Raw genomic sequence first — 58,749 nt, forward strand, 5'->3', positions numbered from 1 at the left:
CTTTTTGAATGGCAAGTTTATAAGGGTTATTTTTTTTGTTTTTAATATATTAAAAAATTATTTTTATCTAATATTTTTTACAAAGTATCGTAACGATTTATAAGAAGTTAATTATAACATTGAATTATCCTATAGTATTATTCGTTAAAGTATGTTGAAATTTTCTAATGTTAGAATTAAAGAGGGAAAAAGAAATTAACATGTAAACTTGCTAGCTATTGATATGCTAAGTATAGCAAGTGTTATTATATTGCATAGTTATCAATTACCACATGCTTTTAGTCGAGTATGCTTAAATTATATATATGTTTAATTTTTTAGCTAAAAGAAGATTAAGTTGAATTCTATCAGCTTCTGACACGCTTTCAATTATCAAAGAGAGTCCATGAGTCAAAACCCAACGTGACTCACACCCATGCCTTAGAATATCAAATAGCCATTAACAAAAAAAAAAAAAGAAGATATGAGCTGCACTTAGGAGAAACGTAATCAATAAATGTATGTTTTTTATATGAGCTGTCATGACTTTTGACCAAGGACTTCCATAAAGGAAGAAGAAAGTTTTCGTTAAGTAGAAAAAGTCTTATCCTATTTGATTAATTAGTTAATACAAAATCAGAGTCTGCCCATAAATTTATTTCCTAATGTACCAAAAAAAGAGAGTCTGCATGCCCTATAAAAGCACATTAATTTCTATTTTAAAATCACCGGAAGTAAACTTTTTTTTATTCTTATTAACATTTTACTAATTTATATATCAGAAACCGCGTTGTTTTGATACATAAGCTAAACTATAAAGAAAGACTGAGAATCCATAACCTGAACATCAATCATGACAATTTGAAACCCTTAAAACGACAGATATAAATCATAAATATTAGCACGAGATATCTATATTATAAGGGCAGTAGGAGAATCCTCATGGTAAGTAACGTTTGAATTATTCTGCTTTGGTGTTTCCATAAACTGACAAAACGATTATCAAATTAATAAGCTAACCTCTCCTAGTTAATTTAACACCTAATTACAATCTAGCGAGTGATTAGCTCACTGCTTCTGACGTGCATCGTGAGTATGCTCATTAAATAAAATAAAAAGAGTTGAAAGGAATAAAAAAAAGTGAGTATAGTATACACCTTATTGTTGGTGTAAAAATTTTCAAGGAAATTAAAATGGAAATTTCACCGAAAGGTAAATGCTGAGTTTTCTAGAAAGAGAATTATTAAAATATTACAAAGTTGCATTTTTCACAAAAGCTAAAATGTAACATTTTTTTATAGAAGCGTGACAATTCATTGAAATTTATTATAACTGATCATTTTGATAAGTTTATAAGTAGTAATTTCAATTGAAGTTTATAAGTTATAGTTTGATAGAATCTTTTTTTTAAGTCAACTTTGATTTATTTTTTTTAAAGATAAAAGTGAAATTTGATAGAATCTTATAAATGGTATTTCCAATAGATTTTTGAAAGAGAAGACTTGGATAGTGATTAAAATAATGTTAATTTTCACAAAAGATTAAAAGCTGATAACTTTTATACATGATATGAGAAACCTAGAGTTCAAATTGGTCCGTGAGAAACTTTAGGTCCTGTTGAGAATGGCTGAGTTTTTAAATTTTGGTTTTTAAATATAATTTTTATAACAAAATATGTTTCACAAAAAATGCTGTTGAAATGATTTTTAAGTCAATTTCAAAACAAATTTATATTCATTTTCAAAATAAAAAATATTATGTGAATTTGATTTTGTTTTAAAAAATACATCACCATTACCATTCCACCACACCATTATTATTCGTCGTTGTCACTTTCACCACTACCACTATCACCATCATCATTTTATTGCTACTACCATCATTATCACTCTCTTACTATTATCGTCATTGTCATCATTTTGTTGTCATCACCTTTGTCATTGTTGTCATCGTCGTCACTATTACACTCATATCATCGTCGTCGTTGTCATTATCACTATTATCGCCACAATTGCACTACTGCTACTCGCATCATGGCCACCATTATTTCATAGTGGTGTAAGATAAGATAAAATAGTTGACCCAATTTGTAACATCTTTTTAAAAACTAAACAAAAAATAAACTGAAACTCAAAACTCAACTAAAAATGGATTGATTTTTGAAAATTTGTAATCTAAAAATGAAAAGCACCTTGAACGGGATCTTAGAGGTCATAACGATTTAATCCATTTCTTCCTATATTTTGCATATTATTAATAACTAGTGGCTATATTTTTAAATTGGAAAAAATCACCTATTAGATAGACATGTGTGTTGATAGTATGTGGTTGACAAATGTACTGTTTCACTGAGTAGTCAACTAGTGAGGAAAAGTATGTTCCCACAAAGATTTGCACAATATTTAACTTAAAACACACTTCCCACTCTCTAAACGAATGAAATAAATGATTTGATTGGAATATAGGAAATCTTAAAGGTTGTAAACATGTAATAAATCAACAAGTTAAAGATAAGAAAAGTAAAAACATTTTATAAAATTGTAATCAATCAAATATTGTAAAGCCTTGGTATTTATTACCGTTCAAAATTGGACCCTAGCAGAATTTTGGTCTTTTAAGTTTTGTCAAATAGGTGGAATGCATAAAGTGTATAAAGTAAATATAGAGAAAACATTGGAATTAGTTTCACTAAGCTTCCTTCTCATGCATGTAACTCATAAACCACACTAATCAACTTTACACTTCAAACATTAATGTTAACCACTTGTTGCCACCACCACCACGTCGTAAGTGTCATTACTATCGATATTGTCATCACTATTGTCACTACCATTGTCGCCATTGCCTCTACAACAACTAGTGGTATCAATATTGTTGTCATTGCTACCCACATTATTACTATTGTCATTGTTATCACCAACACATAAAAACACTCTTAAAATAATTTTAATACAATATGAAACTTTTAAAATAAATTTATTTGAAACTAATCATATTTTAAAAATTGATTTAAATTTTTTTAAACCAAAATTGAAAAATGATTATTATTTTTAAAAATTTCAAAACTCAAAACTAAAATCACCCCAGACTAAACCTAAGGAAGTAGTTTTAAAATTTAGTATCTTGAAAAATGACCAATAAACCAAACTTTATTCCTAGAAATAAGGTTGACCAGAATTAAGCTATCGTGGCACACTGGATTAAGTCCCCCACACTAAGAAAGCCATTTTGGTTGTAGGATGTTCTTTTTTCTCGAGACAAGTGTGAGTGTATTGTAAAACTGAATGCACTGGTGATGCAATCCTACCCCGCAAGGGCATTGGATAGAAGACTCCAAGAAGATTGGACCAAAGATGCAAGAGAAAGCCCTAAGGTTCTCATGAGCCTTAGGGTAGATTTCAGACCCATGGGCTAAGTATGAGCCCACTTATCTTTGTACATATTAGATTAAGGTTTCATTATTTTTTGGTCTTGTATTTAGGGCTCCATAATATAGGTAAGGTATCCTAGAAATGTAGGATTTTTCAACCCTTGTATTTTAGGGTACATAGACTAGTTTTTGTATTAGGGATAGTTGTGTAATTTCACATGCATTAAATGAATATTAGATGTGTGTAGTTGGAAATAAATTTAATTGAATTGGGAGAAGTTCAATCCAATTAAATTTTAGAGGGAGAGGTGAGCATTTGCTTGCTACACCCTATTGTCACATCATATAGTCACACTTTGCACATGTCCTTCATGTTTTACATGCCTCATGACACCTAAGCACACTTAGTAAAGAATCTTGGACTTGATCTTGGATTAGTGGGCTGAACCATTGCTAAAATTAATTAATCATAATTAGTGAAATTTTGGCTCCAAAATTTGGCTCCACAAATTCAAGTGAAATTTGAATAGAAATTCAAATTTCCCTCCAATTTTGTGTGACACTTAGGCTATAAATAGATGTCATGTGTGTGCATTTTTTTGGAACTTTGATCATTTGAGAATTAAATTTCAAAGTTGAGACCTTTTTTGAGGCACAAAATTTTGTGTTCCTTCTCTCCCTCTCCTTCCTCTCATCTTCTCTTACCTTCAAGCTCTTATCCATGGTTTCCTGTGGTGGTGAGCTTCTTCTTGACTCATCTTCTCCTTGAAGTGGTGTCTCCAATCATCATTCTTCCATCTCTATTCCACTGCCATTAATCTTCAAGAAGCTAGCAAAGGACTTCATTGATGAAGAAGATCTAAGACCTACAAGCTCCAATGGAGCTACATCAACTGGTTTTCTTTTTTTAAAAACAAATGACCTTTCTTCTTCCCCATTGCTTTGCTTCCAAGTTCTGATCCTCTTTCCGCATTTCTCCGTTATTGTATCTATCTCCTTGTTCACTTCATCAAAATTTTAAATAAGCCACAATTTATTCACCAAATTCAAAATTTAATTACAAACATGATAACAGGTAAATATAAGTTGTTTTTTATAATAAAAATATAATGGAAATATATTAAAAAATATTTATTTAGTAGTTATTTTTTACTTAAATATTAGGAATTGATATTTTTCTTATTTATGACTTGTAGATATGAAAAAAAGGGATACAATCCAAAAAGATCCAGAAAATATAAAAATATGAATAAAGAAGATTTTTGGCATCAGACCCAAGTCCACTCCAACAACTATAAAAAGGAAGTCAAGCCAAGAAGAAAAAACACATCGAGTCTCAGAGCACTCTAATACACACCTAAAGCCTAAGAACTATCCCTTAGGGAATTCTTTATTCCCTCTCATCATTTTCTATTTCCTTTTTTCATCTCTTCTCTTCCATCAATTTTTGAACCCCTTTTCAAGTGTAAGACCCCTTATGGCTATGAGAGACTAAACTCTTAGTTAGGGTCTGACAGACCTAAAAAGCTAACGGATGTATTATATAGTTCATATTTATCAATGCAACATGTGTTTTATTTCCTATTATCCTTTCTTACTTTTAATTTCATTCATCATTCATTCTTGTATTATTTTGGGGGTTAGGTGTTCGACAGAGGATAATCCTTAATAGGAATATAAGGAAGATTTTGAATGCATCAATTTTAGGAATTAGTCGAGAGTAATTTCTAATAGAACTAAAAGAAAGGAATATCTTAATAAAATCATTGTTAGACATGCGCATGCATTAAAGCAAGTATCTAGAATTAGAACTTCATGCATTTTATCTATTGAATCTTTGTAAAGACATTTGGGAGATAGATAGGTAAAATAAACTTGTCATCGTGAAACATCAGGAGCAAGTCATCTAATAGATGTGGGTAGGATAAATTCACCTGATTGATAAAGAAAAATAAAAAATAATAATACATCTTAGTCAAATAAGACATGCTAAGTCTTACCATTCTTATCTCATTGAATTCCTTATTATTTCTTTTGTCTATTAATATTTATTATTTTCTATCATGTTTTTTTAAATTCATATTTTTTACGTCATTTTATTTTTTTTCTCTTATAAAATGAAAGTTATCCAACACAAGTATAAAACAAAGTCTCGATAATTGGATTTTCGACTCTTTACTACTTAGACATTTGATACACTTGCCAAACAGTTAACAAGTTTTTGTACTTCTGTTGGAAGTGTATCAAATGTCCAAGTAATCAATAGTAAAATGCATGAAATTTTAATTCTAGATGTTTGCTTTGATGTATGGGATAATGCAATCACTCTATGTCTAGCAATGATTTTATTAAGATACTCATTCCTTTTAGTTCTATTAGAAATTACCCTCTATCGAACAACTAATTCCTAAAACTGATGCATGCAACACCTTTCTTATATTCCTATTAAGGATTATCCTCTATCGAGCACCTAATCCCAAAATAGTGCAAGGATGAATGATGCATGAAATTAAAAGTAAGAAAAGATAATAGGAAAGAAAACACATGTTTCATTGATAAATAGGAAGTATACAATACATCTGTTGGCTTTTTAGGTCTGTCAGACCCTAACTAAGGGTTTAGCCTCTCATAGTCAAAAGGAGCCTTATACTTGAAAAATGATTAGAAACTTATGGAAGAGAATGGATGGAAAAAAGGAATAGAAAATGATGAGAGAGAAGAAAGAATTCTCTAAGGAGAGTTCCCACGCTTTAGTTGTGTATTAGAATGTTCTGAGACTTGACGTGTCTTTTCTCTTTGACTTGACTTCCTTTCTATAATTGTTGGAGTGGACTTGAAATTGATACCAAAATTTTACTTATTCATATTTTTTATATTTTTTTGGATCTTTTTGGATTTTATCCCTCCTTTTCATACATAAAAATCATAAATAAAAAAATATCAATTCCTAATATTTAAGCAAAAAATAACTACTAAATAAGTATTTTAAAAAATATTTTTATTGTATTTCTATTATAAAAAATAACTCATATTTAATCGTTATCAAAACATCATCATATATTCACCAAATCCCAAATTAATTACAAACATCACCATAAAATAAATTGAAATATATAAAAACTAAACAGAGAAAAAAAAGATAAAACATTTCTGCGTTCTTGGTGTGGTGGAGCTTGCTTAGGATATTTCCATCTCCGCCGTGAACTCCCGGAAGCTGTGGGGGGCGTCCATGGAGAGTGAAGTATGTGCCAGGCCCTTCATGCATTCACTGAAAGCTGCAACTTTAGTCACGCAAAAAGGGCTTCTTCACTGACTCAGACATACACAAAGTTAGTTAGCAAAAATTAATGAGAACCTAGTAAACAAACTAACAAAGTCCTAATCCTAATTAAGCAGAAATAGGTCAAGCATTGTCTTGAGTCTTTGAAAAGACAAGATAATTGCAAAAAATGCACCAAAAAGATAAACATAATGGAATTTATTAGTGGAGTTAATTCTCGTCACTTTTTTTTTCATTGATAAATATTAGTTTGTTAATTTTTGTTAGAAATATTAGTAAAAAAATTGAACCCATGGCCTCTCCTCTTCTTTTCTTCCTTCACTCTTCAGTCTCCCTTCCTAATCATTATATAATTTTATATCCTGAATAATTCACGTCTTGATTTACGAAAATACTTTGGACAAATTAGGATTAATTTTTAAGTGTCAACTCTCAATTGGAATGTAAGTAATTTCAGGGTTGTTTGGATTTTTTGGATAGAAAATATTTACAAATTTTATAACAAATATAGACATGAAAAGTTCCGTTTGATACCAAGCAAACAAACAAATATGAGAAAGAAGATCTATATAGTAGGATGATAGGATCTCCACTTGTCTTAGTACTTTATCAAAACCAGTTGTGTGCATATATAATTGGAGAAATCTATATATGTTTCCCTAATTTTTTTAATAAAAATGTTATATGCGTTTTTTAATAATTTTTTTAGTATGTTAAATACTATTTTTATTTTAACTCTTTCACCATTGCTTCTAGTAAAAGTACTTTTTTCCTACAATGAATGAATTTCCTTTCGATTATATATATTAGTTGTAGATATTTTAAATATATAGTTCTAAACTCATTAATTATTTTAACTCATTGAACTTACCAGCTAACAAAGTATATTGACTCTCACAAAAGATTTATTATACAACTATATAATGTTACAACATTGTCCTACTAATCATCTTAATATTTTGTAAAAAATGATAGTAATTAAATACATTAATTCTTGACATTGTCCAAAAAAAACACTTTTTTTTTTAAATCAGAAGTTATGTGAGACTTCTTATTTAGTATTAACTAATTCATTTCTACTGAATCAATCCATTTTGGAATAAAATAGTGTTTCAAGTTGTGACTCCATGCTCAAGTCAAACATTAAACTCAGATCTTAGTTTAAGGATCTAAATATCAAATCATTCATGTTAATAATTTTTTTGTTAAAAAGCACTTTCACTGTGCCGGTTAAAGAATATAAATATCAAATGTAATTTCCCTTTCATCACAAGTCTGAAATACAATTCAAAAATTATTTATTTCTTCCAAGTCTTTCTTTTAACACACTCTAACCATTTTTTCTAAACTAAAATTCTATTAATTAATGCTTTTATCTATTTCTTTAAGATACTCCTTGGTAGCGTAAGACTAATGCCACTTATTTATAAAAAAAATATTAAATGAAAAAAATGCACAATGTTTTGAAAATATAAAAAGAATTTAACACTTTTATGTAATAAATAGGAGGTTTAATAAAAGAAGTATTGTACAAGGATTTAAATTTATTCTTATACATTCAAGGTGTTAGATTTACACCACTATGCATGAATCTAATATCTTCTATGATTAATCTTATATTAATTAGATAGAATCCATACTTTCTAGCCTAAAAGTTTTTCTCCCGTCTTTTGATATAGATTTTAATATAATTAATTTTGAAAGAATTATAAAGGAAGTGACTTTTCAAAGAATTAATTTTAAAATATTTATTTTGAAACGATAATAAAAATTATGTAAAATAAATTTTTTTTATCGAAATAATGTAAAACTACTTCTATAAAGGAAATTACCAAAAACTCACATATTACCAAGTAGTACTTAATATTATTTTTTTATAAAAAAATATTTAAATGAGGGATTAATCCCCACTTGATTATTGGTTTGGCCCGAATAAGGAAATTACCCTTGAAGAGGCAAAAAGTAACTTTAATTCCTTTATTGAATTAATAACATGTTTCCAGAAGAAAGAGGAAAGAAGAAAGTGTAGCTTTAAATCTTTAATTGGTGGAGTCTTTATTATTTTCATGCTGTAAAACTCGTTTGTTTTGATAATAAAAATATTTTTATTGGATATTAGCTTTTTATACTATTTTTTCATGCAAGCTCTCTTTTAAAATATTATTCGAATACCAATTTTATAAAAAAATATTGATTTTCTAAATATTTCAGTATTCCTTTCAGATAAAAAAAAAGAAAGAAAAATCGCGCGCTTTCCTTTTCTTGATGGTGATATAGAATTAACTAGGCAAATATTTCTTAAAAATTATTAATTGAATTTCTTTAAAAAACATCTTTCAGGCACAGAAAAGTGAATACACTAGTTGGAATGATTGTTTGTGTTTATAATAGTTGAAGATTTTCCTCACGTGTTGATTTTAAAAGGAGGGCTCAAGTTTCATGTTACGTTCCGGGAAGATACTAGGTAGCAGGGGGCATAATGTCACTGTCTACACGTGACGCCGTATATTAATTAATATTATAATGTGAAAGCAAAGAAGAAACACAATTTTTGACCGGTGCAAGGGTAAAAACGTGAATGGTTAATTAGTACAAAAACCGTTATTCGGAAGTCACATGAATCTTTTATTATTTATAGGAAATTATAAATAAAGTATAGAACATGTGACACGTTTTGGTATGTGAACGCGTGCAGCATATAAGTAAGAGAAACACAAACACTCACACACGCACTCGATCAGTCACACACTGAGTTCGAGTGTATTTGTTTATGATCACAAAGATGGTGAGAACCCCATCTTGTGACAAAAGTGGAATGAGGAAAGGAACTTGGACTCCGGAGGAAGATATGAAGTTAATTGCTTATGTCACTAGATATGGTTGCTGGAATTGGCGCCAACTCCCCAAGTTTGCAGGTATATATTTGAATACTTGTCAAAATTAATTAAGCCAATAATAACTAGTGAAGGTTATTTATAGCCATAGAAGAGGTTTATTAATACTCTATTTGGTGCTTTGGTTTTTAGGTCTTGCAAGGTGTGGGAAAAGTTGTAGATTGAGATGGATGAATTATCTAAGACCAAACCTCAAAAGAGGGAACTTCACTCAAGAAGAGGAAGAATGCATCATTAGAATGCACAAAAAACTTGGTAACAGGTATGATTTCTTCCTAATACTAGTAGGGACTATAGGACTAATACTATAATACAATAAAAAACAGTCTACAAATTCCCATTTGAAATGGGTCAATAATAACTTGAATATTGTAATATTGGAATGTTAATTAACTGATCATTAATCCTTCACTTGCAGATGGTCTGCTATTGCGGCTGAGTTACCTGGAAGAACAGATAACGAAATAAAAAATCATTGGCACACCACACTCAAGAAAAGATCTCAACAAAACACAGTCACAATTGAAGAAACTAGAGTCTCAAAATCAAAGAATAACGAATCAGTTCCCAATAAGGGGGTAACTGTTACTCTTCTGGCTACTTCTTCCCAGATGTCAGATAATTCATCAATATCCCCAGTTTCATCCTCCTGCAGCGAGTTTTCCTCCATAACTTCGTATCATTCCACCGCTGCTAGCTGTATGGAGAATTTGGTGTTTGAAGATGATGACTTCGGTTTTCTTGATTCATACAATGAAAGCTTCTGGACACAACTAAATCTGGATGACATTTCCAACAATGCACCATGTGAAATTTTTTCAGAAGATTCCAATGGCTCTTTTCAAAGTACAGATGCTACCCAGATCCATGATTCTTGTGCAAAGTCTCCTACAACTAGCGAAAGTAATATTGTTGTGGATAATGACTTTGTCGACTTTCTGGATGCATACAAAGACGCAACGGTTGATAACTTTTGGTCACAGACATATGTAGCTGACATGTCCCACGTTCCAACTGAACTACTTGTTCACTCCGTGGCAGAATCTGAATGTTTTACTCCAATATATGATGATTTGTGGGGTCAAAGTTATTTGTACCATGAAAATCATCATGGTTTATTCCGATGAACAAAATTACTACTCCATCTCTAGAGATCTATAGTTTTGAGAGTGTTAGAGTTGGTGATTCCGATTCTTGATCCAACCTAAATGGATGAACCTTTATAGTTTTGGGTTAGGGGTTTGTATGTACTTAAAGAATAGTATTGTAGCAGTTGCTCTGCTATATTTCTAGATCTCTTGTACCAAGTTTTGATATATTGAATTGCTTCTGCTTTACTTTTGAGTTTTCAGTTTTTTAAAATTTCTTCCTATCAAGGGTTTTCATTTTAAATTTGTGTTTATCCTTATTTCCTTATCTTTGTTGCGCATTATTTTTTTTTTTAACAAATTGGTACCAAATAAAGTTGACTCATTTTGGTTTCTCGATTATAATGTCAATTATGAAGTACAATATTTCATTGCTGGATCACAACACCAAATTTTTACTATGGCAAATAAAGATGTGAGTTGTTCATGAAAAAAAACAAGGATCTGGATGAGGTCTTGACAAGATGTCTTAGTTCGCCATATTAGTGAGTCAATGACATTTCTCATCTTGATGACAACAACGGTAAACCCATGTCGGTCGGGTCGTTTCACCCCTCATCAAACGAGGAAGAATGTAGGGAAGAAGAGGAAGACACAAAACACCCTCCTCTATGAAAGAAAATTTCGAAAGAAGCTTATGATAACATCGGAGTGCAGAGAACCGACACTAAAAGATTCCATTGAAAACAAAAAATTCAAGTGTTGAAGGCATGCCTAAAGATACAAAGGAAGGAAAAGGTTGCAGAAAAGGAGAAAGAAATTAAGACACTAGAGAAATGAAGTTATCATAAAAAGGAGTTTGCCAGAGAGAAGAAGACCAACAAGTGAAAATAATGTTGTTGGGTCTATCCTCTTATAAGTAATGCGGCACCTGACAATCCAAAGGTTACAACCCTATGGATCATAGGATTGTGTCTCCTTAAGCAGCACATCAACGATTAGGGAGAGACACACCCTTTAGTTAACTTGAGACAAACTCATAATGAGAAGTCATAGTGATTATGCCACCCTTAATTGAAAATATGTGATCCTTTAATATTTTTGAATTGACATGACACTTCAGATCAGAGTGACCCTTCAATGGTCGCATCACTCATGTGATACTAATTGAGTGCATCAATGGTGAGGTTGACTGATAGCAATACTACTATACAAGCATCACCAGAAGCTAGGCCTAAAGGGGAGAATAACCGCCCCTGCTTACCTCAAGGATTGCGTTAACTGATTGTGGTTGAGCTGGCACCTTTTGTCGGTTCCATAACACCATGGCTCTATCTACTATTTCCTTGTTGCTTTCTATTTCGTTAGGACTTGCTAGCATAGAATTACAAATTTTGTTATCTCAAATATCAGTATAAACATAGAGTTGATGTAATAAGGCAGGATACCAATGAAACATTACCTTGAGTTCTTCTTCCTCTTAATTCTTCAGGAGGTACTGGCCCTCGAAGCCAGAATTAGTTCCTAAGTGTTAACATTGTGGTGCTCTTGTTGTCCTTCTTCAATGGTCGAGTCGACCCATTCCAAAGTTTCCTCCAATAGACTGGAGGAGGCCATTGCTAAGCTTACCTCTCACCAATTATCCTTGAGTGAAAACCTTCACAACATGACCCTTAAGCTTGATGAACTTATTCACAAATTACACACTCTCGATTTTTCCAGTCCCTCTCCATTGTCTTTAACTGCGATACCTCCCCTTGTTCCAGTGTCCACCCCTTATTGCATGAAACTGGATGTTCCAAGGTTTGACAGAACAGATCCTCTCAATTGGATCTTCAAGATCAACCAATTCTTCAAGTATCATGACACTCCGATAACGAACATCTCACCATAGCCTCATTCTACATGGAGGGTCGCGCTCTTGTCTGGTTCCAATGGGATGACCAACAATGGTCAATTCACATCATGGCTGACTTTCCTGTAAGCATTTCAAACAAGGTTTGCCCCTTCACAGTATGAGGATCCCACGGGTGCATTGTTCAAATTGACACATAGGGGTACGATTAGTAATTACCTCTCGAAGTTTGAAGATCTGGCCAACCACACCATAGGTCTTCCGCCTCCATTCCTCCTCAACTGCTTCATCTTTGTGTTAACCTCAGAAATTTATCGCGAAGTCTAAGCCCTCAACTGCTAACCCTAGTACAAGCGACTGGGTTAGCCAAGCTTCAAGAAGAGAAGCTCCTAGACAATCGTTGGACATTGCGTGGTAGGCTTCCACCCAGTCCGACCCCATTGTCCCTTTCCGTGATACCCTCACCACCTTCGCTTCCGCTTTTACCCATTCCTTTGAGGTCCACCAACTATATTCCTCTAAAGCGATTGTCACCTGAGGAACTTGCTTCTCGCCGGGAATGTGGGTTGTGCTTTAATTGCAAGGAGAAGTACCATCGCGACCACAAGTGCTCTTCTAGGATTCTTCTTCTAATAGCTGAGGAAGACGAGGACCCTTAGGAAGAAGCTAGGCATATGGGCCTTTCATCCGAACCGCCCGATACACACAACCCGACAACGACCCAAATCAGTTTCCATTCTCTCTCGGGTCAATTGGCCCCTGAAACTCTACGATTAGTGGGCTATATTGGTTCTCATCAGGTGCTAATATTAGTTGATGGGGGTAGCAGCCATAAATTTATCCAAGAATCTTTGGCACTTAGATTGGGCCTCCTTACTCGCACAAGCACTCCGTTGAGCGTCATAGTGGGTAATGGACAACACCTTCCTTGTAACCATCTCTGTGAGTCCATCCCAGTTTCAATTCAGAACATCATCTTCACCATAGACCTTCATGTATTACCTTTGTGTGGTGCTAATTTGGTTTTGGACGTGCAATGGCTGAAGTCTCTCAACCCCATCCTCACTGATTACAATAGCTTATCTATGCAATTTCTTCCACAATGGATGACTGGTCAAACTCTAGGGTGATGTCGAATCAGCACTTCACCTTATTACTCCACCACAGCTTCGTCGTTTGATTCGTAAAGACGATACTAGTGCTTACTTTCACATCTCCGTTACTCATGCAGAGTTTCCTTTGACCCAAACTCCTTCAAACCATCTCCCTCCTGAAATACAGACACTCATCCACCAATTTGCTACTCTTTCCAGTCACCTCAGTCCTTACCTCCTTCGCATTCAACCGACGACCATCATATTCACCTCATCCCAAACACAGAGCTTGTCAATGTTAAGCCTTACCGCTATCCCCATTTCCAGAAACATGAAATAGAATCTCAGGTTGACTCCATGCTTCAAAAGGGACTCATTAGGCCCAGTACTAGTCTATTTTCTTCCCTTGTGCTCTTGGTTAAAAGGCATGATGGTATATGGTGTTTCTGTGTTGATTATCATGCGTTAAATGCTCTCACCATCAAAGATCGCTTTCCTATCCCAACCATTGATGAACTCTTGGATGAGTTAGGAGCTGCGAGTTGGTTTTCCAAATTCGATCTCCTTGAAGGGTACCACCAAATTTGAATGTGTGAAGATAATATATACAAAACTGCATTCTGCACTCACCATGGCCATTATAAATTCAAAGTGATACCATTTGGTCTCTCCAACGCCCCTTCCTCCTTTTAAGCCACGATGAATGCTCTGTTCCGGTCATACCTTCGTCATTTCATCATCGTCTTCTTTGACGATATACTAAAAACATATTTAAGTAAAAAAAACGTTGTTGTATTTAGCTCTACTTTCTAGTTCTAGCCTAAATGTTTTTCCCCTCCACTGTTTATATGGATATGTTAATTTCTCAAAGTTTTTAATAAATTTAATTTTGATAGAACTAAAAAAAGAATTCATCAAAGTATTCATTTTAAAATATTTAATTTATGTTTTATAAGGATATAAAAAATTATATAGAATAGATAATTTCTTAATGAAATAATGTATATAAACACTTTTAAAAATGAAATAACAAAAAAAATATACTTACCAAATATTGCTTAATATTATTTTTTAATAAAAATATTTAAATGAAGGATTAATCCCTAATTTACTAGTATCTGCATCAAAAAAAAAAAAAAAGAATCCCCAGTTGAGTATTGATTTGACCTGAAAAATATTCTGCAAAGGAAATTACCATCGACGACGAAGAAAAAGTAGCTTTAATTCTTTTACCCTGTGTTTGGATGGGGAAATTTAACTAAGTAAAGTATTTCAACAAAGATATTAAATTGCCTTTTAATAATGTAATATGTTTGGATGGGGTATTTTAAAAGTAATTAAAATGTTGTCATTTTTAAAAGTATTTTCATATGCTAATTTCAGAGAATTTGAAATTCTCATTAAAAAGCAAAGAATTTAGAATTCTCCGTAACCCTCACACCACACGCTACAAACCTCTATCTCTCATCGAACACACGAGCTCTCTCCCTCATCGCACGCACGAGCTCTCTCCCTCTCAGCACACCACTCTCTCTCTCTCTTTCCCTCTCAGCAGCGTCCCTCTCCGTGGCATTTCTTCTTCTCTCTGGTAAGTTCCTCTCTCCCTCACTCATCTCTGTATTTTTTTTCTTTTTTCAAGTTTATGTTTGTTTGATTTTGATTTCATTTTTGTAGTTATAAGGGTTGCTTGATTTTTTTGATTTATGTTTCATTTTCTATGAGATTGAAAGCCTATATTGAAGCATCTCTGGATCTGTTTGTTTTATGAAGCATCTCTGGATCTGTTTGTTTTATGAAGCAAACCACTGCCACCAACTCTGGATCTGTTTGTTTTATGAAGCATCTCTTCTTATCTAAACAACGATTTCATGATTGCAACTTCCATTTTATGCTGCCCATCATTATAATTATTTGCGTTATGGGCAGAACAGACCCTGTTGCTACCATGGATTGCAGACATGTCCTATTCTTCCTTTAAAATTTGTCCAACTTTGCTTTCCATTTTTTGGTTTTGGATCTCTTTTTAGTTTATGTTTTTACTAAGCATTTAGTCCTTTCATAGGTAAACCCGTTGAAAGCTAGAACTTATTGCCAGGTATCCTCAGAGATGTTGTAGCATTGATTCTTCTGAATAAAAAGTAATAGATCACCTTCCAACAAAAGAAACAAAAAGTAAAATAACACAATCCTACAAATGGATTGGTTCACGGGTCAACTTGATCTAATCCATTTAACTCACAGGTTCAATGGATTGAGCTTACATTGAGATTTAAATAGGCTGATAGTATTGAGCAGCCTTAACCCCAAATCAAGGTGATGGCACATGGGCCAAAGCCGAATTCCCCAAATCTACAATCCTATCCTATAACATAAAATTGGTCATTCTCTTATTTTATGCTATTTCATAGCCTCATGTCTATTTGTATCTTTCCTCTTTGTGCTTGTTTGTGTTCTCCAATTTCCCTTAATGGTAAATTCCAATCTCTGTTTACCTCCCCATTTTAGTGTTTAGATGGCAACCCAAGAAGTCATCTGCTTAAGTTTGTCAGCAAAGTAATCAATCACACTCCCTGAAAGTTTGAAATTTGTCAATAAAAAAAGAAAATGGAGTGCCTGTTCAACTAAACTAGTAATTGTTTGACCTTTCCAAGTTGGAAAATGACCGGTTAGTTACCTTGTTAGAAAAGAATATCCTCTCTCCCTGTACCCACGACTTGCAGGGGAAATGGACTGCTCCACTGAAAAACCCTTCGATGGTTATACTTTCCAAGAAGAACTCTCTTTGGTGTTTGTTTGTCATAGTAATAGCTCCAGGGACTCCAAAATTCGAGTCCACAATGAATTCAGTTGTATAATTAACTCTCTCTGCTTTGACATTGGATTTCTTCGACCAGCTGCTTTGCTGCTCTTCTTTGGAGATTTCGTTTCTAAGTAGCAGAACCAATTCATTAAAATGATGGAAGAAAGAAATGGTCAATTTGTGACACCTAGCTAGCTAGCTAGGAAAAGAAAATTATTAATTAGAAAGGCTGGCTTACTTGGATCAATCTCGGTGCTGATAAGCTCCAGCACAACATTTCTTGTTCCTATGCTATCATTGATGGCATCCAAATGCTTCAACATAGTCTCTTTGAAATCCACTTTGATCTTATTCCTCACTGTCACCACAGCTCTGACCTTGAATTGCAATGGTTTCTTTGCATGCACTGTCAGTGTGGTCTTTATCAAATCCTCACTGGTTTTAGATGAATCTCAGAAGTCAGAACTATTTTCCGATCTACTCCTATAGACATTATATGGTATATTAGTAATGAAAGCACAAGAGCAACTAAGAACTTGTTACCATGGAAGCACATACCTTCAACCATCTCCAAGCAGTTTCACTGCCTTCATTGCTTATTCCTGCTAGTACATAAATAATATCTTGATCTGGAATCTAAGAAGAAATCAGATAAAAAAAGGTCAAACAGGAAGGAATTTCAGCTTCTTATAACAAGAAATTGCATAAGAAAATTATAATACCGCATCAGACAACAAAAGATTCAAAACTTCTATAACTACATTTGGATCTGCACTTGATGCTATAGAACCTGCATGAATTTATAACAACATTTAATCAAGTGACTTAGCGCTTTGGCTACTATAATGGGGATTATGGAATTTGAGAAGTTGCATTTAGTTTAAATGCTTGTGTCATACGTAATATTTTTCCCTTTCCTGCAATACATCAGTACTCCTATAGAAACTCAATAGGGATTCCAATCCAGTCCTATTTTCTGTGGTAGTATTCCTCATTACAACTACATAAGCAACCTGAAAGTATTTTTCAAGTCTACATGTCAAAAATAAGTAGAATCAAAGCAATGAAGCAATGTCTTGTAAAAAAATTATGAATGTTACCCTTCTAATGTTGGCTGGAGGCAGAGAAGTATTTCTGCCATCTAACAAAATCTGAAAGCGGCGTAATGCTTCTTGCTGTGTTTTATCATGATCAAAGGTAGCCAAGGCTTGAAAAACTTCTCCTCTCAAGAGTGAAATAGAATGATCTTCTCCAGATATAGAATCCCAACCTAACTGTCTGCACAAACAGTAAGTTTAAGCTAGTATGCCATTTTCCTCTAAGAAATATTAGAATTCTGTTGTTTGATCTATCAAAGAGTAATACTAGCTATCGTGATTACTCACAGCACGACCCCAAAAAAAAACATTACTACTAATATGGGGTTGTACTTAAATGACTAGTAAACAATGACATTCAAAGATCAGCAGAGCCAATCAATTTGGTGAGGCCAAATGTTATGGCCATAGCCATGCAACCTCCAACCAGAACCCTACAACAAGACCTTGTCACCGGAGTTTTTCCAAGAACTGCCCCTACTCCTCCAAACACCAACAATGCCAAGCTTTTCTATAAGCACTAATAGGAGAAGAAAATTAAAAAGAAAAAGCTTCTCCATAAGCTAATGAGTAGAAGTTTTCTCATATTACTTCTCCAAAAGCTAATTTTTAACCTATGCATAAACTAGTTTTAGTTTATGGAGAAGCTTATTTCATTTTTTCTTTTATTTTCTTCTCTCATAAGTATTTATGGAGAGATTTATCCAAACAAAAATACCATGAAGAACATAAAATTAGTCAGCTTAACCTCAAAAGTACAAAGAAGGTTAAGTCAATTCATAAACTATCATTATGTTGTAACACTTACAATTTGGAATTCATCTGATTTGCCTCTTGAACAAGATTGGAAAATGAAAGTAGCACAAACAGTAACGAATAGGTCTTGCTACTATAGTGGAGAGAGGAAATTCTGATGGTCCCACAAATATAACAAGATATAAATATTAGATAAATTACTTGTTCCTTAATTTATTTACTGTGATAACAATTGAGGTTGGGTGCATGAGCAATGAAAGAGAAGGAACTAATAATTTCTTAATTAATTTTGGAGCAAAATCTATTAAATAAAAATGGACATCAAAAGTAAATGCCCCATTTATATATTTTTATATAGATATATAATTTTTACAATACAAAACCAATAAATTATAGTATAAATTCATTTATTTAATTAATTTCATAAAAAATTAAAATTAGAAGTAAAAAAATTTACAATTCTAATTTTTAGGATAAAATAATTATCTTCTAAAAATATGTACAGTAGCGAATTCTGAAATTCAGTAAGAAAATTAAAAATCTTTTCATTTCATTTTATATTTATAAACTATTAAATTTTCAATTATCATCTAACTTATCCACTATTTTTAATTATTTTTTATCACTAATTTACAATTCTGGAATAACAAGTAACAATGTTAACTATTCAATTGGCAGATGTAGAGCTTTCTGCTAACTAGTAACAATGTTGGAATTTTCAGGTTTGCAATTAACAACTGCAAAACAAAAAAAGAATCAAATGAATGCAATGGAACTATCTACCTTTTTGTGATACCTGTTAATTGTTATTGTACTTAAATATTTTTTATTTATCTATATGTTTGAACTGTAATTTTGGAGTTGGGACCTTTTCCATCGGGTTATCGATTCCCTGATTTTCAAAATTACTCTTTTGCCCGTGTGTCATGTGTTGCTGTTCCCATTTCTTATGTGTATTTTATTTTATTTTTGTTTGTCCTGAATATGCTAATTTCTTATTTGCTTGTGTCCATTGTTCTATTGGATATCTACATGTTATATTATTTGAAAAAAATGTGCACGATCTCCTTTGTTTCACTCATGAAGTTAAAGGTTGAATTTCTTGTGCATGTGATGGTATCCTCTAATGGAATCTTTTTGCAGGGCCAGGATCTTGGTTTACTCCACTTGTCATTACGGTGAACGCTGGAGAGGTATCTAATTAATCTTACAAAATAATATGAAATGCGTGGGAACTAAAATGATAGTAAAATATAAATTCAGTGGCTAAATTGATAATTTTCTTTTTATTATATTTTAGATGAAAAAAAATTAATGATATATATATAAAGTGATAATTATAGAAAAAAACTTAAATGGTAAAAAAATATTTCAAAACTCAAATCAGCCCAACCCAATTAATTCGGCTATGATTTTAACCTAAAGCCAAACTGATCCAACTCACGAAAATTCCTGATTAACAATTTGTAATTATAATAACTACATTTAAACAAAATTATTATAAAAATATTTTAATAGATTTAGTTTAGTTCTTAAAAAAAAGTTTATGATTCAATTGGATCAAAATAAAGAAATAAAATATAAGTAAATTAAATTGAAAATTAAACTAAAATTATATATTTTCTAAAATAAATGAATCCGATATCTCTGTTTCAAATATTTTAAAATAGAGGGACAAATAGTGCAGATTAAATAGTTTGCAGTGGTGCTAGATGTTCTTTGGCATAGCAGAAATAAACGTGTTTTTGAAGATTGTAACACTGATCCTATTGGGATAGTGGCCCAAGTAACTTAAACATGCATTAAGAACTTAAAATTAAGAACTCAAATAAGTTAAAAAGAAGAGAAATTTACCATCTATCATTTCTAAATGAACTGTACACTTTCTTTTATTAACAAAAAACTATCCACGCATTTTGAATCCAATCTCTGAGAAACATTTTCATGTCTCCTCAATCATTTTTCACATCATATTCATATCCTATTTAATAGTATCATTGTTTTTAGTTGATCATCTTTGTATTGCACTAGTATTATTGTTTTACATCTTTTACCTAGATATTTGTTTTAAATCTCCAAATAATATATGCACATATTATCTTATATCATTATCATGCAGTTTGGATTGAGAAGAAATGGATCATAGCATAGTTGATACTGCAATGACTTCAAGAAAATGTAAAAGAGAAGAGTATAAGAAGATAATCTTATTAGTTGCTGCTTGTGTTGTTCATATGGTCATTGGTGTAGTGACATGGTATCATAATAACTATTTTGTTAAGGAACCAACCCGTAATTGGGAACTAGAACGTCACAGCTTCCTTAATCGTCTTTATAGAGGAACAAATAAAGATTGCATTGAAAAATTGAGGCTTAGTAAAAATGCATTTTTTAACCTTTGTAGAATTTTACAAGAAAAGGGTGGATTAGTAAGAACAAGAAATGTTCCAACAACTGAAGCAGTAGCAATGTTTTTACATATCCTTGCTCACAACCTAAAATATAGGGTAGTGCAATTTAGTTATTGTAGATCTAAAGAAACCATAAGTAGGCAATTCAATGATGTCTTGAGAGCGGTAATGAAAGTGAGCAAAGACTATTTGAATTTTCAACCCTGTACTTTAGAAGGTGCGGAAGCAAACAAGTGGAGATGGTTTGAGGTAAGTTTATCAATTGTTAGGAGAAATTAGTTAATTATAAAATTTTCTTAGAATCTAAAAAAATTGTCTTGTTTGTAGAGATGTATTGGAGCACTTGATGGGACTCATATTCCGGTTGCAGTTTCTCCTGATGAGAGACCTAGATATCGTAATAGAAAGGGTGATGTCTCTACAAATGTGTTAGCTGCTTGTGGTCCAGATTTAAGGTTTATTTATGTGCTACCTGGGTGGGAAGGGTCTGCAGGAGATTCTCGAGTATTACGAGATGCATTACGTCGTCAAAACAAACTTGAAATTCCAACTGGTAATATTTCTTAGAAATAATTTTTTTCTTTTATTTTTGGTCTAGTTTAAGTCTATGTTTGTTATTCTAAACATTGTAGGTAAGTATTTTCTTGTGGATGCGGGATATACCAATGGTCCAGGATTTTTAGCACCATATCGAGGGACTAGATATCATCTCAATGAGTGGATTGGAAACACCCCTCAAAGTTATAAGGAGTTATTTAATCTTCGTCATGCAAGTGCCCGAAATGCAATAGAAAGATCATTTGGGATCTTGAAAAAAAGATGGAGTATATTAAGAACTCCTTCATTTTTTGATATAAAGACACAAATAAGAATTATCAATGCTTGTTTTGTGTTACACAATTTCATAAGAGACGAACAACAAACTGATCAACTTTTAGAAGTTCAAGACTTAGAATTTTTATCTGTTGTTGATGAAGAGTTAGTCCATCAATCAAGGGAAGAAGTTCAAAATAATGTCATAGATGATATCACAACTATTCAAGCTACCGAGGAATGGACAAGATTTCGAGATACATTAGCTATGAATATGTTTGCTAACTATCAAGTTAAGAGAAACTTTTCTTAGGGATAGTTCTTTTTTAAATGTAATTTGCTATTGCTGACATACTTTGTGTGCTTTGTTACTATTGTACTTTTCTATTGAAGATAGACTTTTATGTACTTTGCTATTGCATAAAAACTTTGCTTGAAATATTTTCTATGATTGTGCAGTGGACTAGTCAAATGAATAAAGTAGGTCATATCTACTATTTGTTATGTCATGTGCAGGTTGAATAAGTGACATTAACTTCAATGAAGTCATCTAATGAAAAAATGACGGACAAAAGAAAAGTTTTAGGAAAAAATAATGAGGAAACAAGAAGTTATTTTACATGGAATTTGGAAATGGAACGTGTATTGGCTGATGTACTTAGAGATCAAAGGAATTTGGGCAACAAGGGTGACGAAGGTTGGAAAAGGTTAGCATTGAATGCTGCAGCCGCAGTGTTATCTACAAGCTTCAATGTTAATGTCACATCAGATAATGTCAAAAACCGTATCAAATTATGGAGATCGTGGTATGGTATTGTAAGTGACATCCTTGGCCAGAGTGGATTTGATTGGGATGGCACTAAGCACATGATCACAGTTGAGAATGAAAATGCTTGGAATGAATATTGCACTGTAAGTATTCTTTAAAATGTTGCTATTTGTTATTCAAAGTAGATTGGATTTGACTTTTTCTTTGTTTTCCAGTCGCATAAATCGGCTAAACCGTTTCGATACAAGGTGCTTCAAAATTGGGATGATATAGTGGATTTGTGTGCTAAAGATAGAGCCACCGGTCATGGAGCTGAAACTGCTATGGATGCTGATGAAGCGATGAGTAGAGAAACAAATGAAGTGGAATTCATGGGGTTAGGTGCTACTGCCATAGATTTAGAAGAACCAAGCTCTAATACAAAAGGAAAAAGACAAGGTTCGACTTCTTCTGGCACACATCCTCACAAGAGAAAGATGGGAGAAAAAGAAGGAATAGCAGCTTCTTTGGATAAAATGGCAAACTCTTTTAACCGAATGGTGGAAAAAATGGATGGTAAAGTTGATGATGAAGATATTCAAGAAGTATTACGTGAGACATCTTTGATACCAGATCTTAATAGACAACAATGGGCTAAAGCTATTAAATGGTTAGCTGACGATCCAAAACAGTTAGCTATTGTGAAAGCCCTTCCAATTCACCAAAAGACAAATTATGTTTTAACACATCTTGGAGAATGAAACTTGGTGAGTAACCTTTTGTCTACATTTCCAATTTCAATTTTCAAATTATAAATTTGTGTCTTTTTTATGCCTAATTGAGCTCATATTTTCACTTTAGTTATTTGTCTTTCCTCTTGTGACTTATATTATCTTGTTTCTTCTCCCCTAAATGGCAGCATTGGATGTTAATTATTCAGGTTCCTCGACCTTTTACACTTGATGATGAATGAAGATTATGGAATGAAGAACGTTTTTTTTTTCAATTTGGACCTTGTAATTCTTGTTTAAGATCTTTGTTTGGAACTTGATTAATTAAGACCTTGTAATGCTTGTGTTGATTCGTGTTTATGCGTTAGTGCGTTATTAACAATTTGATGCGTTATTAACAATTTGAATTTTCTTCCCGTGCGAACAATGAAATTAATATCATTTGAATCTTGTACGAGATAATTGTCCTTAAATTACATAATTATTTAATTTTAATATATTTTTTAAAATTATTGCAAGACGAGGTAATTAATTTTTTAAACAAGAATAAAGAATTACATATCATTCATCTTTTAATTTTGCAATATTGTTTAATCCAAGTTTTTTTGTGTTATTACAAAAATATTGTATAAGATTCAAAATTGTTTAGCATTAAAATTATTTTGATTATTTAATTATTAAGTATTAAAAAAATTTATTATTATATATTTTATAACATTAAATTTATTTTAAATATTTAACTATTTAAAAAATGGCTCATGTTTATTTTCATTCAATATTGAAATTTTAATTTTTAAATAAATATTTAAAAATAAAAATTTGAATTTCATTGAAATTGAATTACTTTATCCAAATAAGGAAATTAAAATACAAGAAATTGAAGAAATTGAATTGCCTCATCCAAACAAAATATTTACAAAATAAAAGGAATTTAAATCAAAGCAATCAAAATGCTATGAATTTGAATTTCCTAGAAATCTTTAAATTTCTCATCCAAACACATAGTTAGTGAACTCACAGTACCATGCTCCAGGAGAAAGACTAGCTTTAATTCTTTTAGCGAAGTCGCGTTATTCTTAATCATTTTAGCGTGCGTTGAATAAGAAAAAAATAGCTCTCAAAAGATTAAAAGAAGAAAAAGAAAGTTAGAATATTTGATCTCCCTTAGCCAGAAATTAAAAGTTTACTATTTTTATATAAATTTCGTTTTACATAGATCGGATATTAGTTTTTCATATATTTTTTCATGAAAGCTTTTTTCTCTTCTAAAATTAATGACCACCAATTACATAAAATACCAGTAATATTTATTTTCTTAATATTTTAGTTTTGTTTCAAACCAAAAAGAAAATTCGCTTTCATTTTCTGGAAGGGGATATAGAATTAACTAGGAAAACATTTTTTTAATGATTACATTGAATTCCTTTAAATATACTCTAACTAGCTAGGAGTAATTTTTAGGTACCGGAAACACCAGTTACATGAGTTGACGGCAATTCATAGTTAAGTTTATGTTAGTATATTTTCCTCACGTGTTTATTTACAAAAAGGTGGCACGCAAGTTTCGTGTTACGTTCTTAGAAGATACTAAGTAGCAGTTGAACGATAATGTCACTGTCTCCCCATGACCCCATATATTATGTTATATGTGAAGCAAAGAAGAAACACTTTTTTTGACCAGTTAGAATACGAGACACGAACAGTTATTAATTAATAGTACATGCTGAGAAAGACCCTTATCTGGAAGTCATAACAGGTATCTTTTATTTATAGGATTTTCTGTTTAAATATTAGTGTTGAACATGAAACACGTTTTGGTATGTGAACGCGTGAAGCATATAAATAAGTGACTGGTCCAAAACAGAAACCATTCTTACACACACGCTTGCTTACCAACAGAACCAAAAGAGAATTACACAAACACTAATTAACACACTGAGTCTTAAGTTTCTCTGTTTATCACAAAGATGGTGAGAACCCCATCTTGTGACAAAAGTGGAACGAGGAAAGGTACTTGGACTCCGGAGGAAGATAGAAAGTTAATTGCTTATGTCACTAGATATGGCTCCTGGAATTGGCGCCAACTTCCCAGGTTTGCTGGTATATATTTATTTGAACACTTGTCATAAATTTGTGAAGATTTATTATAGTCATGGAAGAAAATGTTTATTAATTCTCTATTTGGTGTATTGATTTTTAGGTCTGGCAAGATGTGGCAAAAGTTGTAGACTGAGATGGATGAATTATCTAAGGCCAAATGTCAAAAGAGGGAACTTCACTCAACAAGAAGATGAATGCATCATTAGAATGCACAAAAAACTTGGTAACAAGTATGATCACTTCCTATATCTGGAATGGGTTAATAAAGTGAATATTGTAATATTGGAATGTTAATTAACTGATCATTAATCCTTCACTTGCAGATGGTCTGCTATTGCAGCTGAGTTACCTGGAAGAACAGATAATGAAATAAAAAACCATTGGCACACCACACTCAAGAAGTGGTCTCAACAAAACGCAATCACAAATGAAGAAGCTAGAACCTCAAAATCAAAAGATAAGGTTCCCAACAAGGGTGTAACTGTTACTCTTCCAGCTAATTCTTCTCTGATGTCAGATAATTCATCATCATCTCCAGTTTCATCCACCTGCAGCGAGTTTTCATCTATAACATCAGATAATTCCACTGCTGCCAGTATGGAAAATTTGGTGTTTGAAGATGATGACTTCGGTTTTCTGGATTCATACAATGAAAGTTTCTGGACGGAACTAAATCTTGATGACATTTCCTTTGATGCCCCATGTGAAATGGATTTAGGAGATACTAATGTCTCTTTTGAAAGTACAAGTTGTAGCAATAGCAACACCCTTGATTCTCTGCATGGATCAACCAGTGAAAGTATTGTTGTGGATAATGACTTTGGCGGCTTTCTCGATGCATACACAAAGGCAGCCGTTGATAACTTTTGGACACAACCATATGTGGCTGACATGTCCCACGTTCCAAGCGAACTACTTGTTCCCTCTATGGCAGAATCTGAATATTTTACTCCAATATATGATGATCTGTGGGGTTAAAGTCAATTGTATTAGCTCATTCTAATGAACAAAATTACTCCCATGTCTATAGATCAATAATTTTGAGAGTGTTAGAGTTGGTGATTCCAATTCTTGATTCAACATAGATGGATGAACCTTTATATTTTTGGGTTATAGGGGTTTATATGTACTTATATAATAGTATTGTGGCAGTTGTTTTCCTATATTTCCCTTCTACCAATTTTTGATATAGTGAATTGCTTCTGCTTTACTTGTGAGTTTTCTTTTGTCAAGGGTTTTCATTTTAAATTTGTGTGTTTACCCTTCTTTCTTTATCTTTGTTGCTCGTGTTTTTGAATCACAACACCAAATTTTCACTATGGCAAATAAAGATGTGAGTTGTTCATACAAAAAGGGATTTGGATGAGGTCTTGGAAGGTCCTGACATGATGTTTTCATCCATCATACCATCAACCACCATGTCAGTGGCAACAAAGGCATCCCTTGTGGTTGCCCTATCGCCTCACCATTATCAAACAAGGAAGAATGTAGGGAAGAAGTGGAAGAAGAGGAGGAGGAGGAGGTGTTGGAATTTTTTATTTCAATAATTGACGTGGGCTAATATTATAAGATAATTATATTAGCTATTTATCATTAATGAGTTTTATTTTGTGGTAAAATTAAGTGAGTCCATTAGACAACTAAATAAGATGATATGGATTTAAATGAGCAGATGTTAGTATTGGCCTATTAGGAGATAATGAGAATCCTATTAGGTTAACACGCTATAAGAAGACTATGGTTCCCAATATACCGAGTCGTCACGCATAGTTTCTCTTCTCTCTATCTAAAGAGTTACAAAGGTCTTACTGAAGAATAAAGAGGTTCCGGTTAAAGAAAAACCATAATCCTATTGTTCGTGATCGTGATGGATAGCCGCAAAGATCTTCAACGAATGGATTCTGAAGTGTTGGACACATACCACTCATGGTGGTTCGGTGTGGATCTGCCATGGCTCCGACAAAGTCGAACATGCTATGGACTCTGGTTCATGCCTCACACGATGAAGCTCGCTTTGGACTCTCGCTCACTTGAATGGATCCTTCTTCTTCCTTATCGCAAAATACGTTACTTCAAAACCTAATTGCAAGAGTGTGGTTTTTGATTCTCCCTAACCTAAGGCCTGATGTCTCATTATTTTTCTTTTCCCTTATTTTTCACATCTAATAATCTTTGTTTGAATTGTTTGGTTGTTGACTGTAGTTGAAGTGAAGATGAGGATTATGATAAAGGGCAATGTTTGGAAAAACACCGAAGATGAAATCCTAAAAGCGATTGTTATGAAATATGGTAAGAACCAGTGGGCTAGAATCTCTTAGCTCCTTGTTCGCAAATCTTCCAAGCAATGCAAAGCTTGTTGTTATGAGTGGCTCGATCCCTCCATAAAAAAGGTACCACTCTTTGTTATGTATTATGTTTTAAGTCGAGAAAGAATTTTAATTCTAGTTTATGCTTTTTCATGACTGTACCAAATGGGTACCACTTTTTCTGTTGGGCACCCACCTTATTACAATGGATTAGAATACATTTATGAGGATCGTGGTGAGGTATGTTGAATTATTTTAGCATGTGGTGGCTCTATTTTATTTTTATGTCATCACAGTTTATCTAACTTAAGGTGTGAAATTCTTTTAGGTCCTAGATATGCGTATATTTGAAACGGGAGAATATGCTCTTGTAATCACTTTTTATTTTTATGTCATCACAGTTTATCTAACTCAAGGTGTGATTCCCTTCGATGGTCCTATAATCTTACAAAAATTAGCCATATACCTTACTCTATTTTTTTTCCCACGCAATCAGAGAAACTCAATTATGAGAGGCTATGACCTATAGTTTGGGCACAAAACTATACTAAATAGATAAATGATACTTCGTTTTTCTGATGATGTAAGAGAGTATAATTCAAGAAGCATGGTTTGAAGCATCATCTTGGACTCTACTCCGTCTTTAGTGCAGTGTACTTCAAAGCTTTTTTTGATGTGCATTTGTGCTTCCCTATTCTCAACATTTAATTAATATAAATGGTCTTTTGATTTGAGAAAACATTATTTACATTTAATAAAATATCACATTATTTTTACTGTTTTTTTTTTAATTTCAAGAGCTTGTATAAGAAACCATTTAAACAGAAAATGAAAACAAAGGTAACATATTTTAAACTTGAAAATATGATACAAAATGAAAATAATGGAGCATTTTTACAGTTAAAAGTAAAGGAAAAACATGTTTTCTTAAAGTAAACAGCTCATAAGATTAAACCTTTGATACACAACAAGAGTAATCATCTAAAAGTTGATGAGATATGAGAATCAATATGCAAGGTAGTGAAGCAGAGACACCAAAGAGCAAGAAGAGTGAAGGGTCATCTAATGCTCAGTCTTCAAGTGTTGCTGCTTCTAAACCCAAGAAACCCGTCTATTCCTGTGAGTTAAGCAATCATTGAATTAACTAGTCTTTCTTTGGGTTTAAGAGCCTTTTTTTTTAAGTTATTAATTGTTGATATTTTTCTAATAAGTGATTTTTCAATTTGATGCTTTTTGTGTATAGACTGAGTGGAGGAGAGAAGAGGATGATAAGCTACTTCATCTTGCTAAGCTTATGCCCACTCAGTGGAGGACAATTGCTCCAATTGTTGGCCGTGTTGGATAAGTGGCCTCAATAACTTAAGAGAGGGTGAATTAAGTTTCAAAATTTTCCCACTAACAAACTTAAATCCCCTTTTAAATGATAGACTTAGAATGCAAAAGAAGAAAAGGAAGAAGAAGAAGCAATCAATTTAACAGTTTTTTTAAATGCCCAAGACAAAGTAAACTGTAGTAAAATAACTGAGATAAGGAAACAGAGAAATGCAAACTTGACTTATACTGGTTCGGCCACTTCTCGTGCCTACGTCCAATCCTCAAGCAACCCACTTAAGATTTTCACTAACTTTGTAAAAAAAAAAATTAGTTCTGAACACCCAAGGAATCTCTTTCCCTTATGTTCAGGAAACTCATAATTCAAGAGACAACCAGTCTCTTGATTACAACTTACTTTCTAAGAAGAACAGAAAGATTTCTCTCCTTTAGAGTGGATAATACAATTTGATGTTCTTTGATGAACTCTCAATAGATTTTCAAGTGTTTGCCCAAGAGTTGTTGAGAGAGTATTTGACAATAAAGTTCTCTTAGAATATCTCTCTCTTGCTTTTTGAAGACAGACACACATATATATAGGGCATTCGTGCCTTTTCAAAATGGTTTGAAGAGATATGTCTTTTCAAAAAGTTTTTTCTGAAATTTTTCACCGATAATCGATTACACAGTTATATTTTAAAGGGTCATGACTTTTCAAATTGAATTTTAAGAGTTTCATTGCTGGTAATCAATTACACATCAATGGTAATCGATTACACATTCAAAATTCAAATTTCAAACCCTTTTAAAAAGCTGATTTGCAAACTTGTCTTCTGGTAATCGATTACACTGTTTGGTAATCGATTACCAAAGCCTTGACATGTTGGAAACAATGTGTTTTGAGGCAAAAGCTGATCTTGAATGAATCTTGAAACAATGCTTTTTTGTTGAAACAACCTTGTCTTAATCTTGAAGCAATGCTTAATCTTTGAATGTTTGTTGAAGTGATCTTGAAAGCAACATTGTTTGATTATTCTTTGACATCATCAAAATCATGTATTTATACATTCACAATCTCCCTTTTTTTATGATGACAATCATTAGCAAGTGAATTCTTCTCAGTATCATCAAAACCTGCATTATTCACAGGCTGTACCCCTATTTCTCAGTACAGGTAACAAAATTGTTGTTGGTACTTGAGGCAGTTTATGGTAGTAAATTGAAGTGAATGAAGTCTCAGAAAATTCATATTGAGTCGGATTTCTTAGAACACAAATAATTGAATAACAAAAATTCATATATCATATGGGTATTATTGGATTCCTAAAAAAATATATAAAGATAAAAGCTTCTGGCAATAATTTATTTAAATTTATAATCACTGTAAAGGTCTAAGAAGCTATATTGTATTTTTTTCACATTTAGAAATTGGTAGTGGTAGGTTTGGTGCACTTAGGTCAAAAAGAGTCACATAATTTTATGGAATGATTCACAAGTAAAAAGAGTGACCCACAAAAGTATTGGAAAGAAAAAAATGAAAAACGTAATTTTGGAATGATCCACAAGTAATTTCCTTGGTCCAACGCACTATAACCAATTAAAAATAAACAAAACGGGAAAAGTGTTGGACTTTATTACCAATTAAAACACGGTTTCTTCTTGCGGAAGATATATAATGGAAAAAAAAAGGTTAATAATACAAACAAAAGGGGTACTTTGGATGGTTTCTCCAATAATTTTACATATGGTCTTTTTCTTTTTCCAATATATGTTGCAGAAAATAAATCAATCATTCCACTCTTACTAGTTAAGATGCTTTCTTGTAACTTTGGTATTTCTTGAAACTTCTCACTATATTTCTCACCACTTACCCAAGCATGTCCCTAACTATATATACACACACACCTCTCTATAATACCTTAATATTTCAAATATCCAGCAGAGAGAGTAACCGTAACCTCTCAATATAAGCTGCACTTATATTATTGATTTTTCTACATTTCTAAATCCACCTCTACCATATATATCTCCACAAACCTCTCTATCCATATCTAAAATCTAAAATTTCAAAAAGATCTCAATTAGATTTCCCTCTCTCTTTCTATCTCTAGCTATTGCAAACCTTTCCCTCTGCCTTCAAAGTAGGAAAATTCATGGGTCTTTGAGACATTGGTGCTTCACTGCCCCCAGGGTTTCGGTTTTACCCGAGTGATGAGGAGTTGGTCCTTCATTACCTTTACAAAAAGATCACTAATGAGGAAGTTCTGAAGGGTACCTTGATGGAAATTGATTTACACACGTGCGAGCCATGGCAACTCCCTGGTATATATACATATATTTATCATCCTTGCTTGATCTTGTTAATATATATGATTATCACTACAAGAAAAATGGCATATGCCTACATAGACTTTTGCCTACACATATAAATTAGTGTAGGTAAAAGTCAAAAAATGCTTATACCTACAATTGTTTGTTATAGGTAAATTCAAAAGTTTGTACTTACTATCATTTGATGTAGGTAAAACTCAAAATATTCTATTTACAAATGCTTAGTATTGGTAAAATTTCAAAAAACTTACACCTACAATTACTTAATGTTGGTAAAATCTTATCAAACTTGTACCTACAATCTATTAGTGTAAATAAAATTTAAAAAGTTTCTACCTACAAATAATAGTGTAAGTAAAATACAATAAAACAAATATATTAAAATAATTATTTTAAGAGTTTATTTCTCCCCCGTAGATCTCTCTCACTTTTCTCTTTAGAGGGTCCAACTTGCTTCCAGATCTCGCACCGATCTGGATCACTCTTTTGACTCTTCTTCTTCCAATTCATTTGCCGCCGCAAATCTCACTCTCTGATCCAAGCCGTCATGGCAGCTGCCAACGCTCCGATCGCCATGAGAGAAGCTCTCACCGTGAGTTCTCCGCACTCTTCCTTTTTCTCCCTATTTCCTTAGCTCAATTCGCAACTCCACTTCGCTACTTAACTACAACAAAACCTGCTATCTTGTGATAAGTAGCAGTAGAATAATAACTATCATGCTTTACTAGATTCTATTTTTTTTCTCTCTCTCCCGAATTGAGTATTCCGTGATAGATTCGATCGGTGCCGTTACGAAGTTCATTCACTGCACTACTTTACTTTCTTGCTTTTCAGTTTGCATAGATCTAGATGTTTCTTGTGTTTTTCCTAAACTGTAGAGTTAGCGTGTGTTGTGAAGTGAGAGTGATGTGATTTGTGATTGCAGTTGCCAAGCATTGACATAAATCCGCAGTTCATCACTTTCACGCATGTGACGATGGAGTCCGATAAGTATATATGCGTTTGAGAAACGGCTCCGCAGAATAGTGTGGTTATCATTGATATGAACATGTCGAATCAGCCTTTGAGGAGGCCTATTACGACAGATTCTGCTCTTATGAATCCAAATTCCAGAATCCTTGCTTTGAAAGGTTAGCTACTATTCCGTTGTATTCTTCTCATGAACTTGTGACTTGTGTTTGTGGCTAGTAATGATGATGTGGATTTGTGGATAATATAACTACCGGTATTTTGGTATTGATTCGAATTTCGTACGTCATTGTAGATATCAAGATTTATTGGAAGCTTAAATTCTTTATATATTTTACATTAGCATGTAGTTATAGGTGCCATCAATTCTAATAGTTACATTAGCATGTAGATACCAAAAATTTGGGCCATCAATTTTTAAATGCAGGGGAGATGCTGGTTGGACCAGCTAATGCTGATATATTTTACATTGTAGATACCAAAAATTTGGGCCATCACTTTTTATTTGTCTCTTTATGGGAACATATATGTAAGAGACTATGTATGCTGAACCACGGCATCCCTTGTGTTTCTATTCAGCTTTCTCCCATTTTTTTTAATATATTACTCTCTTTTTTTTAAAGAAAGAAGTCATGATAATGCATCACTACATCTCTATATATCTAAAGTTTCGTGCATGCATGTTTAGGAATGAAAAAAATTTCAGAAGAGGAGAGAAACTATTTTTTGGAATTACTAATTATCTTGTAAAATAAACCAGTCTAACATATGATGAAAATTAAGGGTTAACTTAATTTTTATAATATAGATCAAATGGATTGCTATCTTTGCTTAAATTTTAAATGATATAATCAAGTTCTTAATAACATAAACCAAATATAAAAAGTTAATAAAAATTAAATGGTAAGATGAAAAAAAATGATTATTTGTGACTTTGGAATAGGATAATCCACAATGTAAAATATATCAGCATTAGCTGGTCCAACCAGCATCTCGATTCAATTTTTGTTTTCTACTTCGTTTTACATTTTTTTCTCCATAATAACTTATCGTAAACTTTGTTCTGTTGCCTCGCTTTTTGTTTCTGAGAAAAAACAAACAGAGGAACTCGTTTGCTGCTTAGGATCATCAAAATTTCTCCAGTATTCTCTGCCAAGTACATATCTCAACTATTGATTGAGTATATAAGGTTAATGATAAGGATAATGATGGAAACAAAGTGTGTGTTATTGGCTTTTGTTTTTTTTGTTCGTGATGCTTCGACCGATTGATTCACAGAGCAATCGTATTTCTAGAGTTAAATTAATATAGTTTGTTTTCGGTGTTTTTTGTGTGAAACGTTAGGATAAGCTGATGGTACTGCGGTTTGTAAGTTCTGTAGTTTGTAATGCATTATTGAGTGATGTTTGAATCTATATGATGAAGTTAAAATTGCAAACTAGTGTTGATAAATTGGGTTGTGACTTGTGAGTGTTTGAATGCAGCATCATGTCTTAATAATTTTTCTTACATTGCTTCTTTTAATCTCTAACTCATTAGTTTCTTTTCAATATACTTTTTAATATGAAAACTATAGTTCATTGAATCCTGCAAGGCAGCTGCATTTATGCTTTATTTTATATATTCTGCTAGCCATGGGTCATTTAACCCAAGCATTACAATTTGGCCTTCCTGTTCATTCTACTCTATGAACTGAATATTGTAATGTTACCGAGTTTATTGTTGAAACTTAAATGCATTGATTTTAAACATGCAGACTTTTAGATAGTATTGTTCAAATTTATTTCTCATCAATCTTTGTCAATGTTTTTTCAGTGATCATACTCTTAAGGTGTGGAGTATGGATGGCCTCTCAGACAATATGACAATGCCAATTAATTTAAAAGCAAAAGTTGTTGTTGCAGCTCATGATAAAGATATAAATTCTGTAGTTGTTGCTCCAAATGATAGTTTAGTATGTAGTGGTTCTCAGGTTGGTAACTATATCCGACTTGTAGTTTTCTTTGGGCTTTTGAATCAAGTAATCTAATTATTTGTAGAAAAAAGGACTGCCACCTTTGTTGTATGTTTCTTGTTTTCATCTGACTTCCGAGTGAAGAAAGAAAAGTCACTAGATACTTCACTGGCCTTCCTTCCTATACTTTTCATTTTATTTTTGGAAAATTAGTGCTTTCACTGTACTTTATCATTATTATTATGTTTTACTTGTATCCCATCAGGATCATACAACTTGTGTTTGGAGACTTCCAGATCTAGTATCAGTAGTTGTATTTAAAGGGCATAAAAGAGGAATTTGGTCAGTAGAATTTTCTCCTGTTGATCAATGTGTAGTAACAGCATCTGGTGATAAGACAATAAGGATATGGGCTATATATGATGGCTCTTGTTTGAAGACATTTAAAGGACACACTTCAAGTGTGTTAAGAGCATTGTTTGTTACTCGTGGAACACAAATTGTTTCTTGTGGTATGAGGCTATCTGTAGCTGATTTTGTTCTTTATAACATTTTGGTCGTGGAAAAAGCAAGAATTCGAAGAATAATTGAAGCCGAAGGAAACCATACACTTACCTGTGTTGTCATGCCTTTACTGGTCATAATGGACAATTCATTCAGGAATTTTTTTATAACATTTACCTTTATCTTAGTGACATTGGAGTATTTCAAGCAAAAAGCATTACATGTTCCATATGTGTAATTTTAGGATTTTCTTATATACTCTTATCTTCCAAATCACAAGTGCCCTTTGTGTTAAAAATGTTGTAATGTCTAATGTTGATACAGGAAGAGGGAGTTGTGAAAGGTCAAGAGCTAGAGAATGTTGTCTCAGATGCTGACTATACTAAAGCAATCCAAATCGCATTTGAACTGCGCAGGCCTCATAGGCTTTTTGAGCTATTTGCAGAACTTTGCAGGTTAGTGATAATTTATTTTGTTGCCTGCATCTTTTTGGCATACACTTAAGTAATATTTCTACAGGAAGAGAGTGGCTGAAAATCATATGGACAGAGCACTTAAGGGCTTGGGTGGTGAAGAGCTTTGTATATTATTTAACTATATTTGAGAATGGAATACAAAACCAAAGCTTTGTTATGTTTCTCAGTTCGTGCTTTTCAGAGTTTTCAGCATCTTTCCTCCAATAGATATTGTCCAAGTGCTTTTTTTACCCTTTTAAGTTGAGAGGTTTGGTGCTTCTAATCATGCATTTCTTGCATATTATGATGGTTTTTAACTTCTTATGTTTACTGGTTTTGGCATTCTGCTGTCTGTTTTATGGCTACATATGCTACCTCAGGTATTTAGTTAGACTTTGATATTGATTCTGTTATTTGGTCAGATGGTAACTGTGAAAACGCAAGGTTTTGGTAACTCCCCATACCCTTGGTATGACATGATTTTTTACTAATCATGATTTTACTACTTGATCAGGTAAAACAAGGTTTAGGGGGTAGAGTACATCTTATTTTGTCTGAAGTCGCACCTTTATCTGCACATGTGGAAGGTTACTTACAGGTGGTTACTTGTGCTCTTGTCCTACAATGATATGGTATACTCTTTTTAAATATGAAAATCAGACTTACACCATGCTATCATTTTTTAAAAATCATGTCATTAAACAAATTGTAAATACTCCCATTTTAGTTATGCCTATTAAACTAAACTATTTTGTTTAACAACTGTTTATTATTATTTTCAAAACTCAAAAAGAAAGACAGATTTGAACTGTAATTATGTTTATGTATGAACATGCGCACACAGTAGAATCTCCTTTTATGTTTATGTAGTCTAATTTTGGATTTTGAATGCTAATTATATGGGTCTAAAATTGTTCTTGATTAATTTGATTAGGGAAATGGCGATTAGATGATACTTCTAGATTTAAATTTATTTCTTATAAATATAAATCAATAAAATTAAGAGCACAACTATAAAATTATGTGGAAGTTATTCTGATGTCTTGTCACTCTAACTCTGCGTATATATGCAGAAGATATTGTAGACATCTTTATGGTCCTTGTACTAGATTATGGACTTGATGTCTTGTCACTCTAATAGTGGAGGGCCAGCTCTAGCCAAGGCCTAGGTAATTATGAACTTGGCAAAGCTAGTTGGAGTTGGAGCTGGAAGGATCGTTGGATTGCTGCACTGCCCACATTCAATTATGTATGTTTTAAGCTCTCTCTAAGATCTAAACATTTACCTACAGTTGAAGATGATAGGTACATGTTAAAGACTTTTACCTACAGTTAGGAGATGTAAGTAGAAGTTAATGACTTTTACCTACACACTATACATAGTAGGTAAAACCTATAGTGACAGACAATTAGCTGTCATTATACGCCCCCTCAAAGTTGACAAAAGAAACGTCTGTAGGACAAAGTTTGTTATACATTTACTTACGGATTTTTTACTTATAGTGACAGTTTTTGTCTGTAGGTATAGGTCATTTTTCTTGTATTGAGAAATCATTGTTTTGTTCTACATGGCCTCTTCTATATTTATGTTTTACCATATCTTAATTAATTTCCATTTCTTTCTCATCTTTTATGTGTGTTTTGTGATTGTATTAGTAGAATCATCACAATTATTACTCACATTCACAAACGAGACTTATATAGCCTAATTAATCCTTGTTTGCTCATAAATATGTGGTGTCAACTATAAAGCTTCATTATTGATTCAAACAATATACACAAAATAATTCAAAAAATTAATGACCATAAATTAGATTGTAAATATTTTAAGACGGTTTTTCAAAAAATCATTTTAAAATCTTAAAATTATTTTAATTTTTTTTGTTTGAAAAAAAAACATTCTAAGACGGTTGTGTGAAAAACCGTCTTAGATTATAAGTATTCTAAGACGATTTTATGAAAAATCGTCTTGGAATCCTAAATTTAATTTAATTTTTTTAAAAAATATATATATTTTAAGACGGTTATTTTTCTAAGAATGTCTTAAAATGTGTAACTTTTCTAAGACGATTTTTTAAGAATCGACGTTGACTATAAAGATGATTCAAAATCGTCTTTAAAAGTATCATAGATCCGATGTAGAATCATTTTTTTTCAATAATAATTTTTCTATCTCTTTCTTTGTTACTCCAGATCCACCCCATATTAGAGTGGACAAATATCAATTCTCTTGTAGAAACGTGTCTTGATGTAAATTACTGAAGAATGAAAATTTCACCTAATGCAAGCATGTTGAAAATTCTACTTAAACTATACGTTTGAATTAATGAGAGGGAAATAAACATGCAAATTAAATTTGATGGTTATTTTTTTTTTAAAAGAAGCTAAACATAGAAATGTTAATTATATGACAATTAATACCAGAGGCTTTTGCAGAGTCAAGCATGCTTAAATTAGATGTTTAAATTTTTGTTAACAAAATGGTTAAATTGAATTCTATCTGAAAATACACGCTCAATTATCAAAGATTTCATGAGTCAAAAGCCAATATGATTCACACTTCCCATGCCTTATACATATTAAATTGAATTTAATAAATAAATAAAAAGCTACGTAATTTTCTTCCATGAGGAGAGGGTAATACCTTTCTTTCTGACTATATTTTTGTTCTACCATTTATCATTTGCAGACGGAGAAAACTATTCAGTAAATATTTCTATATGTCACACATGAGTTTTGACCCAGGACTTTATCTATATAAAACAATAAAGTTTTGTTAAGTTGAAAAATGTTAACCTAGTTGGTTAATTAGTTAATACAGAAACAGTCACGCTCTAGAAGTACATCAATTCTATTTTCAAATCCCAGGAAAGAAACCTTTTGTTTATTTATTCTTAGTAATATTTTACTAGTTTATGTACCAGAAACCGCGTTGTTTTGATACCTATTATGAGGAAAGACTGAGAATCCATAACTTGACCTCCAATTCTCCATGAAATTGAAAAATGTCTACTCCTGGCTCTTATCAATTTGCACATGATAGTTTGAAATAAACGACAAATAATAAATCATAATTAAATACTAGCAGGATAAATCTATATTATAATCGCAACAGGGCCGGGGAATCCTCATGCTGGTCAATGTCTGAATTATTCTGCTTTCGTGTATCCATAAACTGACAAAACGACTGCCAATTGCAATCTAGCTAGTGATTAGCTCACTACTTGTAACGTACGATGTGCGTAAGTAACTGAGTATGCTGATAATAAAAAAAATGAAAGGAAACATTTTCTCGTGATAAAATTATAAAGTGAGTATACTACACCTTAGTGTTGCTGTGAAATTTTTCAAGAAAATCAAAATTGATATTTGACGGAAAGGTATATTTCAGTTTTTGATAGTCCTACAAAGAAATTAAAGTATTAGAAAAAAAGAGTATTGTTTCAAGTATATCTATTAACATCAAGTGTCATTTTTCATAAAAAGATAAAATTTAACTCTTTTTTTATTAAAAGCTAACAGCTTATTGAAACTTTGCCAAGTATTGTTTAAAATTTATCATTTATTTAATCTACTATTTCATGATCGAAAACAAAGTGACCGTGTGAACTAGGTTTCTTGAAGTAACTTAAGGTGTGAAGCTCAAAATGGATAGTAGTCCTTTTGCTGAAGTTCCATAAGTTAGTAAAATAAGTTTTTTTTTTTAAAAAAAATATTTTTGCTACCGTGATTCAGAATATATATATATATATATATATATATATATATATATATATATATATTAAGCTTAAAATGATTGATAAATATGTCAATACTTAATTATCTCAAGAAAATTGACAATGGAACGTAGTTTGAAAATTCAATAGATATCTTGGATGACAAAAGATATCACGAAAAATTGAAAATAAAATCAACTTTATAAGAATATATTATGCATGATCCTAATTTCAGACTTTTACGTTTTATTTTTTATCCTTTGCAACTAGTTAATTTTTTGTTAATGTTAATTTATGATAGCCTGGCAAGGTTTATCAGGTATCTTTAATCTGTTAAAAGACTTATGTTTGTAGAAGCCTAACTATGTTGCTTTTATATCATTTATTATAAGAAAGAGTTCATTATATGGGGAATAAGGCTTGTATAATTTATGAATTCTAATATATAATTAATTTGAATTAATAATAAAGAGATAGTGTTTAGAAAAAGTATGTTAGATAATAATGAATTATTAAACTATAGAGGGTTGACCGATCAGTAATTGGTTCGAATGATACTGAATTTCGTTTCTTAAGTAAGGTGTAAGGTCTTAAGTTCGAGTCTTGTTGGTAAAAAAAACGTGATTTGAAGAAAAGAACCTCATTAAAGATAAACAGATTTTCCGATGAAGATTAATCATAAATAAAATTAATAATGAATATTTTGCAGCAATTACTTGGTTAAAAACAAAACAAAAAAAAAACTTACAAGATTGATTAGGTGGAATAAGTAGAATATCGTATCTAACATGTTACAAGTAAATTTCAATAAGCATGCACTCTTTAAATATGTAAGTTTTTCCTACATTGGATTAGAATGTCGTCTCTTCTCTCAAATGTTTTTCTCTAAAAAAAGATAATGTATTACATTACTAATATTTATTTATTTTTGTTAGTTTTGATTGGAAGATATGTAATGAATTACCAGATTTATATTTTTATGTATAATTAATTATTTTAGTATATTTTTTCTTAATGTTTGCCATATTCATGAGTTTGACCTAATCAAGTCCTTGAGTTTATTGATTTGAACAAGATCCTTTTTCACTCCTACCGAACTATATCGGCTGCTTTGATCACCACAAATTTTCTCAGGAAATAAAAGTACATATCTTGCCCCTTCTGTATTATTGATAGCTAGTTGCAGGATTTGTAAATTGGACAAGATCGACTACCAGTTAGGCCGGTGCGCATGGCTTAGGCTAATTAATATTTATGTCTCATAATATGAATATACTTTGTACGAACTACGAAGATCAATTGGTAAAGTATGAACGCTGGACGAGAAAGTAAGCAATTCCAGTTTGTTTATTTGGATGGAAAACAATGACAAATATTATGACAAATATAGACTTGAAAATTTTCCTTACGACACATATGAGAAATTAAGAATATCTGTACCGGGTCATGAGCCGTCTTAATCAATTAAAGCCTTCATCCAATTAATTAAACCAGTCGTATGCATGATTGGAGAAATATACAGGTTTCCCTAATTTACTGAAGGAAATATTTTATGATTTTAAATTTAAAGTACATTTAATACTACACCCTTTGTTCCACTCTACATGAAGTTTTAGTAAAAAAAAATATTTTAAATTAATTATCGTTTTACAAAATCAATTATATATATATATATATATATATATATATATATATTAATTAATTATGGAATATCCTCAGTAGAAATAACTATTATTGCATAATTAATCAGAAAAAACCTAATTAATTAAAGAAATAAAGAAGATATTAAGATTTAAGAAGAAACATATATAATATAATATATTTTGTGAAATTTAAAATATTGATTGTGTTTCTTTATTATACGTGTCAAAACCTTAAAAATTATATAAATTAGAGTCAATCACAAAGCTGACACAAGTTGTTAGGAAATTAGCGTCCGTCACATACAAATATAATTTTATGATTCCTAACAAATAAAAAATAAATGTAATATTCTGTTTAAATATTAACTTTATGATTTCTATTTATTCAATATTTTAAATATAGGTCATTAATATTTAAAATTTTGTATCTAGGTCATTAATTTTTATTTATAAGTGCAAGATTTATTATTAAATAAAAAAGAGAAAATAAGTTATACTAGATTTTACATCCACTGTGCATAGTAATTAAACTCATAAAATATTAAACGTAATGTATTAAAATATATAAATTTCTGGTATATATATATATATATATATATATATATATATATATATATATATATATATATATATATAATATTTTTTTATTTAGTAAATAGGAGGACTAATAAAATGATATTGCACCATAATTTAAATTTGTTCTTATTATATACATATATATATTCAAGTTGTTAAATTTACACAACTTTGCATGATGTAATAAGATCAAAGAATCACGTTATTGGCCTAAGAAAAACATCACGTTACCGAATTTTAAAAGATAGGTGAATATATAATTTTTTTTTATTAATCTTAGAGTATTTGGCACTGCTTTCTAGCCTAAAAGTTTTTCTCCGACCACTGTTTATGGATATGTTTGACAAAGATTTTAATAAAATTAATTTTGAAAGAACAATAAAAGAATTGATTTATCAAAGAATTACTTTTAAAATATTACTTTCTGGAATGAAATTAAAAAATATAAAGAATAATTAATTTTTAATGAAATAATATAAAGTCACTTTTAAAAATGAAATTACAAAAAAATAATGTACTTCTTACCAAATACTATTACTTAATATTTTTTAATGAAAATATATTGAATTAAAGGATTAATCCCCACTTGAGTATATTGATTTGGCCTGAGAAGAATTCTGCAAATGAAATTACCATCGAAGAAGAAAAAGTAGCTTTAATTCTTTTAGTGAAGTCACAATAACATGCTTCCATAAGAAAGAAAAAGAAAGAGTAGCTTTAATTCTTTTAGAAAAATCCTTATATAGTGTTAATTATTTTAGTGTTGAATACGGAAAATAGCTCTCAAATGATAAAAATAAAGAAGAAAAGAAAGATAGAATTTGATCTCCCCTAAATAGGAAAGTTTATTATTTGAATATAAATTTTGCTTTTTATAATAACAAATTATTTTTATTGTATATTAGCTTTTCATTTTTTTTCATGCAAACTATTTTCTCTTCTAAAATATATGGTTACCATATTTTATATAATAATATTTATTTTCAAAATATTTAAGTTTCTCTTTCGAACCAAAAAGAAAAATGCTCTCTACCACCAAACACATCTTAAAAGAAATATTTTTTACTTAAGTAGAATTTTCCTCACGTGTTGATATGCAAAAGGAGGACAGAAGTTTCGTGTTACGTTTCAGGAAGAAACTAAGTAGCGGGTGTCAGATATATTATGTCACTATCTAATACCCATGCCCCCATACATGTTGTAATAATGTAATATGAAAGGCAAGAAGAAACACAAATTTTGACCCGTTTAAGGTACGAGGCATGAACGGTTACTATCTTTTTTTTGTTTTGTTTTTTTAACTTAGGTGAGTTGTGTGTTAGAGATTTATCATGGTCTTAGCAGGTATCAAGATTTAAAAATACTTACAGTAAAAATGATTTTCTCTCATATTCATAGTAAAAATTAAATTTACTTATAAATTATTTTTTCTCATATTTACAGCAAAAAGTAAATTTATATTTTTTTTAAATATGAATCTGATTTTTATCAAATAAATTTTGATGGTTAACGGTTTCTGTCTTGTTGATGAGAAGGACCCTTCCTTATTTTTTTTGTTTGCCATATGATGAGAAACACATAATAAAGACCCTTTATTTGGAAGTCAGCGGAATCTTTTATTTACCGGATTTTTATAAATACTGCCGAACATGAAACACGTTTTGGTATGTGAACGCGTGAAGCATATGCAATTGACGGGTCCAAAACACAAACCATTCTTAGCCAAATTTTCCCATCTGGGGTTTTTTTAAAAACTATTTCCTTAGATGGGGTTCTTTTCAAAAATTTAACGAGAGGGGGTTGTTTTGCTACGTAAATTACATGGGGCTCTTAGCAAACCGTCATTGGCAATGGCAAATTTGCTGAACATCTCCCACGTGGCAAGGAAAACGTCAGTGTCACTGGCGAATTCATAGAAGCCTGAACTCGCCACCCATGCTGACGAGTCTGTGCTTGGTTTTGGAAACCGCTAGTTTGACTAGCGGGTTGCCTTTGCAGGGTGCTCAGACATAGCCTAGCAGTGCAGCTATGTAGCTGTGATGGTGCAGGTTGCAGGCACAGGGTAAATCGCCAGTGAAGGTGGCGATTTGCTTTGTTCAAATTTTTCTTTTCTTCCCTATAAAGCATTGCAGGAGGCCGTTAGTGCTTCGTGTTTGAATTTTGCACTGCATTGCTTCTTGCTTCTCCTCCCTTTGTTGTTTGCTTCCTCCATTGAAGTCATATTATTTTGTTGCCTGCTTCCTCCATTGAAGTCATATTATTTTGTTGCCAAGAGTTGTGTTATTGGTAAGTATATTATTAACTGAACATTTTTATTTTTTTTGTGTGATATATATGTTTAAGTATAATTGATATATTAATATTAATTGATACATTTTTTATATGTTGTAGGTGAAGTTTTTGTTCTTCTTTGGCCTACACCTTTTGGTTGTTTTTCTTAATACGTATTTGAGGTTAGTTAATTTATTTTTATCTTGTTTGTTATATACTTTTATGTTATATACATATATATATATATATAGATATGTTATTAGTTGTGTTATATATATAGATATATGTTAGGTTAGTTATAGTTAAATTGATATATATTATTTTGTTTAAATTTTATAAATTACCATGATATTAATTGTTTTATATATACATATGATACGTTTGTTGATGTTAGATGTTTATTTTAAATTTTAAGTAGTACATTGAAATATTGATATTATTTATGTTAGATGTATATGTTACAAATTTGAGTTGGTATATTATGATTTATATGTTAGTTGTAGTGGATTTATTAATATGATTTTGTTAAGATTTTTTAATTTTGTATGTTATTATTTGTGATAAAATTATTTGTACGTTAATTTTAGTTGTTATGTTATTATTATTTGGTTTAGATTTATTAGGTTTGTATGATATTATTTGTATTTTATATATGATATTTTAGGTTTAGTTAGAATGTGAATATTATTTAATTGACTTATTTATAGTTTTTATTGAAATATATAATATTTTATTAATTATATATATATATATATATATATATACACGTTCTTAAAATTTTTTATTACATGAAATTATTTTGATTAAATACCATTTTTTTGTGTCTAATATTTGTTATTTAATTTAAATTTTAATAATTAGAAAAAAATATGGTCATGTAATTAAATTTATGTACGTATTTGAATATTTAATTTTGTTATGTATATAGAGTATTTTAGTTAGTAAATTAAGTTTTGTTGTGTTAAATTTATGTACGTGTTTTATTTTATAATTTGATTATGTACGTATTTTAATTTGGTCATTTATTTCAATTTATGTTGCTATGTTAATTTTTAATTTTGTTATTTGTAAAGTATTTTAGGTAGTATTTTAAGTTTTTTTGTGTAAAATTTATGTACGTGTAACAATTATTAATTTTATTATGTATTTTAATTTGGTCATTTATTTAAATTGTTGTAGCTATTTAATTTTAAATTTTTTTATTTGTAGACTATTTTAGGTAGTATTTTAAGTTTATTTGTGTACAATTTATGTACGTGTTTAAATTTTTAACTTTGTTATGTATTTTAATTTGGTCATTTATTTAAATTTTTGTAGTTATTTAATTTTTTATTTTGTTATTTGTAGACTATTTTAGGTAGTATTTTAAGTTTATTTGTGTACAATTTATGTACGTGTTTAAATTTTTAATTTTGTTATGTATTTGAATTTGGTAATTTATTTAAATTTGTGTAGGTATGCAATTTTTAATTTTTTTTATTTGTAGACTATTTTAGGTAGTATTTTATGTTTTTTGTGTTAAATTTTTGTACGTGTAACAAATCTATGTATTTTAATTTGGTCATTTATTTGAATTTGTGTTGCTATTAAATTTGTAAATTTGTTATTTGTAGAGTATTTTAGAACATTTATTTAAATTTGTGTAGCTATTAAATTTGTTAATTTTTTTAATGTAAAATTTTTGTTGTCAATTTTTTGTATTATATTTAACTTTACAGCATCAATGACATCTTCGTCATCATCTTCATCTAGTATACACATTAAATCTGGTCCAATAGAAGGAGACGTCTTATGGCTGCAACCTAAACATGTTTCCGAACATGTTTGGAATGGGGAAGCAGATAGAAAACTACATATCAGACGAGCTGTACCCATCTATCAAGGACAAGAAGAAATACCAGAGGAAATTATTCCTCTGCTTCGCCAATCAGGATTCTATTGGATAATGAAAATGGGGTACCTGAAAATTAATTCTGCATTAATTACAGCCTTGATTGAAAGATGGAGGCCCGAGACACACACGTTTCACTTGAGATGCGGAGAGGCTACGATTACTCTTCAAGATGTGTCAGTCTTGTTAGGTCTTCATACTGAGGGGGCACCATTAATTGGTCAGACTAATCTTGATTAGGCTGAATTGTGTGAAGAATTATTGGGAGTCAGACCACAGGAAGGTGAACTTCAAGGCAGTGTGGTCAAATTAAGTTGGCTGGCTCACCATTTTTCAGAAATAAATATCCATGACGGTAACGTAGAACAATTACAAAGGTTTACCCGTGCATGGATCCTCAGATTTATAGGAGGAGTTCTATTTGTTGACAAAAGCAGCAGTAAAGTTTCCCTAAGGTACCTCCAATTTTTACGGGACTTTGAACAGTGCAGCACGTATGCATGGGGACCTGCCGTGCTTGCTTATTTATACAGAGAGATGTGCAGCGCCACCGATTACAAAATAAAATCAATCGGAGGTATGTGCATCTTAATCCAATTGTGGGCATGGAAACGCTGCACGACTTTAGCTCCAAAGAGAACTCCTCCTATAATAGAAAACAAACCACTCGGACACAGGTTAGTTGTTTTGAAAAAAAAAATCATTTGAAAATAATCAATAATGTAACGCGTCGGCACTAATTATTTCATTTTTTTTTTGTAGGTGGCTGCGACGTGGAAACCAACATATTGGCAATGATGATCTAATAGTTTTCCGTCGCAAATTGGATATCATGAAACGACATGAGGTAACAAGATCATCATGTATTTGTTAAATAATAAATAAAATGTCATGGTTTAAGATAAATTAACAATTGTGTTATTGTATGCAGTTTCTGTGGGAGCCTTACACAGCAACTGTTATGTCGATGTTGCCTCCCATTTGTTTGGTTGGCAGTATGTCGTGGTGCGCAGTGGTGCCACTCATTTGTTTCCATGTTGTAGAGTGGCACCAACCGAATAGAGTGTTGCGACAATTTGGAATGCAACAACCTATACCGGAGTCTCCTTCGCAACCATGGAATGTCCACGGGCTAACACTGAAAGGCAAAATGGATGAAAATTGGTTCTAGCTGTTGGCCCCATTTATTAGTCAGTGGAATAATCGAGCTGAGTTTAGGGTCGACGTTTATGCTCGACAAGAGGGCCTATTGAGTTTTAACTCGGATTACATGGTGTGGTATAGGCGCAAAACAAAAATGTTTATCGACCCAAACAATGCAAACACGGCTACATTGGTATTTATTTCTTTTTAATTATTTAACTTCAATTTACTTTTTAAAGCATCGACATTAATTTCCTTACCCTAATAATTGCAGGGTGAAGTTACCGAGACATTGCAGTATATGGTGTTACCACAAGGGCGAAACACATGGACAGTTGATGATCTCGTGCCATATGTGGAAAAGTTAGCGATTTTATACCAAGAGCAAGAGAGGATCACTGAGCCTGTGGCACATGGTCCAGCATCAGAGCGTCGATTTCCCCCACAACAGTTTCACATGCTTCAGTCAAGTGTTGAAACTCGAGGTTTTGACAGACGAAGGGAGATTGTTCAAGCGGAAGATTTTTCCCAACATATGGAGCAGCGTGGCCATGGAATGTATTACACGCCACCAACATTTGTTCAGTATCCTTCGCAGATGTATCAGTATCCTTTCGAAGGCCATGACACTGATATGTCTACAAGAGAACATTCGTTTGGTGGTGTTGCGGAAACACAGCCTCGTTTTTCATGGCCGACCATGACCCCTTCGCAACAACATGATGCCCCAATGGCAACACCTAATGCCCCATTAGGTCAGCAATGGGATGTACCCGGAGCAATCCCTGCTATGGGTGACTTATTAGGTGTTGATTTGCGTCACGAGTTTTCTGCAGAGGCTGAGGAACAAGGGCGGAGACAGCGCGCAAGAAGAAATCCGGATCGTCAAGCCCGAAGGTGGGATCGACCATGTGGCACATCCTCGCGCCATCACGGACACCATGATGACTGATTTTGATGTCTCTATTTCAAATTTGTTTTGTATCTTTGTAATTTGAATTTCAGACTTAATTTATGGTATCTCATTGTACTTGTTATGGAATTTGTTATGGAATTGCGTTTTTTATCACCATTTGTTATTGAATCACCATCGCGGACACCATAATGACTATTTTTATGTCGCGCATCAAACTAAAATAATAAATATAGTCATATAGCAAAATTAAAGTTTACAAATACAGAGTTAGGGTTAGGGTTTATGAGTTAGTTTTAGGACTTAGGGGTTATGAGGTAGTGTTAGGGTTATGAGGTAGGGCCAGGGTTATTAGTTGGGGTTTAGGGTTAGGTTTAAGGTTTTGAGTTAAGGTTAGGGTTATCAGTTTGGGTTAGGTTTTATAAGTTAGTTGTAGGATGAGTTAGGTTTAGGACTTAGTGTTTATGAGTTAGGTTTTAGGGTTATGGGGTTGTCTTATAAGTTAGGGTTAGGGTTATGGGTTAGGGTTATGTTTATGAGTTAATTTTAGGGTTTATTGGTTAGGGTTAGAGTTTATGAGTTAATTTTAGGACGTAGGGTTTATGAGTTAGGTTGAAAAAGTAAAGTACACAAATCAAATAAGTAACGGTAGTAATCATAATGACTATTGTTATGTCGCACATCAAACTAAGTATATGGTTTAAGTTTAGGGTTACTGGATAGGGTTTAGGGTTAGTGGTTTATTTTAAGGGTTAGGGTTTAGGGTTAGTGGTTTAATTTGAGGGTTAGTGGTTAGGGTTGAGGGTTAGTGGTTTATTTTTAGGGTTAATGGTTAGGGTTGAGGGTTAGTGGTTTATTTTTAGGGTTAGTGGTTAGGGTTGAGGGTTAGTTGTTTATTTTTAGGGTTAGTGGTTAGGGTTTAGGGTTAGTGGTTTATTTTTAGGGTTAGTTGTTTATTTTTAGGGTTAGTGGTTAGGGTTGAGGGTTAATTGATGAGGGTTAGGGTTAGTGGATGGGGTTTAGGGTTAGTGGTTTATTTTGAGGGTTAGTGGTTTATTTTTAGGGTTAATGGATGAGGGTTAGGGTTAGTGGATGGGGTTTAGGGTTAGTGGTTTATTTTGAGGGTTAGTGGATGGGGTTTAGGGTTAGTGGTTTATTTTGAGGGTTAGTGGATGGGATTTAGGGTTAGAGGTTTATTTTTAGGGTTAGTGGTTTATTTTTAGGGTTAATGGATGAAGGTTAGGGTTAGTGGATGGGGTTTAGGGTTAGTGGATGGGGTTTAGGGTTAGTGGTTTATTTTGAGGGTTAGTGGAGGGGGTTTAGGGTTAGAGGTTTATTTTTAGGGTTATTGGTTTATTTTTAGGGTTAATGGATGAGGGTTAGGGTTAGTGGATGGGGTTTAGGGTTAGTGGTTTATTTTTAGGTTAGTGGATGGGGTTTAGGGTTAGTGGTTTATTTTGAGGGTTAGTGGAGGGGGTTTAGGGTTAGAGGTTTATTTTGAGGGTTAGTGGTTTATTTTTAGGGTTGATGGATGAGGGTTAGGGTTAGTGGATGGGGTTTAGGGTTAGTGGTTTATTTTTATGGGTAGGGTTTATGAATTAGGGTTTAGGGTAATGAGTTAGGTGTATGGCTATGAGTTTAGGGTTTAGGGTTTAGGGTTTACCTAACAATGTTTTTGAAAACCCTAACCATCTTTCTTTCCTCTGACTCCCACCGCTGTCTGGAAGTCCTTTCCTTTGTCCTCCTCCTCGTCGACCTTTACCCCGTCGTCCTCCTCGCCCTCTATTCTTCAACAATTAGGACGTGCCTTTCATTTTGTAAATCAAAAAGTTCCCTTTCTTACTATTTTTGTTGTTAGGTAGGTTTTTTTGTTAGCGTTTCCCAGTGTTGCAACTGCAACCCCACCCGCTTCATCTCCCACGGTAGCATCTCCTCCGTCTAAAGCTGCCGCTCCAGCTCCGGTGGCTACACCTCCCGCAACCACTCCTCCGATAGCCACTCCTCCTGCGGCTAGACCACCGACAGCCACACCTCCTATCGTGACTCTAGTGAGTTTGCCGCCAGCGCCAGTTCCGATGAGTTCTCCACTTGGTCCTATTCCGGTGAGCTCTCCACCTGTTCTCGCACTGAAAACTCCCGCACTCGTGGTAGCACCCAACGGTGAGGTTCCGACACCCAGTTTGAGTAGAGGAAGAAATGAGAGAGAGAGAGGAGGCTTCAGTTGGTTTTGTCCATCAGCATGAAGCACAACACCATGTGGAAGTTGAGGTCGCCTCGAATCTCTTATATGGTGAGTGTCTCAATCTCTCCCTATTTCATCGCTTTTGCTTTTTCAAATCACCTCCAATAATGCATCTTGGCTCATCGGGTTTGTAGATTGAGTTAAATCAAAATAAGCGAAGCCCAGGTTAAGCACCACCGTTGTTGTCACAGTCAAGTGTCGTCGGTATGCCTCCTCCATCTAATTTGCAACACCAGCAGGTATGTGTATATGTATGTTTCTATCTAGTTTCTTTCATCGACTTAATTTCCCTTCCTCATAGACACAGTGTGATCCTCCTGACACCGCAGTTCCCATGAATTATATTTGGGAAAATGTATCTAGAAAAGATAAGAACAAATATCTATACACTACGATAAGTATAATAATACTACTATTGTTGCTTTAAGCTTTAAACCTGGTGAGTGGTGACTTATAATTGAGAATGAATTTGTTGTTTGAATTAATGCACCTTCTTGAACTCAACGACAGTAAAGAGGTTGTTTATGGTGCTCTTGATGCCTAGGTTGTATGGGAGCAAAACTTCCTCATCGCCTCATTGAAAACAATTTTGATTTCTCTTGAGAAGGACCAGCAGTGGCATAGGGTTATGCAGGTAATTAAATGGATGCTGAGCAAAGGACAGGGGATGACAATGGGGACATATGGTCAACTGATACGAGCTTTAAATATTGACCATAGAGTCAAAGAAGCTCAGAAATTCTGGGAAATCAAAATTGGTTCTGATTTGCATTTAGTTCCTTGGCAATTGTGTCATCTCATGATATCTGTTTATTATCGAAACAACATGCTCCAAGATCTTGTTAAGTTATGCTTTCCATTATTTGTGACTGCAGAACCACTCAGTAGAATAAAGCTTGGTAATTTTTTGTTGTTGTTGCATGCTAATATTAATCTGCAAACTGCAATATGTATTACCTTCTAAAATGTCCCTAATTTTGTTTCTTTCTTTTATGCTCTACTTCTACTTGATTGTTTGTTTGGTGGGATAAATCTCTCAATAGCAAGAGTCATAAGTATAAATGAACATGATCAAGACATGTGTTGAAGAGGCTACAACGTTGAAAAGGCTTTTTCATGTGTTGCCAACATTGCACTAGAAAATGAACATGATCAAGACATGTGAGAATCAACTTTTTTGTACTAGTAATACCTTCTATTTTTTCTTAGACCACTTAATTATCTCTTTAAATTCAACATTCTCTCATTTCTTTCTCTGTTATGATGATTAGGTTGTGGTAATTCTTAATAAATGCTACTGCTATCCAAATCTAATACTTGTCAGCCTCTAATATTGTTATGTTCATGCCAGTTATAAAATCCCCATCATTTTAAAAAATAAGTATGTCACGTACCCTCTTTGCACTCTTTACTGAACGATAAATAAGTATGTCACGTACCCTCTCTGCACTCTTTACATGAGCTTCTAATTTTAATCTTCTTGTGTGGCCACCAGATAATATTCCCAAAGAATATGTTGATTGACCATAACAGTAGCAGTGGTTTTTTTTTATAAAAAAATTAGAAAATTTCTGAGAAAATTGTAGCTTTTGTTCTTTTTTTGTTACCTAATTTTTTAAAAAATTGTACCAAGTAGACCTTTCCCTAAGTGATAGTTGACGTGTTAGATGTTTCAAAGAAGATAAAGAAAACTCCAATGGTGGTTGGAAGCTACACAGGATTTGTTGTTAATAGGATGTTCTTCCCATATATGCAAGCAGGTCTCTTGCTTGTTGAACATGGTGTAGATGTTTATCAAATTGATAGAGTAATAACCAAATTTAAAATACCCATGGGACCTTTCAGGTATTATGCTTGGATAAATTCTTGATATTGTTAATGAATTTTTTAAGTGTCTGATTTATCATATATTTACTAATGCAGATTAGTGAACCTTGTTGGGTTTGGTGTGGCGATTGCTACTGGCATGCAATTTATTCAGAATTTTCCTGAGCGAACATATAAATCAATGCTTATTCCCCTTCTCCACTAAGATAAAAGAGCTAGTAAAGCTAAACTCTGCATCAATTGGAATTCTGATGAGATATCTGAGTGGAATATATTTATATAACAGTGAAATGCTCTGTTGTATTCTACCAAACTAATTCACTAACAATCTTTGTTTAAAATGTGCTTCTAACAGGCGAAACAACTCGCAAAGGGTTTTATTTGTATGATGATAAACACAAGGCTAGTCCTGATCCTGAATTGAAAAACTAAGGGGTTGAATTAATGTTCTTTCTCTTCTAATTACCACATACTTATTCAAAGCAAGTGATCTAAGCATCGCAATTCACTCAATCCATGCAATCGATCAACTCAATTCATACACAAACACGGAATTTTCAAATCAAAGCAAACCACTGCATAATTAATCAAAATTGTAAACTGTTCAACAAGCTTTAAAATTTTCTAACTACATAAACTGAAATATAAACTTGAAATTAAAAGCATAAACTGAACATAAAAATGTATCAAGAACAGGAAAAATAAATAAAGATCCTGTCATGGCTCCTCCTGTGCTGGTTTAGGCTCGTCCTGAGGTGAGGAGGGAGCATCCTGGGCTGGCTAAGATGTCTCCTGAGCTGTAGCGGGCCAGGGATCCCAGGTGCTCTACGCTGTTGCCATGTCAGTTGCATGATCTGTGTCTATAGTGCCATCCTCTTCATCAGAGACCTCCACAAGTGGTGTAGTGACCGGTGAAGTCCGTGGAGTGGTCTCTGGTCTGACCTCAAGAGTAACCTCCGGCTGTGGCTGAGGCTCCTGGGCTGTAGAAGCCTCACCTCCTCCCAAAGGAGAAGGCTGGACTCCTAGCCAGGCCACCTGGGCTATAAACTCCTCCATACTAATGATTGACCGGTGCTGAGCCAAATTATGAATGCTCTGCATCACCAGGCATAAGCCATGACGGATGCTCTATAGCATTGGCACTATGAGATCTGAGCTCTGAGTGGAGGTGCCGGTAGGTGTTGGAACTAGAGCTAGAGCTACTGATGGTGTTGGTGTAGAAGCAAGAGCAGGGGGAGCAGAAGAAGACGGGCCCTCTGATCCTCGAGCCTAAGCCTTGCGAGTCCCTGGAAATATGATCGAAGGATCATCCAGGTTCTAGTAGTTCTTCTTAATATATACCAAATTAATGGCAGGGCTGAGAGACTCGAAGGTAAGGGAGTCTGGGACAACTCCTCGGGCGAAGCATATGGTTGTGATCAGTGCTGGTAGGCCGAGCCTGGAGGAGTTGGACTGGGCCATCTGTGATATCTGTCCAGAGATTAGCAAGCCCACGCCTATGTCCATCTTCATAACCAGTCCATAAACTAACCTCGCCCAGTCCATATTCAGATCGGACGTGTGAGAGGTGAGGGCAAGGTTAGAATAGGACAGGACACTTTAGGTCTGTTCCAGAGTAGTCAAGTCCTTCCTCAGGAGCTTCCAGGGCACCCCTTCAGCATTCAAAACAAATCCGCCCCCTGGAATGCAAAGTTTGGAAGCAAACTCCTGAGGATCTATGCACGATCGGCAGAAAATGGAATAAGAAGTGTACTGCTCCCCTGGCTGAATAACTGGTGGCGTCTCCAGGAGGGAATTAAGAGAGGTGGCATCAAACTTGATCAGCTTCCCCCGCACTCTGACTTGCTTGGGGGATTTGTCTTCAGGATCATACAAATTCTCATAAAACTCCTTGACCAGGGCTACATTTATGTGCCCATCCATCTGCCTGGTCAAGGCTTTATGCCAGCATCGCCTCTCGAGCTCCCAACGAAACTCATCATATTCTGTGACATAAAGAGTGACATTCCTCTCCGGAAGGATGTTCCGGGAGTGAACGTTCTGGGAATACCCCTCCCAGGCAATCTCAGAAATAAATCTGGTAGTGTCGTAAGGCTCCTAGGGCCGGCAGGCAGTGGATTTCCTCTTCCTGGAGGCCATTTGCATCAAAAAAGAATCACAAGAATCAAGTTAGACAAGTTTTATTTCAAACTGAAAGTAGAAGATAAAACAGAAAAACAAACTGGGCGCTTAGCAAGGCTAACTCGCTTAGCATGCCTTATAAAAATAACAGCACTCGCTTAGCGCACAGGGTGCGCTTAGCGCGACAACAGAAAAACATAGACTCTAGCTAAGCGAGCTATACTCGCTTAGCTAAAACAACACAATGGCTAAGCGAGCAGGCTCGCTAAGCCTTATTCTCTAACAGAGAACTAATTGCGCTTAGCAAGACTGACTTGCTTAGTGTGACACACTACACAGGCTTAGCGCCAGCAGGCGCTTAGCCCAAATTGACCACTGGAACTTAATTGGCTTAGCGAGCAGGCTCGCTAAGCCCAATTCCAAAACAGAGAAGAAATTGTGCTTAGCGAGTAAGGTTGGCTTAGCGCATGAACAAAAACTAAGAAAACTAAATTGCTTTGGGCTTAGCGAGACTGACTCACTTAGCCCAGGCTTATTCACTAACAGAGGCTAGGTGGCTTAGCGAGACTGACTCGCTTAGCCACTAGCAGAAGACCAAAAGCCTCTTAGACTCTGACTCAAGCAACACAACTCACTAAGCGCGACATGCCGGCTTAGCGAGTTCATATGAACACACAAACAAAATCTGGAAATTTAAACACTTGCTAAGCCGAAGTGCAGTGGCATAGCGAGTTCATACAGACATTCAAACATTCAAACAAAAATTATGAACACGCTTAGTGGGACATGGCCGGCTTAGAGAGTTCATTAGAAATCCCAGAAATTCATAAAAAATTGATGAACTCGCTTAGCGAGCGGGCTCGCTTAGCAAGAACATCGAAAATTCCAGAAAAAGTTGGGGCTTTTCTGCCCCCTACCATAGGCCCCTATTAGGCCTCAAAACCTAATCAATTCACATCAAAATGACATGCATTATGTGCGAAAATAAACCCTTAACAGCATGTTATCTTACAACTAACCAAACAATAGCAGAATCAACACAAAATCAAAGCTTTAAAACCTAAGCATGGTTTCTATCCTAAGATTCAAAACGAAAATTAAAATGTTAAGTGAAAAACACTTTCTTGGATTCCAGTGAGCGTTGAGCAGAGAAGAAGCACAGAGAAGCAGAAAATGCAATAAAAGCGCAGTGCAGATGAGTGTCACAATTTCTAATGATGGAATGAAGTTATATTTTGCAAAAAACATAACTGCCTAAGGCAGTTAAGCCTTATTTTTGGCAGTTTCGACTGCCTCGCTTAGCACAGGTCACTCGCTAAGTGAGCACTCAGTGATGTTTGAGTTTTCAAAATTCAAATTCACGCACTTAGCAGACAGACTCGCTCAGCCCAATTCAAAAATTAGAAAACTCGAGAAGGATTTGGGCTTAGCATGAAAGGTACGTGCTTAGCGAGATCTGCAACTCTGATTGGCCTACAACTTTCGCTCAGCGGGCCATGTGTCGGCTTAGCGAATTAAATGCTTCTTGATACAGTAGTAGGGCTCACTTAGCGAGATGGTCTCGCTTAGCGCAATTCCAAACCCGAGAGGGATTTGGGCTTAGCGGGCTGACCCGCTAGGTCCAATTCACATGAAGGTCTAGATAGAGAGGGAATTGCGCTTAGCGCATTGGGGCGCTTAGCGAGATGAAGCTGTGCGCTTAGCAAGATGACTCGCTTAGCCCAATTCCAAAAAATGAAATTACAGAGAGGTTTTTGGGCTTAACGCACAGGGCTCGTTTAGCGAAGCCCCATCATCCAATGAGTAGGGGTTGATGCGCTTAGCGCTAGAGGTGACTCGCTCAGCGCGTGCATGATGATTCGCTTAGCGCACAGGGCGCGCTGAGCGAGTGGATGACTGAAAAATTTACTAAGTTAACTCTCATCCATAACTTCAAAGAAGCTTAATCAACCCCAAATCAAAATGCAAAACATGTTGATAATTCAAGCAATCACAAACAAGTTGATCCTAACTATATGCAGTGATGAATGAAAATTAAAAAGAGTTGGGTTACCTCCCAGTAAGCGCTCGTTTAACGTCATTAGCTTGACGCATAGTACCTCATTTGTCGGGAGCAAGCTTGGCTCTTGCCATCAGAACCATCTCATTCTTTAATTCATTTACCTTTGAACAGACATTCTGGTCTGGTAAGTGCTTCTCTTCATCAAACAGGTCAAAGCTGATCTTCTGATCATTTATGCCCATTTCCAACTTTCTCTTTCCCATGTATACCACATAATTGGTGGTTAACATGAAGGGACGACCCAAAATCAAAGGAATTTCAGTGTCCTCTTCAATATACATTACAACAAAATCTACAGGGAAAGTAAAATGTTTCACTCTAACCAGAACATCTTCAATCACTTCATAGGGTCTGGTAATAGAACGATCTGCTAACTGCAGTGTCATTCTAGTTGGCATAATCTCCAACTCTCTAATCCTCTTGCACATGGAGAGAGACATCAAGTTTATACTGGCCCCCAAATCAATGAGAGCTTTACCAATAGGCACTGATCCAATAGAGCAAGGGATTGTGACACTCCCCGGATCCTTATGCTTAGGTGGAAGGATTCTTTGAATCACAACACTACAATTCCCTTCCACCACAATATTGTCACTATGGATATACTTGCTCTTCTTGGTTAACAGATATTTCAAAAACTTTGAATAGAGTGGTATCTGTTGTATGACTTCTCCAAATGGAATGGTTATCTCCAATTTCTTGAAGATATCAAGGAATCAAGCTAAGTGTCGCTCCTTGTCTTTCTTTGATGGCACCAAAGGGTATGGCACCTTTTTACCGGAGCATGGAATAGCCTCCTTCTTCTTTTCTCTTGCAAGCTCACTCTTTGTCTTACTTACCCCCTCTTTTTCTCTATTTTTTTCATTTTCTTCTTCTTCTTTTTTCTTTTTCTTTTATTTTTTCTTCAACTACTAGCTCTTGCTTGTCCTCAATTGTCTTTTCCTCATCCTCAACCATAGTTTCCTTTCTGCCTCTGGTCATAACAGCTTTGCATTCTTCTTTTGGATTCTTCTCAGTGTTTGCTCCAAAAGTGCTAGAAGAACTTTCTGCTATCTGTGTGGCCAACTGCCCCACTTGAATTTCCAGACATTGTGACCTGCATAAATTGCGACAAAGTCTCCTCTAGCTTTGTTGTTCATTAATAGAGGCTAGGCCCTTGGTTCTGAGGCCTATTGGATGGTTCACCTTGATCGTTGTTGAACTGATTTCCCAGATGTGACCTCCATTGCCTTTGATTCTGATTATAATTTGAACCTTGCTGGTAACCTGCAAATCCACCTGCATGAAAATTTGGTCTAGGCTGATTTCCCATGTAATTCACCTCTTGGGCTGTGTCATCTAAGGGAATACAGCGTCCAGACTCATGAGCTCCTCCGCATATGTTGCAACCTCCAACTTGCAAAATAGTTGAATGTGAAGGTTGATTAACCTACAATTGATTAGGCAACTTACTTAATGTTTCTGTCAATGTCTTAAGCTGCTTAGACAACAACTTATTTTGTGCCAATAGTGCATCTTAAGAGGAAAGCTTCAGCAGGCTTCTCTTTGTGGGAATATGAGTCTGATCACGCAAGATGGCATGATCACTTGCAACTATGTTCTCAATAAGCTCCATGACTGCTTTTCCTTCAGCTGTCTTGGACTCAGGGAAATATTTCTTCAAAAATTTCTCAACTACTTCATCCCAAGTCTTCAAGCTATTTCTTTTAAATGAATGTAACCACCTTTTGGCTTCCCCAAATAATGAAAACAAGAACAAACTCAGCCTCACAGTATCCTCAGGCACACCGGAAATCTTGATTGTATTACATATCTCAATGTAAGTGGTCAAGTGTGTATATGGGTCTTTGTTCGGCAAGCCATGAAATAGATTCCCCTAAATTAATCATATCAAAGAATGAGGGTATGTAATATTGTGCACTTGAGCTTCAACCCATGCAATACTTGAGAAAAACTGCGACACGGATGAGCTAGAATAATCCTCAAGAGTAACCCTCCCCGGTTGGCCATCAGCCATTATGTCAGCCTCAGATGCACCTACTTCAGGTTCCCTTGGTTCTGGAAAAATAGAAGATGACTCAGATGATTGAGGTTCCTCTGGAATTGGTTGTGTTGTCCTGTCCAGCAATATTTTTCTTTTTCTTTTTGCGTTGTTCCTCCTACAAGTGGCTTTTATTTCCAAATCTAGTGAAACTAAATCACCTGCAGAAGGGTTACCTCGCATACATAACACTAACAAGAGCAACAATTAACCAAATCAAGAGAAAAATAAATTTACTAACTATTCACACAAAAATTAATCAAAGAATAAAGAATCAATGCCTACAAATTGAACTAGACTTCCCAAATAGAAAGAAACTCCTCGGCAACGGCGCCAAAAACTTGTTTGCGAAACAGTCTACACTACTGCGAAATTTATCAGCAAGTGTACTGAGTCACAAGTAATATAAAACGGTAAGAATCGAGTATCGAATCACAGGGAGTTTGTTTCATTCAGAAAAATGTTCATTCAATAAGTAGACATTTGTATAAAACCAGGAAATAGAAATAAGCAAAGATATTTTCTGAAATCCTAAAGTTATCTACAAAATTAACTACCTAAATGTGAGAGATAAATAGATGATTAAAACGTTGGGTCCTTCTACTGAGTAAGTTGATGTAATTAGGTATTTTTCTCTATTTAAGGTTGTTTCTACATTCTATGTTGAGGGCAACTACCTCTAACGATGATTCCTCGCATGAATGAGCTAATTCTATTTAAACCTCTTTCTCGGATCCCTCGTCGAACTTAGCCTAAACGAATTGCATTAAGATTACAGCATATTGGAAACTAAATCCCTGCACTCCGTGTCCAGACATACAATTCTTTAGTCTGCCCTATCAAGTTCTAAGGATTGAAAACACTTTATTTTGGCTTAGTGAGCCAGGCGCGCTTAGTGTAGACAAAGGATCAAGCTAAATGTTTTGATGATGCCAAAGGATTACATGAATCATATGCTTCTCAAAGATTTACTCAAGACAAAGCAATTAAAGATATTCAAGATGGATGATCAAGACAGTCTTTAGAGTCTTAGAAAGGGTATATTAAATAGGAAGGGAATTCCAATTGAAGTAGCAAAAGGTTTGGCCAAGAATTTTAAGTTAAAAAGTCTTTTTCAACAAATTTACTCTCTGGTAATCGATTACCAGAGGATGTAATCGATTACCAGTGGCCAAAACTGATTTACAACAGCTATTAAAATTTGAATTCAAAATTTGCACTGTGTAATCGATTACACATATATGGTAATCGATTACCAGTAGTTTCTGAACGTTTTAATTCAAATTTTAAAGCGTGTAATCGATTACACACATATTGTAATCGATTACCAGAGGAGTTTTTCAGAAAACATTCTCAACAGTCACATCTTTTTGTGTGGTTCTTGAATGATTATCATAGGCCTATATATATGTGACTTGAGACACGAATTTGCTAAGAGTTTTCCAGAACAAAAAGGT

The 58,749-nt window shown here is 33.5% G+C and overlaps 4 protein-coding genes and 1 pseudogene across 5 annotated transcripts; all 5 read left to right on the forward strand.

The window, feature by feature from the left end:
• Nucleotides 1-9,344: 9,344 nt before the first annotated feature.
• Nucleotides 9,345-10,867, forward strand: LOC114379358 (transcription factor MYB14-like). Its single transcript, XM_028338000.1, has 3 exons — nt 9,345-9,544; nt 9,656-9,785; nt 9,942-10,867. The coding sequence occupies exons 1-3, from the start codon at nt 9,400-9,402 to the stop codon at nt 10,648-10,650; spliced, it is 984 nt and encodes a 327-aa protein (XP_028193801.1). The 5' UTR covers nt 9,345-9,399; the 3' UTR covers nt 10,651-10,867.
• Nucleotides 10,868-21,988: 11,121 nt separating this feature from the next.
• LOC114378671 lies at nt 21,989-22,946 on the forward strand. Its single transcript, XM_028337318.1, has 2 exons — nt 21,989-22,349; nt 22,422-22,946. The coding sequence occupies exons 1-2, from the start codon at nt 21,999-22,001 to the stop codon at nt 22,944-22,946; spliced, it is 876 nt and encodes a 291-aa protein (XP_028193119.1). The 5' UTR covers nt 21,989-21,998.
• A 1,830-nt stretch (nt 22,947-24,776) lies between these two features.
• On the forward strand, nt 24,777-26,226 carry LOC114379195 (transcription factor MYB30-like). 2 transcript variants are annotated; one of them, XM_028337797.1, is made up of 3 exons: nt 24,777-25,016; nt 25,117-25,246; nt 25,340-26,226. In XM_028337797.1, the coding sequence occupies exons 1-3, from the start codon at nt 24,884-24,886 to the stop codon at nt 25,992-25,994; spliced, it is 918 nt and encodes a 305-aa protein (XP_028193598.1). In that variant the 5' UTR covers nt 24,777-24,883; the 3' UTR covers nt 25,995-26,226. The 2 variants fall into 2 exon arrangements, with proteins under 2 accessions (XP_028193598.1, XP_028193599.1); XM_028337798.1 differs by having other exon boundaries at nt 24,889-25,008.
• Nucleotides 26,227-31,467: 5,241 nt separating this feature from the next.
• LOC114378175 lies at nt 31,468-35,258 on the forward strand. Its single transcript, XM_028336722.1, has 5 exons — nt 31,468-31,556; nt 31,890-32,094; nt 33,749-33,905; nt 34,716-34,846; nt 34,911-35,258. Exons 3-5 carry the CDS (start codon nt 33,774-33,776, stop codon nt 34,993-34,995), a joined length of 348 nt encoding a protein of 115 aa, XP_028192523.1. The 5' UTR covers nt 31,468-31,556; nt 31,890-32,094; nt 33,749-33,773; the 3' UTR covers nt 34,996-35,258.
• A 13,995-nt stretch (nt 35,259-49,253) lies between these two features.
• On the forward strand, nt 49,254-51,273 carry LOC114378672 (annotated as a pseudogene).
• Nucleotides 51,274-58,749: the final 7,476 nt, after the last annotated feature.

Source organism: Glycine soja, chromosome 12 (assembly GCF_004193775.1).
Source record: "Glycine soja cultivar W05 chromosome 12, ASM419377v2, whole genome shotgun sequence".
Taxonomy (NCBI): Eukaryota; Viridiplantae; Streptophyta; class Magnoliopsida; order Fabales; family Fabaceae; genus Glycine; species Glycine soja.

What these genes read in the sequence shown, in the direction of transcription:
- LOC114378175 (XM_028336722.1), top strand. Translation starts at nt 33,774, where the DNA reads ATGGATGGCCTCTCAGACAATATGACAATGCCAATTAATTTAAAAGCA. An exon ending in TAGTATGTAGTGGTTCTCAG is followed by an intron (nt 33,906 to 34,715) that starts GTTGGTAACTAT and finishes ATGTTGATACAG; the next exon opens with GAAGAGGGAGTTGTGAAAGG. An exon ending in CTATTTGCAGAACTTTGCAG is followed by an intron (nt 34,847 to 34,910) that starts GTTAGTGATAAT and finishes ATATTTCTACAG; the next exon opens with GAAGAGAGTGGCTGAAAATC.
- LOC114379358 (XM_028338000.1), top strand. Translation starts at nt 9,400, where the DNA reads ATGATCACAAAGATGGTGAGAACCCCATCTTGTGACAAAAGTGGAATG. An exon ending in CCAACTCCCCAAGTTTGCAG is followed by an intron (nt 9,545 to 9,655) that starts GTATATATTTGA and finishes TTTGGTTTTTAG; the next exon opens with GTCTTGCAAGGTGTGGGAAA. An exon ending in CACAAAAAACTTGGTAACAG is followed by an intron (nt 9,786 to 9,941) that starts GTATGATTTCTT and finishes CTTCACTTGCAG; the next exon opens with ATGGTCTGCTATTGCGGCTG.
- LOC114379195 (XM_028337797.1), top strand. Translation starts at nt 24,884, where the DNA reads ATGGTGAGAACCCCATCTTGTGACAAAAGTGGAACGAGGAAAGGTACT. An exon ending in CCAACTTCCCAGGTTTGCTG is followed by an intron (nt 25,017 to 25,116) that starts GTATATATTTAT and finishes ATTGATTTTTAG; the next exon opens with GTCTGGCAAGATGTGGCAAA. An exon ending in CACAAAAAACTTGGTAACAA is followed by an intron (nt 25,247 to 25,339) that starts GTATGATCACTT and finishes CTTCACTTGCAG; the next exon opens with ATGGTCTGCTATTGCAGCTG.
- LOC114378671 (XM_028337318.1), top strand. Translation starts at nt 21,999, where the DNA reads ATGACGGACAAAAGAAAAGTTTTAGGAAAAAATAATGAGGAAACAAGA. An exon ending in CTTGGAATGAATATTGCACT is followed by an intron (nt 22,350 to 22,421) that starts GTAAGTATTCTT and finishes TTTGTTTTCCAG; the next exon opens with TCGCATAAATCGGCTAAACC.